This window comes from Oncorhynchus mykiss, chromosome 13 (assembly GCF_013265735.2).
Source record: "Oncorhynchus mykiss isolate Arlee chromosome 13, USDA_OmykA_1.1, whole genome shotgun sequence".
Taxonomy (NCBI): domain Eukaryota; kingdom Metazoa; phylum Chordata; class Actinopteri; order Salmoniformes; family Salmonidae; genus Oncorhynchus; species Oncorhynchus mykiss.
The window spans coordinates 49,240,375-49,310,831 of NC_048577.1; the positions used below are offsets into that span (position 1 = coordinate 49,240,375).

General features: G+C 42.2%; 5 protein-coding genes, 1 long non-coding RNA gene and 1 pseudogene across 9 annotated transcripts in view; 3 read left to right on the forward strand and 4 right to left on the reverse strand.

Moving 5' to 3' along the window:
* Positions 1-11,252: 11,252 nt before the first annotated feature.
* rusf1 (RUS family member 1) lies at positions 11,253-22,961 on the reverse strand. 2 transcript variants are annotated; one of them, XM_036941389.1, is made up of 16 exons: positions 22,598-22,961; positions 21,917-22,112; positions 21,666-21,830; positions 17,851-17,928; positions 17,593-17,707; positions 17,465-17,510; positions 17,351-17,383; positions 17,158-17,263; positions 16,864-16,965; positions 16,674-16,744; positions 16,364-16,548; positions 16,199-16,256; positions 16,043-16,107; positions 15,744-15,890; positions 15,563-15,628; positions 11,253-11,719 (listed from the first exon to the last, which is right to left on the reverse strand). In XM_036941389.1, exons 3-16 carry the CDS (start codon positions 21,798-21,800, stop codon positions 11,634-11,636), a joined length of 1,293 nt encoding a protein of 430 aa, XP_036797284.1. In that variant the 5' UTR covers positions 21,801-21,830; positions 21,917-22,112; positions 22,598-22,961; the 3' UTR covers positions 11,253-11,633. The 2 variants fall into 2 exon arrangements, with proteins under 2 accessions (XP_036797284.1, XP_036797285.1); XM_036941390.1 differs by lacking the exons at positions 17,465-17,510; positions 22,598-22,961 and having other exon boundaries at positions 21,917-22,129.
* Positions 22,962-23,154: 193 nt separating this feature from the next.
* Positions 23,155-26,393, forward strand: LOC110486678. Its single transcript, XR_002468097.2, has 3 exons — positions 23,155-23,577; positions 24,829-25,064; positions 25,242-26,393. It is a non-coding gene; the product is annotated as an uncharacterized LOC110486678 (long non-coding RNA).
* Positions 26,394-27,233: 840 nt separating this feature from the next.
* On the reverse strand, positions 27,234-37,425 carry prr14 (proline rich 14). 2 transcript variants are annotated; one of them, XM_021558445.2, is made up of 10 exons: positions 37,246-37,425; positions 36,335-36,500; positions 36,057-36,192; positions 35,889-35,960; positions 33,982-34,025; positions 28,787-32,104; positions 28,555-28,696; positions 28,306-28,418; positions 28,115-28,183; positions 27,234-27,990 (listed from the first exon to the last, which is right to left on the reverse strand). In XM_021558445.2, exons 2-10 carry the CDS (start codon positions 36,430-36,432, stop codon positions 27,666-27,668), a joined length of 4,317 nt encoding a protein of 1,438 aa, XP_021414120.2. In that variant the 5' UTR covers positions 36,433-36,500; positions 37,246-37,425; the 3' UTR covers positions 27,234-27,665. The 2 variants fall into 2 exon arrangements, with proteins under 2 accessions (XP_021414120.2, XP_036797283.1); XM_036941388.1 differs by having other exon boundaries at positions 36,335-36,503; positions 37,244-37,425.
* Positions 37,426-37,774: 349 nt separating this feature from the next.
* cd2bp2 (CD2 (cytoplasmic tail) binding protein 2) lies at positions 37,775-40,736 on the reverse strand. The gene is made up of 7 exons (XM_021558447.2): positions 40,621-40,736; positions 40,058-40,133; positions 39,716-39,848; positions 39,212-39,369; positions 38,547-39,126; positions 38,342-38,427; positions 37,775-38,090 (listed from the first exon to the last, which is right to left on the reverse strand). The coding sequence occupies exons 2-7, from the start codon at positions 40,130-40,132 to the stop codon at positions 37,980-37,982; spliced, it is 1,143 nt and encodes a 380-aa protein (XP_021414122.1). The 5' UTR covers position 40,133; positions 40,621-40,736; the 3' UTR covers positions 37,775-37,979.
* On the forward strand, positions 40,732-43,742 carry LOC110486677 (annotated as a pseudogene).
* An 11,219-nt stretch (positions 43,743-54,961) lies between these two features.
* Positions 54,962-58,877, forward strand: LOC100136718 (fast myosin light chain 2). Its single transcript, NM_001124679.1, is given in 7 exon segments — positions 54,962-55,026; positions 55,737-55,835; positions 57,508-57,583; positions 57,876-57,980; positions 58,199-58,277; positions 58,384-58,432; positions 58,529-58,877. Coding segments are annotated over 7 exon segments (513 nt in total). The 5' UTR covers positions 54,962-55,023; the 3' UTR covers positions 58,631-58,877.
* A 901-nt stretch (positions 58,878-59,778) lies between these two features.
* LOC110486679 (TBC1 domain family member 10B) overlaps positions 59,779-70,457 on the reverse strand; it is a 12,837-nt gene continuing 2,158 nt past the window's right edge. Inside the window, exons 2-10 of one of the 2 annotated variants that reach the window (XM_021558448.2) lie at positions 69,716-70,457; positions 65,891-65,990; positions 65,688-65,795; positions 64,985-65,091; positions 64,738-64,852; positions 64,530-64,595; positions 64,270-64,459; positions 64,048-64,202; positions 59,779-63,888 (exon numbers count right to left, since the gene is read on the reverse strand). The exon at positions 69,716-70,457 is cut by the window's right edge and continues 440 nt beyond it. In XM_021558448.2, coding sequence (XP_021414123.1) covers positions 62,995-63,888; positions 64,048-64,202; positions 64,270-64,459; positions 64,530-64,595; positions 64,738-64,852; positions 64,985-65,091; positions 65,688-65,795; positions 65,891-65,990; positions 69,716-70,457 — 2,477 coding nt within the window. In that variant the 3' untranslated portion in view covers positions 59,779-62,994. The remainder of the gene's footprint in view (positions 63,889-64,047; positions 64,203-64,269; positions 64,460-64,529; positions 64,596-64,737; positions 64,853-64,984; positions 65,092-65,687; positions 65,796-65,890; positions 65,991-69,715) is intronic. The other variant, XM_021558449.2, reaches the window with a different exon arrangement.

Here is a 70,457-nt window from a genome sequence, read left to right on the forward strand (position 1 = left end):
CTTAAGTGGAATTTCACTATTTTCAATACCATTTTCTTCCTCTTTTCTACCCTTTCTCTTCTCTTTTCCATCTCCCCTTTCTTTCACCCCCTCTCCCTTGACAAACTGTTGTTCCCCAGCTTCCAAAGTTGCAAAATGGCATAACGGTCAAGCTAAAGCTAGTTTTAAATAGATATATTTTTATCTTCTTCACTCACTATCTCTCTCGGTCGCTTCTTATGCTAACTCAGTGGTTTGAACTAACGCCAACGTTATCCCATGCTGCACTGCGAGAATCACAAAAGACTTTATGGAGTACAGCTAGAACCGGTAGTGACTTTTCGTAGCAGTTTAGGACAGCATTTTAGCTAACCCTAACCTTAACCCAATTCAGTTAACCCAAAGCAGTGTGTGTGTGCAATATGCCAGAATGGGGCACACAGCACTTGCCTTCTTAGGTCCACAAATTGTAGTAACAACTTTGTTTTGAGAATATTTCTTAAATTGTAAATTTGGTTAAAACTCCACCTGCATGCTCCACAATAACAAGAGACACCCATAATAAATACATTATAAAGCATACAAGTATCTTTGCATTTAACAAATAACTCAATTCCATGTGGTTCGTATTCCAGCCTTTGATGAGAGCCATGAGAGAAATATTTGCAAGTGGGTAAAAATATTTGAATTCGATCACTTTTTTAAAGCATCCCTTTTGATTTAAACAAAAACTTTCCTACATGTTTGATCATGGAATAAGTAGTAAGAAAGTTACTTTTTGGACCTGAATGCCAAGGAGATCAAAGTTGAACCGAAGTGTACACGTTAAATAATTTACATTAAAAGGTTAAAGAAGCTATACGTCATATTTTTGCATTGTAATTCAGAACATGTCCTTTATATAGCTGCAGTAGTAGTTGAATGATTGTGAAACACTAAGTTTAATTGTTTTCATTTGTGACAAGCCATAGTGTTCAGTATCATTGTACCATTAAATAGCTTTTCAATAAACTAAAAAGAATGATCAGCTGGTGGATAAATTGAAAGTAAAAGACAAGCACGAGTTGCTTGCACTAGATACCCCATTTCATTTTTCCTTTCACGAAATTATAAAATACACTGAACAAAAATATGAAAACGCAGCACGTAAAGTGTTGGTCCCATTTTTCATGAGCTGAAATAAAAGATCCTAAAATTGTATGCAATTTTGTCACACAACACAATGCCACAGATGTCTCAAGTTGAGGGAGCGTGCAATTGGCATGCTGACTGCAGGAATGTCCACCAGAGCTGTTTCCAGATAATTGAAAGTACATTACCCTACCATAAGCTGCTTCCAACGTTGTTTTAGATATTTTGGCACTACGTCCAACTGGCCTTACAACTGTAGACCACTTGTAAACAGTGTGTCTGTAATAAAGGCCTTTTGTGGGTAAAAATTCATTCTGACCCATGGCTGCACCCCTGCCCAGTCAAGTGAAATCCATAGATTAGGCCTAAATAATTTATTTAAAAATGGATTGATGTCCTTATATTAACTGTAACTCAGTAAAATCTTTGAAATTGTTGTATGTTGCGTTTATATTTTGGTTCAGTATGCATATGTGAGGTTTTGTTCAAATCAAAAGGGTTGAGGTTAATAAGTGATTAAATTCAAATGGATTTACCCATGTCAGACATCAGTGACCATGCTCCCACCAGCATGGCAGCTCCCATGCCCCCAACTGGAATTATAGTGTTACGGTGCGTGAATGAGGACCCAAAAGCGAATTAACTTAAACAGAGCTTCTTTAATTACCAAACATAGGTAGGCTCAGACGGACCGGCAGATTCCGACAGGACAAGACAAGGTTACAGCAAACATGACGACAGTCTGGTTCAGGCATGAAACACAACAAACAAGAATCCGACAAAGACAGGAGCAGAAACAGAGAGAGATATAGGGACCTAATCAGAGGGAAAAAGGGAACAGGTGGGAAAAGGGGTGACGAGGTGGTTAGGAGGAGACAAGGCACAGCTGGGGGAAAGAGGGGGAGAAAAGGTAACCTAACAACGACCAGCAGAGGGAGACAGGGTGAAGGGAAAGGACAGAGACAAGACACAACATGACAGTACATGACATATAGTATGGCCTCAACAGCTTTTAATATGGTACATATGATTAAAATAGCTAGAAATACATTTGTCTTCATGTCCTTTGAAATCAAGATCAAGTAAGGTCTGATCACCGTTGATGAGACAGCCTACAGGAAGGTCAGAGACCTGGCAGTGGGGTGCCAGGACGACCTCTCCCTCAACGTCAGCAAGACAAAATTAGATGATAGTGGACTACAGGAAACAGTGGGCTGAGCACACCCCCATTTGCATCTAGTGGAACAGGTTGAGAGCTTCAAGTTCTTCATTGTACACATCACTAGGGACCGATCACGGTCCAAAGACATCACAGTTGTGAAGAGGGCATGATAACGCCTCTCCCCCCTCAGGAAGCTTGGCATGGGCACTCAGATATTTAAAAAGTTCTACAGCTGCACCATTGAGAGCATCTTGACTGGCATCAGCTCTTGGTATGGCAACTGCTTGGCATCCGACAACAAGGCGCAACAGAGGGTAGTGTGTACAGCCCAGTACATCACTGGGGCCAAGCTCCCTGCTATACAGAACCTCTACACCAGATGGGGTAAGAGGAAGGCCTTAAAAATGGTCAAAGACTTCAGCCACCCAAGTCATAGACTTCCCTCTGCTACCCAAAAAGCTCCTTAACAGCTTCTACCCTCAAACCATAAGACTGCTGAACAGCTAATCAAATTGCTACCCCGGCTATTTACATTGACCCCCCTTTTTTGCACTGGCTACACTGACACTCCAACACACACACACACACACACACATACACACAGCTGCCACTCTGTTAATGATCTATCCTTATTGCCTAGTCATTTTTACCCCTACATATTACCTCAACTACCACGTACCCTACACATTGAACTCAGTACTGTTACTCCTTGTATAGAGCCTGGTTGTTGTTATTTTATTGTTATCGTTTCCTTTCTTAAGTAAGCATTTAACAGTACACCCTACACCTGTTGAATTCAGCACTTGACAAATACAACTTGATTTCAAAATAAAGCAATTGCTTTTAGGGATAACCTTATCATTAATCAATCTATGTATGTTTTGGCTGATTGAATTGATGCAGGTGGTACATAAATTCCTGACCCACTGATGTCTCTGCTAATAATCTTGAAACAGTGCACCAGCCAAACATTGAGCCAAAGTGGTTTTCAACAAAATGATCACACCTTAGAAAAGCAAAATAACCTACTCCCCAAAAATATGGCAGCATGACTGATAGAGCGCTCATCCAATAAATTATTTAGGTTTCCATGATGCATGATGATCTTCAGAGGATGGTTCACTGTTGGGGTTACCGTCCGTGTTACTGATGGTGTTACCATCCGTGTTACTCTGTGATGCTCCTAAAAAAGGAGACCCTTGTAACTGTGCTCTTTCCAGCCGTTTCCTTCCCAGATTCAGTGCCAACCATGCCTGTAATAACAAATGCACATAAACACAATATGACCAACAAATTGCAACATAACATAATTACAATAAAATGTAGAATAGTCAACACGCTATGTAATACACTAAGTATTCACTTAATTTAAACGATATGTTATTCTCAAACATCTATCGAAAAGTCTGAAGAGGTAAAACTGTAGCTAGCGAACTGAAGGGATAGCTGGGAATGGCACAAACTCAACCTTGGCTGGGAACCATACCATTCTACCTATTCTGTCGAAGCAAGAATTTTGTCCCTCAATCATCAACTCAGTGTGTGATATATACTATAGCAGGGTTTTTTCTGGATCAAAGGGTGCTTAGTGGCATTTTTAAAGGCCACATCTTGGCAGTGTAGATACATCTTTGCATATAAATCATTTTCCTGCAATCCTAAGAATTTAGCCATGGCTAATGCAGTGCTAAATTAATTGTTTTGGGCATTTTCAATTCTCCCAGTAGTTCAAAAATATATATAAACTAAAAAATAAAGAAAAGTCCTCACTGTCAACTGAGTTTATTTTCAGCAAACTTAACATATGTAAATATTTGTATTAACATAAGATTCAACAACTGAGAAACCTATCTAAAAATCTAAAGTAACATTCAGCATTAAGTAGTGCAGTGCATCTCCTCCTCATGGACTGCACCAGATTTGCCAGTTCTTGCTGTGAAATGTTACCCCACTCTTCCACCAAGGACCCTGCAAGTTCCCAGACATTATTGCGGGGAATGACCCTAGCCCTCACCCTCCGATCCAACAGGTCCCAGACATGCTCAATGGGATTGAGATCCGGGCTCTTTGCTGGCCATGGCAGAACACTGACATTTCTGTCTTGCAGGAAATCCCACAGAATGAGCAGCATGGCTGGTGGCATTGTCATGCCGGAGGGTCATGTCAGGATGAGCCTGTAGGAAGGGTACCACATGAGGGAGGAGGATGTCTTCCCTGTAACGCACAGTGCTGAGATTGCCTGCAGTGACAACAAGCTCAGTCCGATGATGCTGTGACACACCGACCCCAGACCATGACGGACCCTCCACCTCCAAATCGATCCCTCTCCAGAGTACAGGCTTCGGTGTAATGCTCATTTCTTCGACGACAAACGCAAATCCGACCATCGCCCCTGATGAGACAAAACAACGACTCGTCAGTGAAGAGCACTTTTAGCCAGTCCTGTCTGGTCCAGCGACGGTGGGTTTGTGCCCATAGGCGACGTTGTTGCCGGTGATGTCTGGTGAGGACCTGCCTTACAACAGCTCCCTGCAAACAAGCCCTCAATCCGGCCTCTCTCAGCCTATTGCGGACAGTCTGAGCACTGATGGAGGGATTGTGCGTTCCTGATGTAACTCGGGCAGTTGTTGCCACCCTGTACCTGTCCCGCAGGTGTGATGTTCGGATGTACCGGTCCTGTGCAGGTGTTGTTACACGTGGTCTGCCACTGCGAGGACCATCAGCTGTCCGTCCTGTCTCCCTGTAACGCTGTCTTAGGCGTCTCATAGTACGGATATTGCAATTTATTGCCCTGGCCACATCTACAGTCCTCATGCCTCCTCGCAGCATGCCTAAGGCATGTTCACACAGATGAGCAGGGACCCCGGGCATATTTATTTTGGTGTCTTTCAGAGTTAGTAGAAAGGCCTCTTTAGTGTCCTAAGATTTCATAACTGCGACCTTAATTGCCTACCATCTGTAAGCTGTTAGTGTCTTAATGAACATGCACCTGTGGAACGGTCGTTAATTGTCTATGTTTCACTGAACAAGCATGGGAAACAGTGTTTAAACCCTTCACAATTAAGATCTGTGAAGTTTTGGATTTTTACAAATTCTTTGAAAGACATGGTCCTGAAAAAGGAATGTTTCTTTTTTTACTGAGTTTATATAGATTGATTATATTTTCTACATTCTTTGAATCTGGTTTTAGAGTTGTTTAAGTTAACACAGAAAGCATTTCTCAATCACCCAAAAAATCTGTGTTAAAAAATAAATACATTTAAAGGCCCCATCTTGGCATATATACCCACATTGTACCAGTCAAAAGTTTGGACACACCTACTCATTCAAGGGTTTTTCTTTATTTTTACAACTTTCTAGAGTAATAGTGAAGACATCAAAACTATGAAATAACACATGGAATCATGTAGTAACCAACAACAACAAAAAGTGTTAAACAAATAAAAATATATTTTATATTTGAGATTCTTCAAAGTAGCCACCCTTTGCCTTAATGACAGCTTTGCATACACTTGGCATTTTCTCAACCAGCTTCATGAGGTAGTCACCTGGAATGCATTTCAATTAACAGGTGTCTTCTTATTGCGTTTGAGCCAATCAGTTGTAGGGGTGGTATACAGAAGATTCTGTAAAATACCAAGTCAATATTATGGCAAGAACAGCTCAAATAAGCAGAGAAACAGTCCATCATTACTTTAAGACATGAAGGTCAGTCAATCTGGAAAACGTCAAGAACTTTGAAAGTTTATTCAAGTGCAGTCGCAAAAAACATCAAGCTCTATGATGAAACTGGCTCTCTTGAGGACAGCCACAGGAAAGGACTACCCAGAGTTACCTCTGCTGCAGAGGATAAGTTCATTAAGAGTTACCAGCCTCAGAAATTGCAGCCCAAATAAATGCTTCAGAGTACAATAAGGCATGACATAAGGTATAGATACAACATCCTGCTGAAACAAGGTTTGTATCTCTCTGTTGTTGAATGGACCAAAAGAGAAACAAATCTTTCCTCCTGATGAGTCAACAGGGTCAACAGAAGGTAGGCTCTGAGGGTCAGGTCTTGACACGTTCCTGAATAACATAGCAACACCTGAGGGAATGGCGTCTAAAACAACTGCAAAATCTTTAGGTGTTACAGGAACCTTGTAAAGTGATAATAATTCCTTATAACTGAGTAAAAGACCCTCTGCATTTACCCGTTGGCTCACCAATATGATATTATTTCGGAACCAATATTCTAAAAACAAAGAAGTATTTTTATACAATATATCCCGATTATTCCATATATAATATCTGTGTGGAGAAAAATTGTGTTTATAAATTAAGGACCATGATAAGAAAACCTGCCGATGAAAAGCAGAAAGTTTCACTGGAACTCCAATATTATAATTGCAAAACAACATGACGTTAAGGCCACCAAAAGTAGAGAAGTCATGATGAGGAATAAAATTACAGATAGAAGTGGGTCTTCTTAGGAATTGTTTTATCCAATTGATCTTAAAAGTATTATTTAAAGTAGTAAAGTCCAGAAAATTCAGTGTTCATTACAACAGTGTTCATTACAACAGTTTTAATAATGTAATGGGTACAGTTTCTCCAAAGAAAGTTGAAAAGCATCTGATCTATCTCCTTGCTTATTTTACTGTCAAGATATAAAGATAGAGCGCCATATGTTAGTCTAGAGATACCTTCAGCCTTGGTTATTAGGACTCTACCTTTTAAAGATAAGTCCCTCTGTAGCCATTGATTTAGCTTCTTCTGGGTTTTTTTTAATAAGAGGGTTAAAATTTAGTAAGCCTCTAGACTTCTGATCCTTTGTAATGATTATGCCTAAATATGTAAGTTCTTCTTTTACTGGAATACCGTAATATGAAGGTGTCACACAATTTTTGACAGCTATGAGTTCACATTTATTAATGTTAAGATTTAGACCAGACACTTTGGAAAAGGATTGTATCACATTGATCGATATGGGAATTTGGTTAGCGTCTTTCAGAAGAAGTGTAGTATCATCAGCCAGCTGGCTTATAATAATTTCTTTACCAGCTATGGAAATACCTTGTACAGGACTAATATTTAAAGAATTTGCAAGTAGTTGGGTGATTAATAAAAACAGGTATGGAGTGATAGGACAACCTTGCCTAATTCCTCTCTTTAACTCAAATCTAGGTGAGGTGCCATATTTCAATTTGATAGAGCTGTTACCATTTGCATAGAGAGTCTTAATAGCCTTACAGAAAAAATCCCCGAAGCCAAGTCTCTCAAGGGAGTGGAAGAGAAACTGATGCTCTACTGTGTCAAATGCTTTATGAAAATCTAAAAATAATATGAAGCTATCCTCAGTTATTAGGTCTGAGTAGTCAAGTGTGTCTAATACTAGTCTGACATTGTTAGAAATATGTCTGTTCCTCATGAAGCCAGACTGTGTTTCATCAATGATTGCATCCAAGACTTCTTAAATTATTTTTGCAAGTAGTAAGGCTAATATCTTATAGTCATTATTAAGAAGACAAATTGGACGCCAGTTATCGATGAGCAGCACTTATTTTTTAGGCTTAGGTATCAGTGTTATTAACCCCTGACTCATTGTAGGAGGGAGAACATTGTTTTTAATACTCTCTAAAAACACTTCAAATAGGAAGTGTTCAGAAAATAATTTGTAAAATTCTGATGTAATTCCATCAACACCTGGTGATTTATTGTTCTTTAGATGTTTGATTGACTCTATAATCTCTTCAACTTTGATGGGTTCATCACACTGTTTAGATTATATATCACTGATAGAGTGAACATTATTCTGTGAGTTAAAAAACATATCTGTGGATTCCTGACAGTACGAACAGCTATACAATTTTCTGTAAAAATTGCTACAGTATTTAGCGATTCATTGTTGGTCGTCTGTAATAACACCATCAATGTTTAACTTATGGATAGTGTTATTTTTAGAGTGAAATTTCTCAAGTCTAAAGAAATAGGATGAATTCTGTTATCCCTCTATCCGTTTTTTCCTAGATCTAATAAAGGCTCCTTCTGCTTTTAATCTATATATATTATCCAGTTTATTTTGTAACTCAATTAGTTCCATCTTCTCCTCTCCCGAGAGGCTGGCTGGGGACCTCTGAGAAAGGGAAGTTATCTTAATGATCACCTTTTCCTCCTCAGCTCTTCTGGTCTTAGCAAGATTACTACCATATTTTCAAATTTAAAGAGCTCCCAGTTCTTGCAATAAGATTTGTGCTCTTCACAGATGAAAGCAGGTTAACACGGAGCACAGACGTGACAGTCTGGAGACGCCGTGGAGAACATTCTGCTGCCTGCAACATCCTCCAGCATGACCGGTTTGGCGGTGGGTCAGTCATGGTGTGGGGTGGCATTTCTTTGCGGGGGTCGCACAGCCCTCCATGTGCTCGCCAAAGGTAGCCTGACTGCCATTAGGTACCGAGATGAGATCCTCAGACCCCTTGTGAGACCATATGCTGGTGCGGTTGGCCCTGGGTTCCTTTTAATGCAAGACAATGCTAGACCTCATGTGGCTGGAGTGTGTCAGCAGTTCCTGCAAGAGGACGGCATTGATGCTATGGACTGGCCCGCCCGTTCCCCAGACCTGAATCCAATTGAGCACATCTGGGACATCATGTCTCGCTCCATCCACCAACGCCACGTTGCACCACAGACTGTTCAGGAGTTGGCGGATGCTTTAGTCCAGGTCTGGGAGGAGATCCCTCAGGAGACCATCCGCCACCTCATCAGGAGCATGCCCAGAAGTTGTAGGGAGGTCATACAGGCACGTGGAGGCCACACACAGTACTGAGCTTCATTTTGACTTGTTTTAAGGACATTACATCAAAGTTGGATCAGCCTGTAGTGTGGTTTTCCACTTTAATTTTGAGTGTGACTCCAAATCCAGATCTCCATGGGTTGATAAATTTGATTTCCATTGATAATTTTTGTGTGATTTTGTTGTCAGCACATTCAACTATGTAAAGAAAAAAGTATTTAAATAAGAATATTTCATTCATTCAGATCTAGGATGTGTTATTTTAGTGTTCCCTTTATTTTTTTGAGCAGTGTACTTTACTTCAAAGGAACAGCTGCACTATCATATTACATAAGCACTCACTCTTGATAGCTTGAGAACATCCAGACAGGATGTCCATAAAAGGGCATAAACACGTGACACTAAAAATAGATCATAAATCACTTTTTCACACATGCCGTCTACTGTATTCTCTCTATAGCGCTTTCAGAAAGAATTCATACCCCTTATATTATATTATTCATACACCTAAAAATGACATTTTGTTTAATTAAAGCCTGATTTTAAATTGCTATATTTTTTTACAGAAATATCTTATTTACTTAAGTATTCACACCACTTTTCTATGACACTCCAAATTGAGCTCAGGTGCATCCAATATACTCTGATCATCCTTGAGATGTCACTAGAACTTGATTGGAGTCCACCTGTGGCCAATTCAATTGTTTTGACATGATTTAGAAAGAAACACACCTGTCTATATAAGTTCCCACTGTTGATAGCGCATGTCAGAGCAGAAACTATACCATGAAGTCCAGGGAACTGTCCTGTGATCGACTAGATACAATTGCAAGGAGGAATATATCTGGGAATGGCTATAAAACTATTTCTATAGTGTTGAAAGTTTCCATGAGCACAGTGGTCTCCATCATTGGGAAATTAAAAAAAATATGGAACTACCCAGACTCTGCATAGAGCTGGTTGTCCGACCAAACTGAGCGAGGTGACCAAGAACCAAATGCCCACTCTGATAGAACTACAGAGTTCCTTGGCTGAGATGGAAGAACCTGCCAGAAGGACGACAGTCTTTACAGCACTTCACCAATCTGGGTTTTATAGGAGAATAACCAGATTGAAGTCACACCTGAGAAAAAGGCACACGACAGCACACCTGGAGTAAGCAAAAATGCATGTGAAAGACTCAGAGCATAAGGCTATGACTGGAGAAAACCAGGCACACACAGCTGTTGAACACCATCCCTACCGTGAAGCATGGTGGTGGCAGCATCATGCTATGGGGATGCTTTTCAGCGGCAAGGACACAGGCAAATCCTTGATGAGAACATACTTCAGAATGTACATGACCTTAACTTGGTCACGGCCCCAGTCTAACAGGACAGTGACCCCAAGCATACAGCCAAAGCAATGCCAGAATGGCTTCAGAACAAGAATATGAAAGTCCTTGAGTGGCCCAGCTGAAATCCAGCCTTGAATCACATTTACATTTGTGGAAATTCTTGATGATTGCTGTCCACCGCCGCTCCCCATCTAACTTAACAGAGCTTGAAAAAATCTGCAGGGAAGAATGGGAGAAAAATCCACAAATCCATACAGTATGTGCAATGCTGATACAGATACACCCAAGATGACTCAAAATTGTAATCACCGCCAAAGGTGCTTCTACTGGGGCCGTGACTCTTGAGTATGAACAATTATCTAAATCGGATATTTCTAAAAAATAACCATTTTAAAATCACAGCATATCTTTTGGCTGTCTTTTTGAGTGGGTGAATATAGGTTGGAATATCATATCAACCAACTATTACCCAATTATCCACGTGGAAATTACATGGTCTGGCCAGTGGGAAGGGATCACTTGTCACTGACTTTTATTTTGACATGAGGCAAGCAGAGAAGTGGGACCCACGTTTGGAAAGTCTGATTTAATATAATTTCTTTTGAACCTTTATTTGACTAGGCAAGTCAGTTAAGAACAAATTTTTATTTACAATGATGGCCTACCCCGGCCAAACCCGGATAACACTGGGAAAATTGTGCGCCACCCTATGGGGCTCCCAATCATGGCCGGATTCGAACCAGGAACTGTAGTGACACTTCTTCCACTGAGATGCAGTGCCTTATACCGCTGAGCCACTTGGGAGCCAGTAGATACAGTACAATCCTTTTAATATTTTGTCTCAAAAGGACCAATCCCCCAGACAAATGGGCAGACAAAGTTCAAATGTAATTTTATTCAATATTCTGGTTTCCAAAGGTCATGAGAGAACCGTTTCCAAAGATTTATTGTATTGCATTATGTCAGACTGTGACTAGCTTGCTGGCTATCACTGGATGATGTATCAGGCTAGTCAGAGGCTTACTTTCAGGGGCTGGTAATATCACTCTGGACATAAGATGGTTAAAGTTATGGTCAAGTTTATTCTGAAGTTGTTTGTATAAAATGTACCATAAAATGTACCATAAAAGGACAAAAACCTTTAAATGAATCTGAGCATATTAATCTTTGAGCATGTCACAATGAATGTTTGACAGAGAGCTCAGCCTATTGCCTTGCAGTTGTTGCTCTCCAGAGACCCTGCCACTCCTTTAACTGCTCTTCTTCTTCCACTCCACCCTCCATTCATTCCAGTCCAGTAGGGTTCGACTGGTCTGCCATCCAGCTACCTCCAGAGCTAGAAGAGATGAAGCACAAACAATGGTGACTGACCAGTGTTACAACATCCAGGGGCGTCAGTTGGGTATGCGCTCAAGACCAAAAATGTAAATTAGACTCAAATCATTCCAATCCCGATTTAAAATGCAACAGCTGTTTAGCATATTGAGAGCTGGCTTTAGGACCATGTGGAGCATCGCTCGGAGAGAGTAGAGAAATCGAGACACCCCACTCCCAATTTTTTTCTGATTGGGGCAGGGCCACTCTTGTCTACTTATTGCCCCTGACGGGGCAGGAGCGGACAATAAGTAGACCAGAGACAGCTGTTCCTTCTCTTGCGTGAGCATGCCAGATATTATGGAGGAACCGCGAGCTCACATGGGTAAAGCCTGCTCATGCGAGAGAGAAAACGACAACTTATACAGACAGGAACCGTGACCATTTTTTCTTCAATGGTTAACGGCCTGAGTAAACTCTTATTTATCACTTTTAGAAAGCAGGGACAGTGCCAGTTTGCTTTGACGGACAGCAATTTAGGCAGTGTGCTGAATGCTTTGAATTTGATGTCTTATTTGATAGCCAGGAGATCATTGGGCCCTACTTTTTGGTGGCTGTTCAAAAACAAAAGCATTTATTGCCATTCAAATATGGGTTATGAAAGCTGTAGAGCTAATTTATATTTTCATTCATTCACCCAGTAGGCTAGAGCAAGTTTGGTTTCCTGGTTTTGGCCTTAAAAACAAACAATTGTAGGCTATAACAAATGTGCATTGTCATGCAGTGACATAATGATTATTGAGATAATGTAAATCATTCATGATTACTTAGTTGGGCTAACTTTTTTCAACTTCTTGCTGTAGGTCAACTTCATGATCATCATCATCCTCTGCCTGTATCCTTAATCCCCACCTGTAGCCTACCTGCCTCTGGTATAATGCATTTCCACCACTCACTATCAGTCTTGCTTGTCCATCTTCCTGATTTAAAATGATATATTCTAACAATCTTGCTTGCAAAAGTTATTTAGCTATAGTGTGGATGTAGCACTTTTTAAATATGAGCACCCTGATAGTGATGTGTTGCATACACAGAGGTTGCACTATCAGATGGAGACAAGCTGGACCGGGGAACAAATGGAGCGAGCCGCCCCTTCGTTGGTTACTGAACTCAGCAAAAAAAGAAACATCTCACTTTCAACTGCGTTTATTTTCAGCAAACTTCATGTAGCAAATATGTAAATATTTGTATGAACATAAGATTCAACAACTGAGACATAAACTGAACAAGTTCTACAGACATGTGACTAACAGAAATTGAATAATGTGTCCCTGAACAAGGGGGGGGGGGGGGGGGGGGGATCAAAATCAAAAGTAACGGTCGGTATCTGGTGTGGCCACCAGCTGCATTAAGTACGGCAGTGCATCTCCTCATGGACTGCACCAGATTTGCCAGTTCTTGCTGTGAGATGTTACCCCACTCTTCCATCAAGTTCCTGGACATTTCCGGGGGGAATGGCCCTAGCCCTCAGCCTCTGATCCAACAGGTTCAAGAAGTGCTCAATGGGATTGAGATCCAGGCTCTTCGCTGGCCATGGCAGAACACTGACATTCCTGTCTTGCCGGAAATCAGCCATACTGCTTGTTCTGTGCGTGGTGGCATTGTCATGCTGGAGGGTCTTGTCAGGATGAGCCTGCAGGAAGGGTACCACATGAGGGAGGAGGATGTCTTCTCTGTAACGCACAGTGTTGAGATTGCCTGCAATGACAACAACCTCAGTCCGATGATGCTGTGACACACCGCCCCAGACCATGACGGACCCTCCACCTCAAAATCGATCCCGCTCCAGAGTACAGGCATTGGTGTAACGCTCATTCCTTCGACGATAAACGCAAATCCGACCATCACCCCTGGTGAGGCAAAACCGTGACTCGTCAGTGAAGAGCACTTTTAGCCAGTCCTGTCTGGTCCAGCGACGGTGTGTTTGTGCCCATAGGTGACGTTGTTGCCGGTGATGTCTGGTGAGGACCCGCCTAACAACAGGCCTACAAGCCCTCAGTCCAGCCTCTCTCAGCCTATTGCGGACAGTCTGAGCCCTGATGGAGGGATTGTGCGTTCCTGGTGTAACTCGGGCAGTTGTTGTTGCCATCCTGTACCTGTCCCGCAGGTGTGATGTTCGGATGTACCGGTCCTGTGCAGGTGTTGTTACACGTGGTCTGCCACTGCGAGGACCATCAGCTGTCCGCCCTGTCTCCCTGTAGCGCTGTCTTAGGCGTCTCACAGTACGGACATTGCAATTTATTGCCCTGGCCACATTTACAGTCCTCATGTCTCCTTGCTGCATGCCTAAGGCACGTTCACGCAGATGAGCAGGGACCCTGGGCATCTTTCTTTGGTGTTTTTCAGAGTCAGTAGAAATGCCTCTTTAGTGTCCTAAGTTTTCATAACTGTGACCTTAATTGCCTATCGTCTGTAAGCTGTTATTGTCTTAATGACCGTTCCGCAGGAGCATGTTCATTAATTGTTTATGGCTCATTGACCATGGGAAACGGTGTTTAAACCCTTTACAATGAAGATCTATGAAGTTATTTGGATTTTTACGAATTATCTTTAAAAGACAGGGTCCTGAAAAAGGGACGTTTACATCAATATTTTCAGTGCCACATCGTTGGTTAATAGAATGTTTAAATACTCTGAGGCACCTTGTTGATAAAATGCCTCAATATTCGTTGAATGTTTTCCTTCCCTGGTGAATATTACAGAAATTAGAAAGTGAGCTTGGTGCGCACACATTATGCAGCGCAATAACTGGAAATATATAGGTTTCCTCTAGTGGCCAAAAGGCCATTTTAGCATGGGCAGCGCCATGAGGGCTTCCACCATTTTAATGTTGTCAACTGGATGGGACTTCCAACTTCATTGGCTGAGCCCCCTGGTGACCGTGTTCGAGTCATGTCCTTCCAGGTCATCAGGAGGGATCAGCCAATAGTGAAGAAGAAAATTGACTACATCAAAATGGAGATTGCCTCAATGACGCTGCTCATATTCGGTATGATGGCACATTTAAAATATGAAACTTCTATCTATCTCTATGGTTTGATAAGGTGACATGTAAAGGGGCCTTAACTCCCTTTTTAAAAAGGCATGTGTAGATTTTCCATTTGTATTTTGTGATTTTGGACATTCTTTGGTCGAGTCATGCGTCCTTGTCAGTTGTAGGCCTAGGTAAGTCATTTTGTGTAGGCCTCTGCTTTTTATTTCAATGCATGTTTATGATTTATCTGGCAGAGTTTACATTCGCGGCCAGTTGTTTTATTCACCAGATACTCACATGTATTTAACCTTTATTTAACTAGGCAAGTCTTAAGAACAAATTCTTATTTACAATGACGGCCTTACAAAAGTCAAAAGCCTTCCTGCGGGGACGGGGCCTGGGATAAAAAATAATAATAATAAGAAAATAAAATAACATTGATATCGGCATTTGAAAATCGTCCTTGTTGTGACTTGATAGCCTGTATTATGCATCCATTTCATGTTCACTGTATGTGCTGTTCCACAAGTAAATGAGTCAATTTATGAAGTTGAGTAGTGGTTGACATTTTACACACCATTCCACAGACCTTTAAACCCAATATTGAGGTGATAATTAATGGCTGGGATCATTTTTATTGGTTTTTGCTGTTCTCCAAATAGCATTTTAAACTGTGTAGAAATGCAGTAAATGAGCTTCAACTTCCAAACAATTCCTTGGGAGAGGGGCATACCCTAGGTTTAGCTGAACGGACGCCACTGACTACATCCCAACATACACGGTGGGAGTAAACAGCTACTGACTGAGCACACCTTGTTACACTGAGCTTACCTTTGAGGAATGGCTGAAAAATTTGGTCCATAAGTTTATGACTCTCATGCACCAGCTCCCAATGATCTTGAGGGAAAGGAAAATGATAACATAGAGGAAAAAGGGATAACAGAGTTATAACACAGCATTGACAAATAGATTGGTTTAACCTGTCATGTAAAGATGATCATTAAAGGCTCACTGTTGCTGTGTGACATTGAGAGTTGTTTGAGAGCCCCCTCTAGTGGCGAGACAGGGTGTAACACAGTGCAGAGGCACACTGCTTGGCACACAGCCCTAATCTCATCACATACAGATGCATCTGGTCCCAAACAAACACACACAGAGCCTAAGGGAGAGAAATAGCACATTCAAGAACACTCAGATGACATACACCATCTATTAAAATGACATGATGTAATGTACACCCATCTAGAAACAACCCACATCACAACTGAGTACAGCAGTTGGTGGGGGATTACTGAAAGATGTTATACACACCACGTTTGACTCCGATAAGGAAGGGCTTGTGGTTGTTTTTCATGGCCAAATTAAGGTCCTCTGACCTACAAAATGAAAGAAATTATATCATTGATCATGAACATCCAAATCTGAGCACACTTCACTTTCATACCAAACAGGCAGACAACAACTTACGTATAAATAAATTCCCCTAGCCTCACTCCCAGTTTGATTGGCACTATCCTCCTGAACTCTAAAAAAATAAACAGCAGAAAAGTATGTTAAAGCCATTGATAGTTGATAGCCATAATGATCAACAAGCCATTTCATTGTTTATTATTCACTGAATGTCAGCCATACCCAAGAATACAGGCTCTTTAAGATTGGCCTCTAGTGGACCGAGGACCCGTCCATCTCTCAGGTATTGGTGGAGCACAATAGCAAGCCGAGCTTCGTTGAGTGTCTCCATGACAACTGAACGCACTGCTTTGTAATTTGCACAAAGGTGGAGGATGGTGAAAAGGAAGAAGAGGACGAACGTCAGCCTGAGGAGATGAGAAAGGATGGAAAACAGATCAATCTCCATTGAATAACCAATAGGTTAGCTATATAGAGCTGTCATGTCCTATCTCATACAGTGGCAGTGTAAGCAGTGCAATAGAGGACTCACAGTGGATTGTCAGTGACAAGAGGAATAAGGATCAGACTGACCAGCAGTCCAGCCAGATTCACTAAAGTCTCCTGTAAAGAACACATGAATTACAATAAGATCCTCATCTTAAAGCAGCAGTACAAGACAGGATAGTAAAAGCCATGGGTTAGTTACAGTATCATCAAGTAGAGAAATATGTATGGAGCACCTGGCTGCCATCTTTGGCAGAGATGTCCGCCATGTTGTCTCTGCGGGCTTGGTGAAGAGTCAAAGCAGCTCTGGTGGCCCCACCTGCAACCCCGACAATGGACTGACAAACACAGAGAGAGATCGAACAGTGTACATTTAGCAGACGCTCTTATTCAGAGTGAATTACAATCAGTGCATTCAACCAAAGTAGGTAAAACAACCACATATTAGGAACATTGCAAGTAAAACCTTCAAAATAGCTGGTTGCTATCTGCAAAATCAATGCTAGTGAGAATATGGTATTCAGATTTACCTTGAATATTCCAGCAGAGCACACAATTAGAGTGAAGCATGTTGGGAAGTTAGGAGCCAGTATTTCCATGAACATGGCGATATCATTGAGAACATCAGCAACAAGCCTAAGGAAAACAGCACAAGTATTGACATACCCAATAATTCCATAACACACAATGAACACTCACTTTGGTGATGCTTGACATCCCTACCTCCATTTTTTGGCCTCAGAGTCCAGTTTATTCCTAAAACACAGAGAAAGACAACATTTGAAAAACAATATTGAAAATTACTAATAGTAGATTACAAAACAAATCAAAACTCACCCTTTAAGCCAGGCAAATAGGATTCTTCCCAGCATGCCTGTGCCATCTAAAATGTAGATAGCTTTTTTTTTATAAAACCCCTTAACAGGAAAGAAGACAATAGTCTTATCACAGTCATTAACACTAACCTCGTAATAACCAGGTAATTGTTGCAGCAGCAACTGTTGCCTCTTGGTTTCCAACACCAACACCCCTTAAAGAGGCCTGGGTGGCAAGAGTACCTGAAAGAGAACTGGAGAAGGCCTGTGTGTGTGTGTCAGAGAGAGGGAGAGGGGGGGGGGAGAGTGCAACAGAGTGTTAAAATGTATATAATAAATTTGACATTTCAAAATAATGGCACACATATCCACAAAACAACATCCTCTGTCTTTCTCACACAGACCTACCTGAAGAGTATCCCAAAATTGATACTGCAGGTAATCGCCACTGACACTCTCTGGATACCCTTGAGGCAAGAAGACACTCTAACAAGAGTAGATGAGATATGAGAGAGAGAGAGAGGACGATATGAGAGAGAGAGAGATATGGGGGGAGGGGGGGGGGGGGGGGGTGTTTAGGGACGGATTTAAATTTACAGTATGGGTACCTGGAGGAAAATGGGGGAGGGTCATGCTTTTTACATTTCAGTCAAGGGGAGGGTTTAGTATTTTTTAAATCTACTCCAGGGGAGGGTTCAGTATTTTTTAAAATCTACTTCAGGGGAGGGTCATGTAATTTGTAATTGATGACATTTCTATATTTCTCAGTGTTTTAGAATGAGTTGCTTACTAGGCTATATATCGATGTGTGCCCGATGCCTCCCCTCATCTCTGATTCTCCACCGGGCATGCAATATCAAGTGTGCTTATAGGCTATTTAGTGTGGTCTCAATCAAATGATCCATAGCCTATATGTGCATGCTAGGAGAAGCACAGAGCAAAGTTATATTTCTAAGATAGCTGTTGGGATGGGGTAAATAAAACTAGGAAGCATTACACACTGCAATGGATATTCCAACCCTGAGCCCCAGCCTGCTCTGTTCTTGCTGACCAATGCCTAACCAATGGCTGTGCTGTGTAGGCCTACGGTGGCTGTTCAGGAGAGTCAAAGGCTTCTTCTGAATTTTTGGGGGATTGCGCGCCGACTAGCCCATGTTCTGTTTAGGTTAAGAAGGAGAGGGTGAATATGAGCAGGAGCTATAGGAGGACAGACTCATTGTAGTGGCTGGAATGGAATAAATGGAACGTATAAAACACATGGAAACCACGTTACACTCCATTCTATTAATTCCATGCCAGCTATTACAATGAGCTAGTCCTACTATAGCTCCTCCCACCAGCCTCCACTGGTGTGAACAAGCTTCACAACTCAGCCTGGAAAACACCCTCCATTCACCTGTTATGGTGACAATAACACCCTCCATTCACCTTTTATGGTGACCCTTTATTTGCTGCTTAATTTGGAACTATTGGCATTAGGCCACGTCATGCAAATATTTAGTTTATCAATAGATTATTGGGTTTATATGCCCTGCCTTGGTATAGGCTCTGGGATTAAATAGGCAATGATGTCGTGTTCCTATCGCACAGCAATACCATAGCCTACACATACTGTGAAATATTTTACCTAAACTACTGCCCGATTTAATGTGTTAGCAGTCATTTATGCTGTATCTGGAAAATAACTGTCAGTTTCTGAACGAGAAAACAATGGCACATTTTCGTGGACCTGTCAGCAGAACATTTTAATTCGTTTTACATGGACTTTTCCCCCAATCTAAATATGATAGAGAAACCGTGAATTCTGAAACATAGTAGGGCAGTCTACAAAAAAATGCAATTACAGTACTTACAGTAGGTACAGTTCTATTTATTCTGTGTTTTTGTTTTACTTCACTTTTTAATGTATGTTTTATTGTACTACTGATATTTATTACTGCTAGAAAAGCATTTCACAGTAGGCTACTTATGCACATGAGAATACAAATTGAAACGCCATACATAGGTCTACTTCAATGTAAAAGATCAGCTATTAAATTCAACTGCATACCGGTATTATAAACCGCGCTGCCTATGATTTTGCAAAACTTTAAATACATATAGCCTATCTATATACAAGGCCACAAGGTCCAATTAAATGAGAGATGTGGATGGTAATTTGTTGTATGGCTCCTTTGAGAATTTGAACCCAGCACATCCAGAAAAAGTAAGGAATATATTCTCCAAATATATTCCCTAAAAAAGGGAATAAGATTCCTATATCTAATTATAAGATTTCTATGTCTAATTATTTTCGATTTTAAATTTAAACACATCTATTTTCATTCTTCTAACTAATGGTAAATGGTTGCATTCTTGTTCATATGTTTTCCTGTTTTTCGTTTTTTATGAAGCTTTTCATCATATCCTCCATTTGCACAAAATACTTCCTCTCAGTGGCGACCCGTCGTTCAGGGCAGAGCCCCACCGGTTTTGCGCAACAACAAAAAAACAAGTCGACAATCCTTGTCATATGAAGATAAATTATAGATAAAATGTATAGGTGCTCATCGGCCATTGGACATAAAGATTACACAACAAGTTGGAAATCGCAAATTCACCAATGAGTTGTTTTAAAGGAATCAGTGGCTAACTGCAAGCACTGCAAAGCAACCACTAACATTAGTCTGCTATTCAATGGAGTGGCTGTGTGTTTTTTTCCGAGTTCCCACCATAAATCCAGAGAATGGCAGACAAGGTGATTCCAAAAATGTATTGTATGTTGCTGCATAAATGATGTAACATGCCAGGGAGATATGTATACTGTAGCTAAGAAAGTAATACTAAGTGTATGTTGTGTAGTAAGCTGTTAGTAGCCCATGTCATTCATGGCCGGTGTGTGCTTGTTTGCACAGCTTTGACAGTGCTACTGATAGTAGTTGTGGCGCCTGGGTTGCACGTGCAACTTCAGCACACACAACATTCTACAATAGAATGCTGTTATTTGACATGTCAAATTAAAAGCTTATTTAATGTGTCGAAAAGTGTTATGACGTGTATCTTTTTTGACACGCAAAGACCCAAACGGCGTTCAATGTGTCTCATCCTAATAATTTGGTATTTTTTCACCTCTTTATTTTGCCTACTGTTCTAACTTGGTGGTGCACATGTAGCCTATAACCTGTTTTGGAGAGATGTAATCATTGAATATTGCAAGAGCTTTCATTGTCTGGTTTATATGTCCCCTTTATTTACCCTACAGTTCTGACTTTTTGTACAGGGAGAACATTGTAAGAACGGCCCATGTTCTGAATTCTGTCGTTGTACATTTCAGAAGTGCTGAACAAATAGTTATATTGTCTACGTCCATCCTACCTCGTTCATTAATGTCTTAATCGAAATTACAGATTGCCTCTTATCCGCTTGTCGTCCCCTTATGCCATAGTTTGTATATCTCAATTGTCAGTAGAAACCACATTTGTTTAAGCAAGTCAGCCATATCAGCTATGTTTTTTTTAAAGGCAGTTAATGAGGCTGAATGGACTGTTTCGCTGCCAGACAAGGCTCCGCTGATAGCCAGGTGTAACAGTGGTAAGGTGTTGGGACTCTGCGGTTGGGACAGCTTTATGTAGGCCCTAACAGTTTGTGGACACCGTTTGTTACTGTTATAGTGCAATTAATGTATTGTTTAGTGTTGTGTTGTGTAGTGGCTTTGCTGGCATGCATCCCACATTTTTGTTTTTGCCCCACCAATAGATTTACATGCTAAAATCGCCACTGCTTAATTGCAATACAATATATGTGTGTACACATGGTCTAAAGTTTGCGGAGAGGTGAGCACATTCTCACAGTCAAGCTAAACTTTTATTAAATGCCAACTTTTGTGTGAAAAGTATTATGAAACTTTATTCATAAAATGTATGAATAAATTATGAAAGGTTTATAAATTAGGCCCCTGGTCTGTTCCAAGAAGTGAGGGTAAATGGTAGGCATGTTCCCTGTTATCCAATTTATGTTTAATTATTTGGGGTATAGATGAGGGTCACTTGTTTTTTTTTCAAGCGTTCAGGGAGGGTTTAGGTCAAATATATTTTGCTGAAGAGGGCCAACCATTTTCACTTCAGAGATGTCCGATTTTCTCCATGTAACCCTTATTATAAATAACGTTCACTCCCTTAGCAGTTGTGAGACTATATTCAGTGAGCCTTTATCAAAATTCATTATAATGTAAAAAAAATTCTCACTTTGAACACGCCAATGATGGTTTTTCCAGTCGTCCCACCGTTGCCCCCTTCTCTTTCTCTCTCCATTACTCCATCCTTCAACTGATATTTCCATGACTCGAGGGAGCCATATCTCTCCGTTGCCACCACTGGCATTTTCTCTTTCTCAATTTAATGAAACACCACCTGCACGGTTAGACAGATGTTTGTAAATAATATATTTAGTTATGCATTTTATGCAATAGTACTTTCTGCTGCCTGTTATTACTTACCAAAGCTTTACTTCCGTGTTTTCAGAAGCCACGTCAGCTGTACAAATTCTGTATTTTCTATTGGCTAAGGACTGAAACTGTCCCTGCAGTTTAGACCAATCCCGCGATTGCTTTGGGACAGCTTGATCCAGAAGTCACAGATAATTTTCCACAGGCTTCGAATTTTTCTTGTTTTGTATTATATTTGTGTGTGTTTCTGTGTGTGTCAAACAAAATCAATAAAATTGTATTTGTCACATGTTTCGTAAAAAACAGGTGTAGACTAACAGTGAAATGCTTACTTACGGGTAATTTCCCAACAATGCAGAGTTAAAGATACAAAAAATGGAAAAGTAACATTTTAAAAAGAATAACAATAATGAATAACAATAACTTGACTAAATACAAGAAGTACCAGTACTGAGTCAATGTGCAGGGGCACAAGGTAACTGAGGTAGCTACGGTATGTACATATAGGTAGGTGTAAAGTGACCAGGCAACATGATAGATAATAGACAGTAGCAGCAGTGTGTGTGTGTGGGTGTGAGTGAAAGTGTGAGTGGGAGTGGAAGTGTGTGGCATCAGAATGCATGTGTGCGAGTGTTATGTGTGTCTGTGGACGAGTGTGTGTGTGCTTGAGTGACATCACTGTTGAGGAATGCAGTCTGGTAGTCCCCAAGTACTGAAATAAATATTCCTTACCTCTGGGTCAGAGAACAGAGTAGTTTGGCGGAAGTCTTGAAACAGGGTGTGCACGTTAACTTAGACTAGAGTAGCAAAACAGTTGACGTATAACAGAGACCTTGAGAGAGTGGGCATGTCTCAACACATAGTTATCCAATTACCTAAAGCATTCTCACTTACGATGGACCAAAAATATTGGGAATTGTATGTGTGTGTATGAAACAAAGCGTGCATGAAAGGTGTGAGTTTAAAAGAGGGATACAGGGGGAGACAGACATGAATACAGTGTCATCAAGATGTTATTAACATGTACAGAGGGGGATAAGGAAGGACAGAGTACATGAAACCAAGCTCTTTGTTTTCCCTCAAGGCAAGGCATGTTTTGACTCACCCATGCAGGTTTTCAGGAATGTTGCACAGAGCGAGCAAGAGAGAGAGAGAAGAGGAGCTAAGAGGCACTGTATTCCATAACAACATGATTGATAGAATAATAGAATGTGGAGAACCAACAAGTATGGTTGAAGTGGAGGTAGAGTGTAGTTAGATATAGATAAAGGTAGGGCCTGAGCGTGTGGGAGGGAGTGGGACGTCAGAGGAGGTTAAAGTGTGAACAGTAAAGGGGCGTGGAGGTTTCACACAAGAAAGAGTTATAATCCACTCCCAGCCTTCTCCTTTTTCAGACACCACTAACTTTCATGGTGACCACAACCAAAACTGAGACTGCAAAAGAAAGAAAGATTGCTCAAGAAAATATTATAAACAAGAAATATCTGGATAACATTTGGATATGTTAAATCAAGTCTTCACGAACCTGAAGCCACAACCAACTAGCAGCTGTGATCATTAATTAAATCCAGGAAGGAAAATAAATCAAAGAAAATATCAGCTTTCTTCTTCACAGCTCTGTCAGCCGTCATAAGTGAGGATTTCAGTTTGACTGGAGAGTAGACAGAGGCATACAGAGCTGTACTTTCCCAATCAAGATCAAGCCTGGACTAGTAAGCCATATTTTTTTGGTGTCTCATATACTATTGTTTCATTTCAGATACTGTGTGCTTTGTTAATCCACAAAAATGCTGTTATGTTGTTCCGTATGTGATTCCCTTTGAGAATGAGTGTATGAGACCATATGGGAAAAGAGCTTAGCATCGCTCATTCATTGCTTTGAGTAATCAGGACTTTACAGACACTCCAAGTTATTTCCCTAAAATACTTCTCCTTTATGATCAGTTGATGAGAAGGGCTCTGAAAAGCCCCCAATAATGTTCTGTTGTCAAAGGCTGAAGGGAGACGATTACAATGTAACTATTCTTCATTCATTGATATGATCTTTGCCGTAAGAATACATATCAAGTTACTGGAATTCACCAGGTCAAGACTGAAACTGGGACAGGAAAAGGTTTCTCATGTTAACATTACACAGCAGTAAGATAATGTTGATGGTATCTAATGACATCTAACACACTTAAATGTGATATACACTGAGTATAAAAAACATTAAGAACAGCTGCTCTCTCCATGACATAGACTGAACAGGTGAATCCAGGTGATCCTTTATTGATGTCACTTCAATCAGTGTAGATGAATGAAGGGGAGGACATGGTAAAAAAAAAAGACAATTGAGACATAGATTGGGTATGTGTGCTATTCAGAGGGTGAATAGGCAAGACAAAATATTGAAGTGCCTTTGAACGGGGTATGGTAGTAGGTTTGTGTCAAGAACTGCTACGCTGCTGGGTTTTTCACACTCAACAGTTTCCCGTGTGTATCAAGAATGGTCCACCGTCCAAAAGACATCCAGCCAACTTGTTGGGGTGCAACTCAATATAGAAGGTGTTTGTAATGTTTGGTATACTCAGTGGACATACAATCATAACATTTCCCTCTTGCTGTTTTCTTTCTCCATGGCTAATGATTTAACTCTGGCATATATTCACTTGCACACTGCACAGTGTAATCATTCCAGTTCTTCAGGCTCCTGTTTGATAGATAGCAATGCATACCTCACAGTGTTTTGTCTGTAGGAAGTACCCTGGCAGAGAATCAGCATCTCAAACCATTTTTGTTGGCATGTCAGTGAAAGACTATTACGAACAAACTAATTTAGTTTCAGTAAACTAATATCCTATATCCTTTATGACAATGTCACAACTGCAAATAATACAGTACTATCAGACTTGAATAATTGTATTCCCTTGTTCTGCATTTGATCTATCCTCTGAACTCTGCTGCATCTATTTTCTCCTCAGAAATGTCTTCCCAATCAGCAACAATGGAGGACATTCCACTGACTGCTGTCCCAGGTCCAGGTGAAACGACAGATGCCCAAAATGACACCACCTGCCTTCAAGTGATCACCTGCTGTGGTCGTGACCATACTGTTCCCTCCTGTGCCAAGGACAGGGACTATAGGAGACTGGCCATTAGCAGCATCATCTGTGGACTCTCCTGCATTGGCATTTTAGCTTTGGTCAACTCAGTCAAGGTAATTTCAAGCTTGTTTTTTTAAACCTGTTTTTGTAAACATTCTGTAATGTAATAAAAGGTGTTGCCCCTTTAGGAACCATCTTTGTTCTCAAAATGTGCACATCTACATTTACAAGTCTATATCTTAGATATGAGTCATATCAAAATATAATGTACTCTTCTATCCCTATGACAGGCTCGAGAGGCAAGGAAGACGACTCCAGAGAAGGCTAAACAATACTCCCAACGGGCAAAAACGTTTGGGATCATTTCTATTGTGGTGTGGGTGGTGATTCTGGTACTCAGCCCACTACTATTGGGACTGGTGTCATACATACTCACTCTGATAGACTGACCAATTCCCAGGAACCACCAAGGTCGGATGTACTGTACCATAAGGATGGCTACAGGACAACGGTCCAACTTCTTTAGTATTGATCTTGGACTGCTGTGACACTGTGAGGTGGGAACAGATGGAAAAGCACCTCCGGTGACTCGGGGAGACCCCACTGTATACAGCCTCCCTGAGTATCATTCTGATAAGGCTGTCTTGCTGATAAGGATTTACAAAGGCACCTTTAACTTTATTTTGTGTCACTCTGGAATTTATCGCTGGAAGACTGGTTTATAGTTAACATTCAAGTGATGCCACAGCTATAAATACATTATAAATATTAAGATATTTTGACATTTATCAGTAGCCCAACCAGACTTTTAGCACTTAAGAGTAAGGACTGTAGTCAGACTACCTTCTTCCTGAATAAGAGGTTGGTTCAGAGACGAGAGATGAGCAAGGGGACACAAAATAAGCACTTGTTTTTGAGATAGCATTTAATGGACACGGTTTATTTGCTGACATACATGAGTCCAAGACTGTATGAGTATAAAACAGCAGATTTTTAAAAATCCTGTATAAATTCAAAACAAACTGTGAGCCACTATACAGGGGCCTGACTCCAAAACACTCCCATGTCCACTATCTGTCTCAACCTTGACGTTTCACTTTTACCATTTATGATATGCAACATTAACTTTATTTTTTAACAATGTTATATTTTTTATCAGTGAAATAAATACATGTGTATATGTGAGGAACTAAATCTAAATGTCTAATTATAAAGGACAAATTGTGAACTAGGTATAATTAAATCAGGGCAGTGTTTCTGATTTACAGTAATCGTGAAAACTGCCTTTGGTTTTAAATACCAAAAATGTACATTACTTCATTTTGTTTACATTATCATTTCTACATTTACTGTATTCATGTCATTGCCTTACTTTGTATTTTATATTTATACATAGCATGTTGTAAAGATTTTGTAATTAAATGAAAATACATTTACATCAATTTGATCTGAATTAAGTTCCTTTTCAGGCTATTTGCCTTATTTACATTAAGTTAATATAGCTACAAATACCTTTTACTTAATATAAAGTCACTCTCTAGCTGTAACAAAAAAAATGCATACAAATACATTTATTCAATACAAACCACACAGTAAAGACAAATATTTTCAGAAATATAATTACAAAAAATGTGATGTAATAGAAAAGTAATTTGTATAGACTAGCAATTTTCAATTAAATATTGCTATCAAAACAAATATTACAATCCACAATGATACAAAACATTAAACTGCATTGATGAAAGTATTCATGTTAATGTTTCCATAGAAATACTCATTGGAGTGTCATGATGTTTACGTTCAATTTTACACAACAATTCAACATAGAATTTTTTACAAAAATGTATAAAATGGACAATATACATTTTATTTGCTATAGTTATGATCCGGAGGTGAAGAAAACAATACAATGTAATGTGTATACAAGGCAAGAATTGGCAGGAATAGTCAGGCAACAATTAAAGGCCGGTTCTAAAAGAAAATATGAAGTCTGATTGTCAGAACCAGAAACATTTTCTTACAGCTGTAATTTGGCCAAAAACAGAATTCAACATTCAATATATCTTGAAAGTAGCTGCCATTTGATGCTAGTTGCCAATAACAGGTTTGCACCTACAGCTAAATTGAGAATTATCATCTGGAAATTGTTTGGCTAGTAAGAATCCTTACTTGAGAAGTATGTGCATACAATAACTGCTGTGTAAATATACATTGATGTCAATGGATAATATCCACAAAGATTTGAGTTGCATGTGAGCTTCCAAATGTAGGATTCAGTAGCAAATAAAGCAGAAAGTGTTTAATAATGATTAAAAGGCTGAGGCATTGGCATATTAAGAATACAGATTATCAACAAAACTGAGTGCAGAAATAGTAGCAGTTTTAAATACAAACACTTATGCACTCACTGACCTAAACCAATGATATAAAATGCATTACATCCATAGATAATCAAATATTACAATAACAGTATATTCCATATCGTTATCTACAAATAGTACACAATGAAAATACAAACATTCTTCAATTATCATTTTAAACGACTCAATGGAAGGTAAATAATACACCCCCACAAAAGAAAAACATTGTAAACAATTACAGAAGATGAGGACGAGCTTGATGTTGGATGGAAGGCAACGGGGCTGGGCAATTTGTAATAACAATATTTTCGAAAATGTAAATGTGCTATTGTGTACCCCTTTGATTGGCATTTGTCAACAGATATTCTGGTCAAAAGCTAACCAGGAATCCAGCTGGTCAAGCTTGGAGCAAAGAAGTGAATCGAGCTCCTGCAGATTGAGGGTGGGATGATCTTTAGAAGAGAGGCAACCCCCGCGCTTGGGCCTTCCAAAAGGAGAGCCAACCCCAGCTTTCCTGGGTAAACCACCCCCTGCCCCAGCACCAACAAGTGGCTTCCTTGGCTTTCTGGCCACACCAACCTCTGGGAACTCCACAAAACGCTTCATGCGCTTCTGACCAAGGAGGGAATGAGACCCATCGCGTCGACTGAGTGGCACCTCAAATATGGTCTCCAGCCGTCTGGGACGAAAAAACAAACACAGAGCAAGGAAGTTGTTAATGAAAGGAAAGTTACAGTCAGTCATTACAATGATGATTACATGTACTGTAGGATGAACAATAAGATGCATGAGTGAACAGTAACCTTTCAGGGGGCTTGGTGAAGTTTTTATTAGTGTAGATTTCCTCCAAACTGAACTCCTTCTTCTTCACCCTGTTGGAACACAACAGATTAGTTGGGGTTTTTGTCATCCATGTCATAACATTTTACAAATACAGGTAGCAAGTTTACCATATACACACAGGCACACCATCACACACTTCAAATACACATACCTGATAGGCTTGGGCAGGCCCATGGGTGTGAGGTTGTGGAGGGGTTTGGGTAAGGATTTACGAATTCGAATGGATGACACTTTCCTTTGTTCCTCATGTTTGCCGGTTTCCAACTGTGTAAACACCACCACAGTGGTGAAGGTGGGTTAAAGACAGACTCACTTATCTACTCATCTTTGTAACTAATCACATAATGTATGCCATATGTAAATGACATAGTTCACATTAAATATTACGTGGTCAGTGTACCTTAATTTCAGAATCTGACAATGCTTTTTCCTCTCTCATCCCTATGGCTTTGAACTCATTCCTGAAACTGTCCTCCACATTCTCCCCATCCTCCTCATGCTGCTGGCTTGTCTCATTCTCCAAGGGAATCTTTGACAATGCACTGGAAACATGGTGGAATGAATCATTTTTAACTACTGTAATCAAAAAGGAAAATATGTATTTTTGAACAAAGGACAAAGTGGTGTTTTACCTGCAAAGGGAGGAGACTGAAGCAGAGGATGATGTCAGGTCACAGGGGTCAGAACTGGAGAACAGGTGACATACAGAAGAGCAGGATGGTGAAATGGAAGAGGAAACACTGGAGGGGGAAGGGGAGGTATCATGACTGCAAGCACTACTAGTGGCAGCTTGACTTCCTTTTCGCAATTTCCTGGAGAGGAAGGCCAGGGGGCTTGACAGGAAGCAGGAGGCCCAGACAGAGATGGAAGTGGAGGGTGGCACACCGGGTAACAGGTGGTAGGACGGGTTTCCCAATGAATAGGTCCTTCTTGAGGGAAACACCTCCTTACGCAGGCATAACGGAGCTATCTCCCTCTCAATTTCCACACTAGAGACAGTATGACGGCGTGGACGTCTGGACGGTGCGGGAGGAGTGGGGACAGGAGGAAAGAGGTAGGGGTGGAGACGGGGTACGGAGAGGATCCTGCCATGCAGAGAGGTGGTCCAGTGGCTGTCATGGTGGAGGAGAGCAGGGATCTCTGGGCAGGAGTAGCTACGCAACAGACGCTTGTTAAGGGTGGTGTTGTTATCTGATGAAAAGTCCATCTGCTCACCAATCGCTGTATTTCTCTCCTCCTCTTCTTCCTGTCCCCTCCTCCTAGTCACAGGCCTGTGCTTCCTACATTGAATCGCTGCTTTCTTTGGCTTCTTTTTTTGCCCCCTCCCCCTGAGCCTCATCTCAGAGGGTACAGGCAGTTCAGAACACTCATCCTCCTTCCCCTGCTCCTCCATCATCACCTGGTCAACAGTCTTGTTCTGGCCAAGGTTAGTTGGTTCAGAGGCAGTGGAAAACACTTCGACATCAGAGTCCATTGCCACATAATTTCCTTGCAAAGCCATAGAATGTTTCACTATATTTTTGTTCAGCTTGATTGAACATTTGGGATAAGTTCGCACAGGCCAAGGCACAGTTCTCTTTTTTTCTTCAACTGTTATATGATTAAGTTGCAGGGACTGAGTTGTCTCGTCATTGTCCTCTGTGGACGGACCTCGGCTGACTCTCTTACGTCCACCAAGGGGTTCCACAAACCTCTTATCCACCAGTAACGCATCACTGACAGACATTTTATTAGATCCATTCTGACTCTTCTTTGGGCTCTTGCTAGAGTCAGACCCACTCATTTCTGCTCCCCAACCTGCGTCTTTGTGGACAGCCACCACTGCGGTCGTCTGTAATGTCTGTTGTGTAACGTCTGAAGATCTAGAAGCTACATGGACATTGTCATCTTTGCTGGGCTTCAAAGAGTGCAAGTGATCGGCACCAACACCAGTCAGCCCTGAAGACGTGCCAAGCTGTTGGGTTGAGCTTGAGTTATGAGACCTCCTGGATTTATTTTGTTTCGGTGGTTTTAGTGGACGACTCTCTTCTGAAGTGATCTCATTCAACTTCAGACACTTTTGTTGATTTTGAGATGACTCCACTTCAACCACTGGGGAAATCTTCCTCTTCTTACAGATGTATTTTTGCTGATTTTTGGATGCCGTTTGAGGCCACTCAGAGACGGGCAGTTCATGATTTTCTTTCATCAAAGCGGTTGTCATGGTAGTTACCATTTCCATATTACATGCTGAACTAGAGTCAGTGTCACCATAACTCAAGGCACTGGTCATACCCCTACTATTGCTGGCTGCTATGCTGTTGTCACACAAACTGTCATTACTGTGCTCTAGCACACTCCCATTACTTGAAGTGGCCATTACTGTGAGAGACGTATTTTTCTTAAAACGCCCACGTCGACCTCTACCTTTGTCCTTCATCACCTCCATCAGAGGTACATGTGTTTCAGAGGGTTTTTGAGTGGTTTCAATGTATACGGTAGAACTCTGGCTAACCCGAAGCAGCACCCTACTTTTAAGAGACTGAGATTTAGAAGTTGCACACGGTTTTGATCCAACCCCCGGCTGGACAAGTTCTACATCACTTGTGTGCTCTACCGATGTTAATGTGTAACTTTCTAACGCAACATCTACCGTTTCTTCTTCTGTGACCTCTTCACATCGCTCTCTTTTCGTCAGTTTCACTCTTTTCTTTTTCTCTGCATCTCTCTTGATCGCTGTAAAAGGAGTTGCTCTGCATCTCCTCTTAACTTCCTTTGCTGAGCCTGCCATATAGCCTTGCTTTCCTTCACACTCATCTATCTGCTTTTGAAGACACTGACTGACTGAGGCACAGTTGTTCAGTGTTGTGTTTACAGGTTTTCTGGGACTTTTCCGGATAGATATATGTGACTGTGAACCACACACCAACATGTTTCGGTCTTGAGGCAGACCAACAGCTTTTATGCTGTCATCATCTGCCTGGCATAGACTCGCAGAAGGGGTATTGTAGATAGAGGAAAATGGACTAGATGTTTCACTGTCAATACAGTCCCAGATTTTGTACTCTACATACGATTTTGTGGCAAGCCGTTTAGCCTTGGGCTCACAGATTCCTACTTCAGCTGGCAAACTAGAGATGCGGTCTGCTTCAGATGCGTTAATTGCAGCAGAGGGACTGCTCTGTGATGCAGCTTTGTTTAGAAAAACACATTTTCGGCGCAATGGTCTCCGGTGAGCCCCTGTCAAATCCACCTGCTCCTTCATTTGAACAATGAGAGACAGCTTGGACCCACATGAGGAACTTGAGGGGTCAGGGGGTTGAAAGGACATGGAAGAGCATGAGTTGAACTGGGACTCCGTTGATACAGAATCACACTTGATACTGCTTCTGAGTAGAGGACTACGCTGCATACAAGGTAATGAATCATTATTATTGGTCTCCTTTTCTGAGCTGTTTGACATATAGGTGTCCCTTTGCGCATCTCCAGGTGGCATCATATTTTGTTTCCCCTCAAGAGAAAACTCATCCTCTTCTGGAGTGCCGTGGGTTTTTAGATCCATGCTGAACTTTAAGTGTTTATGAGAGGCAGGGTCATTTCCTCCTCTTCCAGCTTCCAAGTGTTGCACTGTGCCAGAGGTTAGCTCATACCCAGGTCCTTGTTGGTGAGAACTATGAGAGGTAGAGGAGACGTCTACATCTGGTTCAGGTGGGGAGCCATTGGGTTTGAAAAGTCGGACGGGACTCATGACAATCTGTGTGAAACTGGCCATCTTGGATTTAAATGACTGAAACAATGGGCCAATCACCCATCGCTTGACAGAGGTCGGGCTTCCAGGGGACTTTCCACAGCCAACCTCCATGCCTGATTGGTTGAAATCATGTTCAGTCTTGTCAGTAGTATTTACATCTAAAGTTAATGTGGAAGAGGATGGAATCGCTTTGTTATTTGAGCCTTTTGTGTCTTTGTTCCTACAATGGAAAGAAACAAAAAAAAACACATGAACAGAGAAAAACAACACTATTGTACAAAATACAGGTATGTTTAACAAACTACAATTAGGTGGAATGGTATTATTCATCCAAACTAAGGCTAGGCACTACCAGCTTGTTTTTATGAATACTTATGAATGAATCTTAACCAAATAATTCCCTGACTAGTACCCCTACCTTAAACTACAGTTGGGGATATGAAGAGGTTGAACGTAATCAGACAAGCCTTCCCCTAATCTGAAATGTTAACTCCATCCATTTCACGTCATCTATTTTTCCTCCATCCTTTTTCATCCCAAAAGAGATCAACCTGGCCAACTGAGCAACACCATCCATGATCACTGATCTCACTAGGCAGGTTTCCATTGACCCAGGTTTATTTGACAAAAGCAATGCCGCAACAAAAAAACATTAACATGTAATTAAAAACAGTAGCTATAGGAGAACGTTTCTAAAGAGCGACAACATTTGTATCCGTTCGACAGGGGGCGGATTATTCTTTTTGTTAATCTTTATTGCAACAAATCATGGAAATAATTTTCAGAATAAATTATTGCTGAATAACTTAAGGTACGTGATGTCATCACATAACTATAAAGCTCTTCTCAACATTTAATTCTAAATGCCTACTGTTTTCTAAATGTATTATTCAACTATGAAAATAATGTTTCTTTGCAGGATAAGATTGGTCTTGACTTTCAAGAAAGCCTGAATTGCTTCGCCTTGCTTTTCTGATCGGCTGGATGCAAGTTTCACCATTCAATTATTTCAGATCTACAGGAGTGCAGCTTTCACAGTGGCACATGAGAATTATATGAGAGGTTCCCTAACTTTTGGGGGGAGGGACCCCACCATGTAAATAAAGTGATAGAATCAACGGCCAAAGTTCACTTTTTTTCCATTGGGACTATGACAGTCTATTACAAATCTGTCCGACAGTGCTTTTGATAATATTTAAATCTGAAGGAAGTATGGTTTGAAGTGACTGAAATGCACCAGAAAGGTATTGGGAAGTTCAAAAGATCGGCAATCATTTTGTATGATCTTTTCTGTAGAAAATACTATCATTGGTGATGTTCTTTTCCTCCCAGTCTTATTTAGTGCCTGGTCTTGTCCACTCTGTTCTAATGAGTCCTGCGCGGATTGTGGGCATCGTAGAGGGAAACAAAGTTGCATCTTTCAGTGATGGGGTCATAATATGTTGTTGCTTAAACAGTTCAAAAGACTTCACCATATTTGTAAAAAATAATAATAATACAGAAACCACTGTTTATTACAACTGCATCTAGCAGCTATCGGAGGTTACTGATGTAACCCCGGTTCTATGAACCAAGAGCAATTTTATTTATTTTTATCTCAGAGTTTCTCACGACCCCATTTTCAAATCAGGTGACCCCGCATGGGGTCGCGACCCCTAGTTTTGGAAACGCTGTATAAGAATGTGGCAAATAGTAAATTATTGAATTCTATGCTTTTGAAGGCCACACAAAACATGAAACAGATGGGTTGGAGGGCATACAGGCAATAACCAATTTAATAATGCGCAATTTGCCTAAATGGTTAACGGAAAGACTTCAACCACTTCTTTTATAGGTGTGACGGAATTACGTCCAGCTGTTTTTAAATCGACACAAGATAGTTAATTGGAAACGCACCGTAGCAGGCAAATGTTGCATTTATTTTCTATGCAAACTTGCTAAATGTTGACAAAAATCACTTGATAGGTTAATGGAAACAGCCACTGACTGAATCAATTTCTCCACCCATGGTAAAACACTTGGTTTCTAGACATTTGAACAAATAAAGTCATATGCACACAAAAAACATTGAACTTCTATGTAAGTCATCATACTCACTTAGACATTTGACATTCTGATGCAACATTGAGATCCAAACCGCTCTGCAAAGTAAGTAAATATTTACATCATAAACATATCCACATAGTGTAATCACTTTGCCAATAATTGCCTCTGCTTTAATCACGCATAGTGACCATGAAAAATAAATAGGTTATTAAAGATTTTATGCAAAAAAAATGTTTTGTTGTTGTTTGGTTGCAAAATGGCTTTTATAGAGACAGTGTCAATCTGCAATAAAACTGATTGTTAATGTAAACATCACTGAGGATGTCTGGCTAGTTAGGTCAGTCATGTTTGCAGACACTAATTATTGCTCCTTGCTGTGCATCTCTAAGATGCAGCAGACCGTGTAAGAGGATTAATTTACATCTTTCTACCGTTTACACCACAGCACTGTGTAGGGCACTGTACAACCAAAACACAGTGCACTAGGGTTGGGCCATGTCTGGAATAACACATGGTCCTGTCCAAACGTTGTTGATATACGATCGTATCGTCTATTTTCTCTCTCAGGAAGGGGGGGTTACAAAATGATTTACAAATTGGTAGGGCTATGTTTCTCATGTACATTAAAAAAAACTCAGATATTAGTTATATTAGCCTGCTGTGAACCATCCGGAGGTGTGGGGGTAAATGGGAGTCAGAGGGGCGGGGGAACTCAGGGAATCCCTGCCGACGTCACAGGATTATTACCGGCGCAGGTGAAGGCACAGAGACAATTACGCACAGGGGGAAAAAAAGAGAATAGTGGGAAACGCGGGAGGGGAGGAAGGAACGGACAAAGAAATAAGGAGAAATATAGAACGAAGAAACCAGAAACGGACAGAAGAGGACATCGAAAGACAAAGAACGGATTAAAAGATAAAGAACGTGAGTGATTCCCATAATCGCGAGTCAATGTCAAGCTAAGCCACAAAAGAGACTATTTAATTTGTTGATTATCGAAAGGCTCATTGGTGTGTAAGTAAAGTGCTCTGAACCGAGCTAGGATTTTGTTTCCTTTATTGAACCGGCCGAGTGCCATTCTGTGAACATTAAATACATCACTTATTTTTGCAACATAAAAACCTGACTCTTCCTCTGTTTACGCCACCGCATAGATCGGAACCCTCTGGACTGATCACACTAGCTTTTAACAAACTAATATTATAGCCGTACTAATCGTAGGCTATTGTTATTTCATCTTGATCACCTGGGTAAGAGCATTTGCGACATTCTTCCATTAGGCTACATTCCAAAAGTAGACCACAAGCGAAGGGAAAAAGTGAGTGCGTAGATGGAAGGAGAAGGAATTATACATCGAGCAAATTGATGATGCTGTTTGTATGTGGCTGCTATTAAAGTGAACCGTTTGTGCGGGTGATACTGGGTGTATTAATTCTGCCGACTCTTTTGAGAAACTTTTATTAAACGGAAGCAAATGGAGCGAAACAGGTATAAACCTACCTGAATTTGTCCAATTGAAACTCTTGTTTGCAACTGTTTGGACTAATGATTACACCAAGATCAGCTAGATGCAGGCAAGTGTGCAAGGAGGTATTTAATGTGTCACTCTCTGTAACCTTGATAACTCCAATTAGTTGCGCAGCCTGTGCACGCACCAACATTATAAACTTTAATTCGTAGGCTACGCTGTAGCAACCTCATGATGGGTATAGGGAAAATCATGTGGTAGTATCATGTAGTAGCCTAAAGCTATCAATGTTAAATTGAGCTGGCTAAATTGAATATGAATGACAGTGACCCAATATGCTGTCATAGAAATAAGGCCATGCCCATAAAAATGTAATAAATTGTCCACCCTAATCTTAAATCAGCACCGACCACCACTGATGTACAGACAGATTATCTAGAGTGGATACAGTAGAAAGCGGCCCATGCACAAATAGACATTTATTGCATACCTTTTTTAGCAGTTGTTTGTGGGGGGGATCAACTCTCATTAGCTTAACTGACAGGGACTGAGACACTTGCATCTAAGGATCAGAAAGGAGTGAACTGATTACCAAACAAGACCCTTTTAAGTAGCCTATAATATCTAAGAAACCATTAAGACTTAAACATGAAACTACCACACTGCTCTCCCTCTTGGCAGGGGATGTATTTTGTCTGGACTCTGCCACTGTGTCTTTGGGCTCCTGCTTCTTCGGTGTCTTCTGAATGCGCCCACTCCTCCTCCTGTCACCAGGCTTTTTGCCATCTTCACAGCTGTGGGAGAAGAACAGTTATGGTTTGGACTCTTCACCAGTAGCTCTCAGTAATTGCGATGGTTGTTAAAAACATGGGTTTCAAACAAGCAAGAATATAAATAGGGGGAAGAGGAAAGCAAAAGGTGGGAGGGGAACTATACCTGGGGGTGATGGAGGAAAGAGGGAGAAGGTGGGGTGGAGGTTCGCTGTGAGGGGGATTACAGAAAGGGGTTGGGGGAACCTTGGCATCTCCCTCCATTGGTCAGACTATTTAGGGGAGCCAGGGAACTAGATCAACATCCTCACTCTCCCCCTATCTGTCTTTCTCTGTAAAGACAACAGAAATAAACATGCTGGACATCAACATGTGAAACATTTGATAAACATGCTTTTATCTCATTTCCAAATTAAGTAGGCAGTGACTGGCTTGCTTGCTTGCTTATGGTATATGTTCAACAATTGCACAGTAAACATTTGTGTAAAATGTACACAAATGGAAAATGTTAGCTAGCTTGTGGTTTTATTTTCATCCAGCTAACAACACATATATAGATCACCTTCTAGTTTAACCTTTCCAGAATGAACAATAAAACGTGATTTGATTAGTTTTACCTTGTCAGCTAACAAATACGCGAATAAGCCACTAATAGTTACACGTATTTGTTCAAATGCATAATTTTTGCCTCCTATTGACAATATATAATTTTCGTGCACTCTTTTGAACAAAGCACATTATTGGTGTTGTCATGGGGATGGTACACCGGTGGAGGCCACTTCTACAAGAGCTCGTTATTCGTTAACTAGCAGTAGATCTGTGTTGTGCATATCGTGAACTTCAACGCAATAGCCAGCTACGGTCTGTGGTCGTCAGCTAGCTAAGTTGGCTTGGTAAAGTCGGGTGAATTCAACCATTTCAAGGAGGATAACGTAAAATGACGGTAGGGTGAGTATTAGTAGCTAGCTACGTTAGCTAACGTTCGCAGCCAGCCAATGCACTGCTGTGATAACGTTATAGTCATAAACATTAAAAATATGCATATTTTATGAAGCCAACTTGAAGTAGTAAACTTACCGCACCGCCCCAACTATTTGCTAAGAAAGATATTACGTTTTGTTATAATATAATTGTGTACAGACATCTTTAACGTAAACACCACGCAGGACGGCGCCCAAGTTGAACCATTTCACAAATGTCGGTTCATGATCAAAAGTTCCACTGGCACACCGACCAAGAAACCAATCAGAGGGAAGCGTTCACATGGAAGAAATCCCTCCAGAAAATCTAACCAATGAAGGAAAGCTATAAACGTCTCTCAACCAACTGCATTCTAGTGAAAGGATCTTGTTAGGTAAGGACGGCCAACAGAAGTCAGAAAGCAGTCTTTGTCCTCGAGTGATGTATATTAGAACCAATCAGAAAGACGGAAAGTAGCTGGTTCAGAAGCCAGTCTAATACAAAATGTTATTTTAGCAAATTTGTCTAACTGCTCTTAAAACCAATGTAACACTATATAGAAACCCAAAAAATATTTAGTAAAATGATTTAGCAATGTTTCAAGACCTTGCTTGTAGGCTTAGCAGCAGACAAGAAATAGACCATATAACATGTCAATTTGTTTATTTTAAAACAGTAAGGCTACATACAATAAGAGATCAGATAACAGAGAATTTGGATGTGTGTGTGAGCGACTATCATTGGTATTTATTAAGATCCCCATTAGCCACTGCAAACGCAGCAGCTACTCTTCCTGGGGTCCACATTAAACAACATAATACATAACATTATTAGTCAAGAACTCATCATGGTCATGTGTAAAGATCAAAGTCTAGTCTCTTGGAATTGTAGAATTGAGCGCTTCCCTGTTCAATCCTCCTGCAGTACACACCATCTTTGAAATAGCCCTCATCCACCCAGCCCTGAAAGAGACAGAAAATAGGGATTACTGGACAGAACCGGCCTGGCCTAATCCAGTATAACCAGGTACAGGATCATAAGGGAAGAAGGAAAATAAACTGTGTGACCACCAGGAAAACAGACCAGTAACAGAATGGCAGGTACTGTTGATGTTCCTACCCATAGGACAGGTAATAGAGCAGAAGTACAGATACTACTGCCCTTAATTTATTGTCCATTATACTGTAATTGAAAATAGAGAGACAATTCAAACCTGCATCTGCTGACTGCTGAAGGGGCCGTAGAGTTCAGAATTCTCCTCTGTGTCCCATTTATACTCCCACATCACCTCATCACTCACTTAAGATAAACAAAATATGTTTACACATACATCTCAAAAGTCAACAAAAATAGCACCTGTAATAGTAGTGTAAATGGTTTGGAACCAGCTGAACGCAAACCAATTTACTCTCACTAACCCGTCTCATCATCCTGATCCTCTTTGTCCGGAGCTTTGACACTGTGCTTCTCGTCAATTTTGTCTGCAAACATGTCAAGCTCATCTTCTTCCTCCTCCCCATTTAAACTCCTCCCCACTGATTGCTGCTGGCTCTTCCCTTTCAGTGTGTAGGCCAGCTTTTCATATGTCTGCTGGTATATTTCAAACACTCCACTCCCAACCAGTCTGTCTGCCAGTGCCGTGAGCCTGTCCAGTTTTTCGGTATCCCTATTTGTTTCTTCTGCTTTCCCGTTCTCTCCCCTCTGCTTTCCCTTCTTACGCCCACCTAGGCCTCCAAGCCGGCGAAGCCCTGCGGCAACAGTCTCCCCAGGTAATAGCAACTCCAACACAGCCTCTGTGAGCTGATGCTGGCTGAAGGATGCCAGGGGGTCTTCAACTGGCTCCTTTTCCTCTTCCATGTCTTCCTCTTCGTCACTGTCTGCCTGCTTCTCCTCTCGCTGTTTCTCTTCTTCTGCCTCATCTTCATCCCCCGCTCTCCTCCTCCTCTTGGCTGCCAGACCTTTCTTCTTTCGTTTAGTAGGTTGCTCTCTTATTTTCACCTAAAGAGCGAGACAAATACCATACTTCACTGTGTGTAACATTTCTGCAGTGAACAACTAATCAAATAACTAAAGACACAGTTACCCAGTCAATGTTGTCAAGCCAGTTGTCCCTGATCTCCTCATCCTTTTTGACGTAGTAGTTTCCTTCAGAGTCAAAGTGCCCTTCTTGCATCTCCTCATCCAGGTTAAAGGGTGTGATGGGAACTCCCTCGTCACAGTTAATTGTTGCCCCCTCCTGACCTAAAACAAAACATGCACTTTTAGACATTAACAGTTAGACTCAGCGATATGACAGATGCAAAAACTAAACAGCATGGTGGATCAAATTGCCTAACAGCTAAGAGTGTTGAAGTGCAACGCTCAACTTCTCCGCTGATTTGGTCCTGTGGCTACCACATTGTAATGGGTAAGGCGAACGCGTGCACATGTGTAGATACTGTGTGTGACTGTGTGAGGGAAGTCTTGCGTCTTACTCATCCCAATATCTGCAGTGCTGCTTGTGGCAATGCCATTTCTCAGAGTCTACCTTTAAATGACTGGAGTGCCAGGTCTCAGTTATGAAGACAATCAAATGGGTAAGACAAACCTTCCACATCGTCACTGGCCAATATGTTGTATTTGCTGCTCTTATCTCCATCTTCTTCCTCGTCCTCCTCGTCACTGTCCAGAGAATGTTTCCCCTTGAACCTGGAGCCCGGCCCAACCACATCCTCACATAACTGGCGAGATCCCAGGTGAGATAAAGCAAACTGGTCAGTATAGAAAACCCTCAAACAAATACCTCTAGCTAACACAAGTAACTGAAGAATTCTTACATCAAAAAGCATATTTGTGTTGGTCAGATGTAATTCGTATGTCCCACTCTATGCTGTTAAAAATTAATGTAACACTGTACTTAAGATCTGAGAACAAGTGTTTGTGGCAGCACCTTTTTCTTTGGAACGTCCTCATCCAACAACTCTCCACCATCGCCGTCCCCAAACGTGACTTTTCTTTTTGACATTCTGTTGATGACAGAAGAGAAAATAAATCTAAATGTACATGTTTGTAGTATACATGTCTATATATTACTGTACTATAATGAACCAAATGGAAGCAATCTTCTTAGCTAACTACTGCGCTAGCTAACGAAGGTTAGTTAGCGAGCTAACCATTTACTGAAGCCTTTGAATAAGTATGTTATCAATATTTAAGCGAATACACTATTCCACGTGACGTTAACTTAGGTGATACGATTATCTCCACAATAGTGTGACTACTACAGCTATAGCTAGGTAAATTTGTTTTGTTTTGCTAGCTGACTAACGTTACAGTACTAGCAGGTACCAAGAAAACAACGACACGTGCAGAGTTGGTAAGTAACGTTAAAGGAGCGTAAGTTAGCTAGCTTCACAACACCTTGCATGTATCTGAGGATGGATAAGGATAATTAACAATACCAAAAATACAACATGTATTTAAATGCAGATAGCTAAGGAAAACAAAAACTACCTCGCTGGCTATCGATACGAAAAGTCTGCAAGCGCCAATCAACTAAGCAGGAAGTGATGTCGAACCTGATGCGTACAGTTCTGCGGCGTGTTCAAGAGGTGTCACGGTCACAAAAAGTTCTCTATAAACAATTCAAAACGTTCAGCACCACAACGGGGTGTATTCAGAGTCTGTTCGTTTCGAAGTGTTTAAATCTTATGTAACGAATCCATGCAAGGCCATTTCATGGGTGTTTGGGGGGTATTTACCCCTAGAGACCAATTTATTGAAGGCTAATGACACTCCTCCTTTTCTTATGAGCCTTGTGTTGTTACCATGTTCAGGTAAGCATCATAGTATTTTTATCATCTTTGGGCTTCTATGATTTCAGTTTTTCCTTGGTCGAGGTCAAATAACTCTCATTGTTTTCTAGTCCTTTTTTTTATTGTTTATAAAAATGCTTAATTTCAATAGGTAAAAACTGCAATGATAAAGCTCTGTTTATGTGGCTCTGGCCCTCATGACCACTCATGTTAATGTAGTGGCGCTATAGGGTCCAACTAGGCCTTAATGAGAGGATTCATTCTTGGTTATGAATCAATCACCAGAGAAAGTAAGGAACATTTAATCAACTTCAAGAACACATTTAATACAATTTGATATAGTAAGACTTTTTTCTAAAGCATCACTGAGGAAATTAACTTAACATTTTACACAGAACAGGGAAGTGAGGAAGAACACCCCCTCAATGTATACTATCTGGGTAGAAGGTGTGGACTTAAGCGTAGAGGGGAGAGAGAATATTGTGTGTCAGGGTTTTGTTTCAAGGAAGTGGGTTGAGTTATTTATATTTCAACACTTGTCCTCTAGTACCCAGTGAAGGACCTGTGTTCGTAACCTGAAACTTTATATTTAAACATTGTCTTATTTTAGATGTGTTGCAGTGAACACAAACTACTGTGGAAATTAGACTGAGAGGAACAAGTGAAGGTTTATGGCAGAAAATCTAAAACATATACAATTGGATGGATAGAGAGTGACCCTGAGAGGTAAGCTTGGATGACACATTACTCCTCCGCTAGACTGGCAAGAGATAGAGATGGAAATTGTGTGTAGATTTAAGATCATTGTCATAAAGAATGGACTAGTTGAATACAGGATGATGGCAACTGGTTACTGGCAATGTTTCTTCTTTACTGGTAAAAAAGAAAGGAGGTATGACAGACAAACAAGGCTCAAAGGTTATGTGTTTGTACTACTGGTGCTGGATTGATATTATCAAGGATGCCTTTCATCCTCTAAAGGATCCTCTCTTTGTTGGAGAACGTTGTAATGAAGATCCATGAGAAGATTTTAACCCATTACCTATCCTGCACCTCACCGATAGATAAAGAAGGTTACCTCTACAAAAAGGTATTGTAAAACTTGACAGACACAAGCAAGAGACAAATTACATTATCAATATATATCAATATGCTGTGAGATTCTGTTATAACACAGTCTTCTCTTGGCCTTTTGCGTCTCCCTGTCTAATAATAATTATTATCAATGTCAACCCCCCCCCTATTGATATATCACTGACATAAATAGAACATTGAAATGAAGGGCTTTGATTTGATTTGAAATGGAGGGCTTGTATAATGGCACTCATTTGGGTAAAATTATCTCTATCTATTCTCACTCTTTACAACTTCCCTTCATCAACAATATTGTTACTTACTCCTCCCGTTCTCCATCTTTCACCCCACCACCCTGGCATCCTCCTCTTACACATACCACATCAGAAAGAGAGGACCTCCTCCCACCAGAGGCGCTGGTTTGTCCTGAAAGCCAATCTCCTGTTCTACCAGGAGCGTCCGGCAGATCGACACCTGCTGGGGGTTATTGTCCTAGAGGGCTGTGCTGTCCAGCGCTGTGAGTCTGAGGGAGGACTGTTTGCCTTCTCCATGGTGTTCAGAGGTTCAGGGCTGAAAACCTACGGGCTTGCTGCTGAGGACCAGCTGGGCCAGGAGAGCTGGGTCAAAGCCCTGCTCACAGCCAGCCACTGCTACCTTTCACTGCTGGTCAGAGACCTGGGGAAGCAGTACGAAGGTGAGTGTGTGGAGAAAGTGTGGTGTGTGTGTGTGTATTGTTGTATTCATGCTTCAAAAATATGTGTTCCTTTCCTGCCTCTCAACCTCTATTATTTTGTCACTAAGCAGAGGCTAAACGCCAAGCTGGCCCTGCTGAATCCCATCCACGAACCACTGTGACTGGTCCAGGCTCAATGTGCCTTACCCAATCCATGACTTACCTGAACTCATGCTCCTCCTCCTTCCTCATGCCAGAACCAGAGAGGAGAGAAGGGGGAAGCCACAGTGCCAGTAATCTATTACAAGCCCCTCCAATCCCCAGCAACGTAATCAATAAGAGGTCCCCTAAGCATTGGCCCAAGAGAAACGCACATGTCACACCGATAAATGGACCAGCACCACCATATGGGGAATGGCCACAAGTGGACTGATCCTCTAGAGGATTTCACCAAGCTACATGATTACTATGGAGAGGAGGTGAAGCAGCTGAGAGCTGATTGGCTGAGGAGGAGGCAGGAGGAAGAGGCGCAGCTTGAGGAGGATCTCATTGACCTGAGTGAACACTGACCCACAGAGATCAGACAGTCACCACTCTGGTTATTTTGATGAGGATTTTGGTGTGAATGCCAGTAATCTGAAATAAGAAAGTGCCTTTATAATTTGAGGAACTAGAGCATTAAAGAAGAACTAGTCACCTGTGTATACATCATGATGGGATTATAGTCCTATGAGGTTGATGGTGAGCCTAAAAATGTCTTGTCACAAAGCAGAGACTCATCATCAAACTCATAAGACTATCACCCATAGTGGTGTTGCAACCGGATGCATCCGGTTGTCAGGGATACAGCCCTGATGTGGGAACTCTGCTCGGGTGTTTCTTTTGCACCTGCTACATTAGGTTATAGGACTATAATCAGCTCATGCTGTATACACAGGTGACCTGTTCCTCTTAAACTCTCTAGTTGCTCAAATGATAGTCACTTTCTTATTTCAGAGTACTGGCACACCTACTGGTTTGTCTGTTACTGTTTGTAAATTATCATTAAAATCACTGGTATATTTTCTAGGTAATATTGATGGTAAGTGTGAAGCTTAACTTTCTGTCAGCAATCAGGGTAGTTATGCAATATTGAAGCAAAGAGCTTCCAGTCGAAGCTCGCATCCACTACAATACCATGGTGCTTACCTACGGAATAGCAAGATAAACTGCCCCTCTCTACCTTCAGGCTATGCTCAAAACCTACACCCCAACCCGAGCACTCCATTCTGCCACCTCAGGTCTCATGGCCCTCCCACCCCTACAGCCCTGTCCAAGCTCTTCTCTGTCCTGGCACCACAGTGGTGAAGCTAGGACAGCAGAGTCCCTGCCCATTTTCCACAAAATCTGAAACCCTACCTCTTAAACAGTATCCTCACCTCGACCCCCCCCCCCCCCCCCACACACACACAAAAAAACCCAACAACAACACAGTAACACTTCATCAGCGCTTTACCCCCCCTTCTAGCTCTGCTTCTACTGATAGCTATGTTATTGAGGAAATATGTACTTTATATTCCTGTGATATATGGTTGTCCCACCTTGCTATCTTAAGATGAATGTACTAACTGTAAGTAGCTCTGGATAAGAGCGTCTGCTGAATGACTCAAATGTAAAACATCCTTGTGATGTGTTAAACTTCATATATATTGATGTGTTGTTACACACTGTCAAGTAAAGGCTTCACATCCCCGTTTAACAAAATAATAAGTTACAGTGCAGCACTATATAATTAGGTGTATATCCTTCATGTTAAATGTATCCATTATTTTTAAGCAACTTTAATGCGCCAAAAGTTGATGCAGCTCAGCCATGCTGTACCACCAGAGGGTGCTACAAACACTAGCTGTGAATTAAACCATTAATGTCCACTGATTAAAAAGTGTGACAAGACTCAGTTTAATTAAATCATAATATTGAGACATAATAGACATAATAGAGAGACATAAGTATCAAAGAGCCCTCTCTGGTATTGCCCTGATGGGACATCCATCCACCAGCCAACATGTAACACATTCAGTTGAAAAACCAAGAGATGAAAAGTGAGCTAATATTAATATTTGGATCTGGGTTCTGAGATAAGGATATATGGGGATTAATATAATGTACACTAGTGAGACACCAGTGGTAAAATAAACAAGTTACATATTTAAGAATATCAGATCAACGGATCAAACTGAAATTCACACGGTGGCAGGTATCCTAGCGGTAAAGAGCATTGGGCCAATAACCCAAAGGTTGCTGGTTCAAATCCCTGAGCTGACTAGGTGAAAAATCTGTGAATGTGCCTTTGAGCAAGGCTTGCATCCATATTTGCTTTGGGTCAGCTAAAAGTTGAAACTTTAGCCTTTTAAGTTGAAGTGTGAAAGTGGTTTTCTATGTGCGTCTCAAAGATGAGACTTTGGCATCACCACATAGCAGAAATTCATACCAATCATCTAGAATGTGATAGATTTGTCCAGGGGAGCATGGAAGTGTGTCACCTTACACAAAGCACATACATCTGTATATTAACACCTCCTCACACTGTGACAGGATATAAACAAGCCATAGGGTGTAACCCAGGGCTGTTCAATTCCCTTCCTGGAGGGCCAAAACACTTTGTTTCTGCCTGGTAGTTAATCGCACTCACCTGGTGTCCCAGGTCTGAATTAGTCCCTTATTAGAAGGAGAGGATGAAAGTCAGAAGTATTTCGGCCCTCCAAGACCGACATTGAACACCCCTAGTAACCTGTCTTATAATACAGTAGGCTATGTGCACTCTATATAAGGAAGTATGGGGTCCTGTTACAGAACTGTGTGTAGATAATGTATGGTACACCATATGACCAAGCATCCTGGAATGTAACTTCCCTGGTTAAATAAACTAAAGGATCATTAAAAATGACTTTACTTTACACTTTACCATGGCAATAACAAGGCAGATCAGAGGTCATAGAACAACACAGACAACCGACGGCAGGTTACAGGCCCTACCCTAGTCTCCCGACACTGGGGAAGCTTCTCACCTGTCTGGCGGCACTTTGGGTTTAAGTTGTTTAAAATTTAAAAAAAATCAAAGACACCAGACTGGAATATATAAAAACAACTAGAATAGTGGATGAACTATGGATGGACAGTTTTAAAATTGATGATGAGTGGGGGGGGGGGGGGGGGGGGTCAGACAAGTTTCCTTTGCTATTTTGGTCTTTCTCAGCTGTCCCGCATATATATTCTCCTAAGAGCTCCTCCTGCACCCTCAGTCCCCCTCCCTGTGATCCCCTCCAACATGGCATTAGGAGTGGAGCACTTGAGGAGGGAGAGAGAGCTGTTGTGTGTGTTTTTGTTTATGAGTCCACAAGGAAAAATGCTATTTTAGGCTTACGGGTTAGGTTTTGGGTTAGGGTTACAATTGGGGTTAGGGTTACAATTAAGGCTAGGAGTTATGGTTTGATATAGGTTTAAGGGTAGGGGTTTAGGAATAAAGTTAGGGCTATGGTTAGGTTCAAGGTTAGGGTAAATAGGATTTAGGATGGGAATCAATTCTTTGGTCACCACAAGGATAGCAATACAAAACTGTGTGTGTGTGGGGGGGGGCAAGTCTGACTTTCTGTGTGTGGCACTATGAAAGCAAATGAAAGTGTGTGCATCACTAAAGTAATAATAAAACCTAGGAGAAAAGGCATTGGTCAGAAGTTGACAGTGCCTGAAGTTTCTTGGGTTTTTGTCAAAGGTTAACAACATGAGGTTGGATTTAGGGAGTATAGTTTCTTTAGCACTCCTGCCACTGATGGTAAAACCTATTAATGGGACCCTTGTACTAATCAAATTAGCAAAATTTTAAAAATCCCTATAAAAATCTGTCTGTTTAAGCTTGAGATATCTGAATTGTTTTGGGATGGGATGGGCTGCGTCTCCAAACCATACGTTAGATACCATTCCATAAAATCCGCTCCAGCCATTACCACAAGCCTGTCCTCCCCAATTAAGGTGCCACCAACCAACTGTGATACAGTATATATATATATATATATATATATATATATATATATATATATATATATATATATATATATATATATCAATAAATAACCAGTCAAAGGTTTGGACACACCTACTCATTCAAGGGTTTTTCCTTTATTTTCTACATAATTATATATATAATGCCAAGAGCGTGCAAAACTGTCATCAAGGCAAAGGGTGGCTACTTTGAAGAATCACAAATATAAAATATATTTTGATTTGTTTAACACTTTTTTGGTTACTACATGATTCCATATGTGTTATTTCATAGCGTTGATGTCTTCACTATTATTCTACAATGTAGAAAATAGTAAAAATAAAGAATAACACTGGAATGAGTGGGTGTGTCCAAACTCCTGACTGGTACTCTATATACAGTGCATTCAGGAAGTATTCAGACCCCTTGACTTTTTTCACATTCTGTTACATTACAGCCTTACTCTAAAATAGATTTTTTTTAAATGATATCCTCATCAATCTACACACAATACCCCATAATGAAAAAGCAAAAACAGATTCTTAGAAATGTTTGAAAATGTATGCCAAATAAAAAACTGAAATATAACATTTACTTAAGTATTCTGACCCTTACTCAGTACTTTGTTGAAGCACCTTTGGCAGCAATTAAAGCTTTGAGTCTTCTTGGGTATAACCCAACAAGCTTGGCACACCTGTATTTGGAGTTTCCCATTCTTTTCTGCAGATCCTCTCAAGCTCTGTCAGGTTGGATGGGGAGCGTTGCTGCACAGCTATTTTCAGGTCTCTCCAGAGATGTTTGATTGGGTTTAAATCCGGGCTCTGTCTGGGCCACTCAAAGAAATTCAGAGTCTTGTCTCGAAGCCACACCTGCGTAGTCTTGGTCTTTCGTCCAAGAACTCTTTGGCATTCAGGAGTTCAATCTTGGTTTCATCAGACCAGAGAATCAGACCAGAGAATCTTGTTTCTCATCAAATCAAATGTATTTATATAGCCCTTCGTACATCAGCTGATATCTCAAAGTGCTGTACAGAAACCCAGCCTAAAACCCCAAACAGCAAGCAATGCAGGTGTTGAAGCACGTTGGCTAGGAAAAACTCCCTAGAAAGGCCAAAACCTAGGAAGAAACCTAGAGAGGAACCAGGCTATAAGGGGTGGCCAGTCCTCTTCTGGCTGTGCCGGGTGAAGATTATAACAGAGCATGGCCAAGATGTTCAAATGTTCATAAATGACCAGCATGGTCAAATAATAGGTCTGGGACAGGTAGCACGTCCGATGAACAGGTCAGGACTCCATAGCCGCAGGCAGAACAGTTGAAACTGGAGCAGCAGCACGGCCAGGTGGACTGGGGACAGCAAGGAGTCATCATGCCAGGTAGTCCTGAGGCATGGTCCTAGGGCTCAGGTCCTCCGAGAGAGAGAAAGAAAGAGAGAACGAGAGAATTAGAGAGAGCATACTTAAATTCACACAGGACACCGGATAAGACAGGAGAAGTACTCCAGATATAACAAACTGACCCTAGCCCCCCGACACATAAACTACTGCAGCATAAATACTGGAGGCTGAGACAGGAGGGGTCAGCAGACACCGTGGCCCCATCCAATGATACCCCCGGACAGGGCCAAACAGGAAGGATATAACCCCACCCACTTTGCCAAAGCACAGCCCCCACACCACTAGAGGGATATCTTCAACCACCAACCTACCATCCTGAGACAAGGCCGAGTATAGCCCACAAAGATCTCTGCCACGGCACAACCCAAGGGGGGCGCCAGCCCAGACAGGAAGATCACATCAGTGACTCAACCCACTCAAGTGACGCACCACTCCTAGGGACGGCATGAAAGAGCACCTGTAAGCCAGTAACTTAGCCCCTGTAATAGGGTTAGAGGCAGAGAATCCCAGTGGAAAGAGGGGAACCGGCCAGGCCGAGACATCAAGGGCGGTTCGTTGCTCCAGAGCCTTTTCGTTGACCTTCACACTCCTGGGCCAGGCTACAATCATATGACCCACTGAAGAGATAAGTCTTCAGTAAAGACTTAAAGGTTGAGACAGAGTTTGCGTCTCTCACATGGGTAGGCAGACCATTCCATAAAAATGGAGCTCTATAGGAGAAAGCCCTGCCTCCAGCTGTTTGCTTAGAAATTTTAGGGACAATTAGGAGGCCTGCGTCTTGTGACCGTAGCGTACGTGTAGGTATGTACGGCAGGACCAAATCAGAGAGATAGGCAAGAGCAAGCCCATGTAATGCTTTGTAGGTTAGCAGTAAAACCTTGAAATCAGCCCTTGCCTTGACAGGAAGCCAGTGTAGGGAGGCTAGCACTGGAGTATTATGATTAGGATTCTAGCAGCCGTATTTAGCACTAACTGAAGTTTATTTAGTGCTTTATCCGGGTAGCCAGAAAGTAGAGCATTGCAGTAGTCTAACCTAGAAGTAACAAAAGCATGGATTAATTTTTCTGCATTATTTTTGGACAGAAAGTTTCTGATTTTTGCAATGTTACGTAGATGGAAAAAAGCTGTCCTTGAAACAGTCTTGATATGTTCGTCAAAAGAGAGATCAGGGTCCAGAGTAACGCCGAGGTCCTTCCCAGTTTTATTTGATACGACTGTACAACCATTAAGATTAATTGTCAGATTCAACAGAAGATCTCTTTGTTTCTTGGGACCTAGAACAAGCATCTCTGTTTTGTCTGAGTTTAAAAGTAGAAAGTTTGCTGCCATCCACTTCCTTATGTCTGAAACACAGGCTTCTAGCGAGGGGCTTCACCATGTTTCATTGAAATGTACAGCTGTGTGTCATCCGCATAGCAGTGAAAGTTAACATTATGTTTTCGAATGTCATCCCCAAGAGGTAAAATATATAGTGAAAACAATAGTGGTCCTAAAACGGAACCTTGAGGAACACCGACATTTACAGTTGATTTGTCAGAGGACAAGCCATTCACAGAAACAAACAGATATCTTTCCGACAGATAAGATCTAAACCAGGCCAGAACTTGTCCGTGTAGACCAATTTTGGTTTCCAATCTCTCCAAAAGAATGTGGTGATCGATGGTATCAAAAGCAGCACTAAGGTCTAGGAGCACAAGGACAGATGCAGAGCCTCGGTCGGAATCCATTAAAAGGTAATTTACCACCTTCACAAGTGCAGTCTCAGTGCTATGATGGGGTCTAAAGCATTTCGTATACATTGTTTGTCTTCAGGAAGGCAGTGAGTTGCTGCGCAACAGCCTTTTCTAACATTTTTGAGAGGAATGGAAGATTCGATATAGGTCGATAGTTTTTTTATATTTTCTGGGTCAAGGTTTGGCTTTTTCAAGAGAGGCTTTATTACTGCCACTTTTGGTGAGTTTGGTACACATCCGGTGGATAGAGAGCCGTTTATTATGTTCAACATAGGAGGGCCAAGCACAGGAAGCAGCTCTTTCAGTAGTTTAGTTGGAATAGGGTCCAGTATGCAGCTGGAAGGTTTAGAGGCCAAGACTATTTTCATCAGAGTGTCAAGGGATATAGTACTAAAACACTTGAGTGTCTCTCTTGATCCTAGGTCCTGGCAGAGTTGTGCAGACTTAGGACAACTGAGCTTTGAAGGAATACGCAGATTTAAAGAGGAGTCCGTAATTTGCTTTCTAATATTCATGATCTTTTCCTCAAAGAAGTTCATGAATTTAGTACTGCTGAAGTGAAAGCCATCCTCACTTGGGGAATGCTGCTTTTTAGTTAGCTTTGCGACAGTATCAAAAATACATTTAGGATTGTTCTTATTTTCCTCAATTAAGTTGGAAAAATAGGATGATCGAGCAGCAGTAAGGGCTCTTCGATACTGCATGTTACTGTCTTTCCAAGCTAGTCGGAAGACTGCCAGTTTGGTGTAGCAGCAGTAAGGGCTCGTCGATACTGCACGGTACTGTCTTTCCAAGCTAGTCGGAAGACTTCCAGTTTGGTGTGGCGCCATTTCTGTTCCAATTTTCTGGAAGCTTCAGAGCTCGGGTATTTTCTGTATACCAGGGAGCTAGTTTCTTATGAGAAATGTTTTTAGTTTTTAGGGGTGCAACTGCATCTAGGGTATTGCGCAAGGTTAAATTGAGTTCCTCAGTTAGGTGGTTAACTGATTTTTGTCCTCTGACGTCCTTGGGTAGGCAGAGGGAGTCTGGAAGGACATCAAGGAATCTTTGTGTTGTCTGTGAATTTATAGCACGACTTTGATGCTCCTTGGTTGAGGTCTGAGCAGATTATTTGTTGCAATTGCAAACATAATAAAATGGTGGTCCGATAGTCCAGGATTATGAGGAAAAACATTAAGATCCACAACATTTATTCCATGGGACAAAACTAGGTCCAGAGAATGACTGTGACAGTGAGTAGGTCCAGAGACATGTTGGACAAAACTCACTGAGTCGATGATGGCTCCGAAAGCCTTTTGGAGTGGGTCTGTGGACTTTTCCAACGTGAATGTTAAAGTCACCAAAAATTAGAATATTATCTGCTATGACTACAAGGTCTGATAGGAATTCAGGGAACTTAATGAGGAATACTGTATATGGCCCAGGAGGCCTGTAAACAGTAGCTATAAAAAGTGATTGAGTAGGCTGCATAGATTTCATGACTAGAAGCTTAAAAGACAAAAACGTCTTTTTTTTTTTTTGTAAATTGAAATTTGCTATCGTAAATGTTAGCAACACCTCCGCCTTTGAGGGATGCACGGGGGATATGGTCACTAGTGTAACCAGGAGGTGAGGCCTCATTTAACACAGTAAATTCATCAGGCTTAAGCCATGTTTCAGTCAGGCAAATCACGTCAAGATTATGATCAGTGATTAGTTCATTGACTATAATTGCCTTTGAAGTGAGGGATCTCACATTAAGTAGCCCTATTTTGAGATGTGAGGTATCACGATCTCTTTCAATAATGACAGGAATGGAGGAGGTCTTTATCCTAGTGAGATTGCTAAGGCGAACACAGCCATGTTTAGTTTTGCCCAACCCAGGTCGAGACACAGACACGTTCTCAATGGGGATAGCTGAGCTGACTACACTGACTGTGCTAGTGGCAGACTCCACTAAGCTGACAGGCTGGCTAACAGCCTGCTGCCTGGCCTGCACCCTATTTCATTGTGGAGCTAGAGGAGTTAGAGCCCTGTCTATGTTGGTAGATAAGATGAGAGCACCCCTTCAGCTAGGACTCTCATGGTCTGAGAGTCCTTTAGGTGCCTCTTGGCAAACTCCAAGCGGGCTGTCATGTGTATTTTACTGAGCAGTGGCTTCTGTCTGGGCACTCTACCATAAAGGCCTAATTGGTGGAGTGCTGCAGAGATGGTTGTCCTTCTGGAAGGTTCTCCCATCTCCACAGAGGAATTCTGGAGCTCTGTCAGAGGGACCATCGGGTTCTTGGTCATCTCCCTGACCAAGGCCCTTCTCCCCCTCTTCCTCTAGGAAGAGTCTTGGTGGTTCCAAACTTCTTCCATTTCAGAATAAAGGAGGCCACTGTGTTCTTGGGGACCGTCAATACTGCAGAATGGTTTGGTTTTTGCTTTGACATGCACTGTCAACTGTAGGACCTTATATAGACAGGTGTGTGGCTTTCCAAATCATGTCCAATCAATTGAATTTACCACAGGTGGACTCCAATCAAGTTGTAGAAACATCTCAAGGATGATCAATGGAAACAGGATGCACCTGAGCTCAATTTTGAGTCTAATAGCAAAGGGTCTGAATACTTATAAGGTATTTAAAAAAATACATGCTTAATACATTTGCTAAATTTTCAACAATCATTTTTGTTATTTTCTTTGTCATTATGGGGTATTGTGTGTAGATTGACAAGGGGGAAAAATGAATGGAATCCATTTTTGTATATATATATATATATATATATATATATACAGTGCCTTGCGAAAGTATTCGGCCCCCTTGAACTTTGCGACCTTTTGCCACATTTCAGGCTTCAAACATAAAGATATAAAACTGTATTTTTTTGTGAAGAATCAACAACAAGTGGGACACAATCATGAAGTGGAACGACATTTATTGGATATTTCAAACTTTTTTAACAAATCAAAAACTGAAAAATTGGGCGTGCACAATTATTCAGCCCCTTTACTTTCAGTGCAGCAAACTCTCTCCAGAAGTTCAGTGAGGATCTCTGAATGATCCAATGTTGACCTAAATGACTAATGATGATAAATACAATCCACCTGTGTGTAATCAAGTCTCCGTATAAATGCACCTGCACTGTGATAGTCTCAGAGGTCCGTTAAAAGCGCAGAGAGCATTATGAAGAACAAGGAACACACCAGGCAGGTCCGAGATACTGTTGTGAAGAAGTTTAAAGCCGGATTTGGATACAAAAAGATTTCCCAAGCTTTAAACATCCCAAGGAGCACTGTGCAAGCGATAATATTGAAATGGAAGGAGTATCAGACCACTGCAAATCTACCAAGACCTGGCCGTCCCTCTAAACTTTCAGCTCATACAAGGAGAAGACTGATCAGAGATGCAGCCAAGAGGCCCATGATCACTCTGGATGAACTGCAGAGATCTACAGCTGAGGTGGGAGACTCTGTCCATAGGACAACAATCAGTCGTATATTGCACAAATCTGGCCTTTATGGAAGAGTGGCAAGAAGAAAGCCATTTCTTAAAGATATCCATAAAAAGTGTTGTTTAAAGTTTGCCACAAGCCACCTGGGAGACACACCAAACATGTGGAAGAAGGTGCTCTGGTCAGATGAAACCAAAATTGAACTTTTTGGCAACAATGCAAAACGTTATGTTTGGCGTAAAAGCAACACAGCTCATCACCCTGAACACACCATCCCCACTGTCAAACATGGTGGTGGCAGCATCATGGTTTGGGCCTGCTTTTCTTCAGCAGGGACAGGGAAGATGGTTAAAATTGATGGGAAGATGGATGGAGCCAAATACAGGACCATTCTGGAAGAAAACCTGATGGAGTCTGCAAAAGACCTGAGACTGGGACAGAGATTTGTCTTCCAACAAGACATTGATCCAAAACATAAAGCAAAATCTACAATGGAATGGTTCAAAAATAAACATATCCAGGTGTTAGAATGGCCAAGTCAAAGTCCAGACCTGAATCCAATCGAGAATCTGTGGAAAGAACTGAAAACTGCTGTTCACAAATGCTCTCCATCCAACCTCACTGAGCTCGAGCTGTTTTGCAAGGAGGAATGGGAAAAAATGTCAGTCTCTCGATGTGCAAAACTGATAGAGACATACCCCAAGCGACTTACAGCTGTAATCGCAGCAAAAGGTGGCGCTACAAAGTATTAACTTAAAGGGGCTGAATAATTTTGCACGCCCAATTTTTCAGTTTTTGATTTGTTAAAAAAGTTTGAAATATCCAATAAATGTCGTTCCACTTCATGATTGTGTCCCACTTGTTGTTGATCCCACTTGTTGTTGATATATATACCACTACAGAGGTCCTTAAATTCAAAATTAAATAGCCGAATGGTCCTTGGTATAACCATCTTACAACTCCATATGTTAGCCTAATAGAAACCCAGGCTCGGGCCCTTAGACTCTAAAGGGATTATGGGAGACCTAACTACCGACACCAATTAACATGGTCCAATATACACAAACACTGTACCAGAGTGTTCCCAAAATATTCAAAATATTGATGCATTGACAGTATTTTATGTAATGATATTACACATGCATGCTGGACAGTGCAGTGCCATGCAAAATGTGAGAAGGCCGTTTCAATTGCCTGTGGAAATCGCTGGACATATGAACATAGAAAGTGTAGACAGATAAATATATCTACCCATGCATGCACATGCATAAACATTTACATTTCAAGTCGCTGAGAGCACAAAATGTGTTTATTTAAGCCTTTAATATTGTAATGTAAAAACTAAAGTCAATAATAGGTTGATGTGCCACACTGAAGGGTGATGGTGATGGAGACTATGGAGGGGTGGGACGGTACCAAGATGTGTCCAGCCAGCCAGCAGTCCATCAAGCCTTTTACGTCCTGAATGTCCATATTAGTCCACGTGGGACACTAAACGTATGGCCTGGTCCCTGTTGTATCGGGTTCCCTTCATTCCAAGACTCCTGGGTCTATTTCTGATCTCCTGTAAGGTGATAGCTTGTCCCTCATTCTGCCTGTCGCTTAACTTTTGCTTCAAACTCATCCCTCCCTCTCTCCCTCTCTCTGCCTCTACAAATCCAAACTTGAGGCTGTGGCTAAAGTTAGCGCGGTCTACAGAGGTATATAAGCCCCCGAGGATAGGGGTTTAATGCGGCTTCACATCAGTCTCTTCTCTTGTTGACCATCCAAACCTCCATACACACCGTCTCGAGATGGTGAGTAACACCGGTCCTCACTTTCTGACTGCTTACCTGTCCACTACTCTGTGTGCTGTCGATGGGAACCTCCAGGAATAACACAGCATTTCCATATTTTCTCTTTTTCTATTTTAAGCTTTTTTGCTATATTGAAAAATAAATTATGGAACAACTTTTTAAAACTCAACCATACTTTTTTGGGTGGTGACATTTTTAGACATTTTGTGTAAAGCTGTTCCTGGATATACAATATCATTCACAGGATCTAAACATTTTGTTAACACTTTCTTAACAACATTTATATAAAACATGCTGTAAAAGGTTAGCTACCTGAGGAAAATTAATGTTTTATTACATCCACATTCAAAAACATCCTCCTCTGTCCTGAGCCAGAGAAAGAATGTTCCTGAACTTTTCTGAGAACATTTCAAGAGCTAGGTAGTAAGGGATGTTAAACTACATTTAAGACATAGTGGCAGGATTTAATGGTGGACCACACATATTCACCCCACATCACACTGATAGTCGAAGCGAGATAGCAGATGCTAGATGGCAGACGGAACAGTGTACTGGACCTACACACAAGGACATCCTTTCACCTGTCGCTGACCAGGAACAGCTTGACACTGAAGTCAAAGGTCACTAATTGGCCTCCTGAGGGCTACAGCTGAAGGATGAACAGACCTAGAAGGTCCCATTGTTAAGCAGTTGATGTGTTTGTCCTTCAGGCACCCAAGAAGGCCAAGAGGAGGGGAGCAGCAGCAGAGGGCGGTTCCTCCAACGTGTTCTCCATGTTTGAGCAGAGCCAGATCCAGGAGTACAAGGAGGTGAGGATTTCTTAACACACTATGCAACACCTCATCACTTTTACACCTTAAAATGTCAATGGGATAGATTTCCTTTCAACTCCCTATCTGGGCTGAGAGTGAGTGACTCTAGTCTGGCCACCAGTCAGTTTCATTGTAACCTAATTCTGCTGTAGAGTGGCTGAAATAGTTGCTAACACTGAAACAGACAGGCACAGCGGCTAAATTGATACTGTTATAATCATGAGTCAATCATGATGTACTGTTTTTCCTTGTTTCATTAAAGGAGCGAACCCCAAATTAGATTTAGGTGGCTGGCCTCTGATTGGTAAATTCTCAGTGCAGTTGCTATTTTGTCTGCCCCCCCCCCCCCCCCCCCCCCCCTCCCAACTTAAAAAAGCAAAAGAATGTCATGAGGAGAAGCTCTGAAGTTTCTGTAACCTTTTGAAGCTCTCCAGGCCTCCCTCTCGTCTGAGCCTTCAGCTGTCACTCAACCTCTCATCTTAAGTCCTCTGCTGCTGAGGGCTGCATGTTTAAGTATGGCAGGACAACTGGGCCCTGGCTGGCACTCTGCACACAGAGGAGAGGGGAAGGGCAGTGAGGGGGGCGGGGATGAATGGGGGGTGACTGGGGGGGATTGGGGGTGGACAGGGTGAGAACAGGTGGGGACAGAGGAGAACAGAAGAGGTGTGGGGGCACCTTCTTGAGCTTCTGATAAGGTCTAGAGTTTGAAAGGTAGGTTAGTGTACCTGTTTATGAGGAGAGGAAGGTCGGAGAGGTGAATGGTATGTAGATGAAAGACGGAGGGTAGAAAGTGAAAGGAGTGTCGGGAAGGATACTGTATGTATGGAAGGATGGATAAGGTCAGGAAATAGGGATCTGGCAGTAGGTGGGAGATTGTATATGATAGTATGTGTTTTCAAAAGTGTTGTCAAGGGATATGGGCACAGACTTGACGGAGGGAATTCTTGCTGCTGTAAGTGATACAGACTTCTTAAGTATCACTTGGGGAATGTCTGACATCATCATTGGGACCGTCTTAACACTTTGTAAGGATGGGGGGAGTGTGTGTGCATGTGTGTGAGTCAGGAAGATGGATTACCAGCTGCTTTTTTAAGTTCAAGATCAACCATGGGGGTCCTCTTGGGTTTCATAGACGTAAGAGATGAGGTCCAGAGACAGGCTGGGACAGTGGAAGAAGGATTTAACAGGTGTAACTTAATGAGCTCTCCCTAAATTAACGTGTAAGAATTTAAATTTCTTCTGTTCTTCTTTTTTTTTGTAACCCTAACAAGGGTTACATAGCATTGTGCCATAAATAGGCAGCACCTGACACTTAAATGACCATAGTTGACAGAGGTGTCTCTAAGTTGTATGGAGTGCACATGCTACCCACTTCCCACTACGCACAGGACTGAACCCCCCCTCCTCCATGTCCCACTACACACAGGACTGAACCCCCCCTTCTCCACGTCCTACTACGCACAGGACTGAACCCCCCCTCCTCCATGTTCCACTACGCACAGGACTGAACCCCCCCCCCCACATCCTGCCTACGCACAGGACTGAACCCACTCTCCTCCATGTCCCACTGGGGATGACAACTTGGCAGACTCTGGTGACTGGTGTTCATGTCATGCCAGACATTATCTGTCTTCCTCACTTCTTCCCTCCCTCCTTCCCACCTTCTCAGGCTTTCACAATCATTGACCAGAACAGAGACGGTATCATCAGCAAGGATGACTTAAGGGACGTGCTGGCCTCAATGGGTGAGCAAGGGTTACATTTAAGACCTTTTAAGATTCTGAGGACATATGTGACTGACTTGTCTCTATTAAAAGTGTGCCTTAGTATGTCCACAATGTACTGTATATATGTGTGTGTGTGTATGTGTGTGTGTGTGTGTGTGTGTGTGTGTGTGTGTGTGTGTGTGTGTGTGTGTGTGTGTGTGTGTGTGGTTGTGTGTGTGTAAGAGAGAGAGAGAGAGAGAGAGAGAGAGAGAGAGAGAGAGATAGATAGATAATGGTTCTAGCTAACCTACACTCCCTCCCTGCTCTGTAGGCCAGTTGAATGTGAAGAATGAGGAGCTGGAAGCCATGGTCAAGGAGGCCAGCGGCCCCATCAACTTCACCGTCTTCCTCACCATGTTCGGAGAGAAGCTCAAGGGTGGGTCTATAACTCACTGTACTTGCTTGCTTTATTTCTGTTGCACATCTCCTAATTTCTTAATTTGACTCTGTTAGGCTCACTGTCTAACTTGTTATAACCAGGTTATAATCGCTTCAAAGTGTTAGTGGCTTTCTAAGTACACTTCCATATCTGAGGACATTGCATGTGTCTTGCTGCCAGTGTAACATGCCTGACTGACGCTCTGTGTGTCTCAGGGGCTGATCCCGAGGATGTCATCGTTAGTGCTTTCAAGGTCTTGGACCCCGATGCTACCGGTTTCATCAAGAAGGACTTGTGAGAATATTTCCTTCCTTATTTTACAGTTGTAGTAATGAGTGCACTCCATAACAGAATCCACAGCTTCATGAATGTTTCTGACTTTGTCTCCCTCTCTCTCTAGCCTTCAGGAGCTCCTGACCACTCAGTGCGACAGGTTCTCTGCAGAGGAGGTGAATACATTTCTAATCATTCAGTTTGAATATCATCATGATCTCTCGTTGTCCCTTGACTTGGCGAGTGGCTGACCCTCCTTCTCCTCCCCTCAGATGAAGAACCTGTGGGCTGCCTTCCCCCCAGATGTGGCCGGCAACGTAGACTACAAGCAAATCTGCTACGTCATCACACACGGAGAGGAGAAGGAGGAGTAATGAAACAGACAGAAGAAAAGAAAACAGCCTCCCTTGTCATTCTACCTTCCTGCTCCTCTCTTCTTCCTTCTATTTTCTCATACCTTCATTCTCTTTATGTGTACTCATGTGCTCTGTCTCTCACTCACACAAATTCTCTAAAAGACTTGTCTCCACTCAAGACATTTGTGTGAGAGCGGGTGCTCATGGGTTGTCTATGTTTGTTCGTGGGGATATGGGATTATTTTCAATAAAAATGATCTTTTAACATCTCCATCTCTTTCTCAACCGCTTTCCCTTCCCTTAACCCTCTTCCTCCTTTTCATCTCTTACTCCTATCATTGGTTGTTTCCCCAGTCTCTCTGTTAGAAGAAATGCACACAGCAAGTCGTATTCCACTGCTGTGGTATGGATGTGTAAACCCCAAGGTGAAAAGGAGCACCAGTCTTTGCCTCGGCTGCAACAGCTGAGGTTAGACCTGGAAGTCCTTTCACTCCCCCTTAATTTAACCCTCAGGTGGGCAAATAAACCAAACAGAGGGATATCGATCTATAAATATTGTAGATGTTATCTCCTGTAGACAAGATGGGAAAATAGGAGATATTCTAAGAAGGAATGAGGCTAGAGAAAAACATGGTCTCCTTAAAGTGACGGCTACGTTTTTCTCAAGAAGTGAAAGGCTGCTAGAGAGAAGAGAAAGGACCCAAAGAAAACACTCGTCTTCACCTCCTTTCCCTCCTCCCTTTCCTCCTTTAGTTCTACCTCTTTGTTTTCTATAAGCTCCTTTGTTTTCTGCACCTGGACTAGCTTTAGTCTGCCAGAAACTCCTCTGTAACGAATAAAAGGGACTAACTGTGAATAAAAGCTCTTATCTTTTGTACACTAGTGTCTCTGTTCATGAGTGGTTCTGATAGAGTGGGATTGAGAAACAACAGGGCTGGTGTGGGTGTATTTCCTGTGCTGTGTGCATTGGGGGAAGAAATACAAATTGTCTGAGACACCACCAAAATCTTATCCGCAGACTAGGCCCATTTGTAAAGACAGCAATCATACATCTTTACTGCCCCCTGCTGGACCACAGACTGTCTGAAATATGAAGTTTTTCCAGAATGGAATAAAATGTTCATGCACATTGGGAGAATGTGGGCTAAATCAATATGAAACAAGAATGCAAGGCAGAGCAGGATCTTTAATATATTATGGTTTATTATTCATCACAACTGTCATTATCATTATTAATTAAATACATCATGTGTAGATTTTCTGCAGTTAAGGAATGCATTTCAATATCTAGGATTTTATTTCCCACCAATAACAGTTCCATGTAAACTTAAAACAACAAAATACATACAGTTGGGGAGAAACCATGACAAAATAGAAAAACATAACAGCAACAACCTTTAAAAAAAAATCTAATCAGTGGGACGCTCCCGATTAAAAGCAATCAAGCTCAAGGATTTCAGGACCAATGCAGAAATGCACTCAGGACCCAAGTGTCTCTGTTGACTCATCCTGGCTATTTCAGGCATGAGGACTGATTCCAGATCAAGATCAGTTTGAGAGCAATGACAGGATGACTGTCACGACCTCTTGATGACTCAACATAGAATTGAGGACCTTAAGGAGCCTACCCAATTGGATGAAGCCAGGGACTGCTTGGAGAAATATTGCTCTATCCTGATTGGTTAGCATTAGCATTCTCAGGGTTCTCCAACATTCTCAGAGTTCTCCAACTTCTATTTATTGCCATGAAAACTACTGATCTCAGCAGTGGCATTGCTGGCCGTCAGTGCTGCTGTTTGACAACATTCTTTGTGAACAGTAAGGTTTGCATAAACATGTTCAAGTCATCTTCGCCGACTCTACTCTGATCCAAGTGATTCTGAGAAGACTGAAAGCAAAATGTGGGGGAAGAAGGGGAAAAGCATGAGCTTAAAAAATAACATGAGTTGGGGAAAAAAGACAAATAGTGAACAAAAAGGACATTTTGGCTACGATTACACTAAAGACCCTCCTCGCCTACAAAAACAGTACAGAGAATGAGTGTTAAGAGAATCAACGGTTTCCACCAAGGAATGGTGTTACAGTAACTAACCGACACTATCCATCTAATGTACAGTATACATACGTTACATAACACTGTGTGTGAGTGGGTTAGGGAGTTATTAAAACATCATGGTGGTTGGTTACAACATACTGGCGTGACAAAGACAGACAACTTCAGATCTTCAATTTACAACCCTTGTCAGAGTTGACTAAATGCCTCCCAGTATCTCATACAGTACTTTATGACCTTCGGCTCACTCAAATGATGTCATATCTAAAATACTCATGTGAATCTTAGTTCATCGGTTGATGGTCATTCCCCTGTTCTTCAATCACTGTCAGGTTTAATACTGTAATAAGGTAAATGGAGAATTGTGGACCTAACATTATCCATAGCTACCACAGTAAACTTGAAATTTGAAATGACATAAACAGGATTTGTTATCTTAGAAGATGAGGACAAGTGTGCAATAATGAAATCAAAACAGCCATACCAGTATCTAAAAAAAACCAATACTTAACATTATCCTCAAACTGGGCTTCACATCGCCAGCCGTCCTTCCAGTTAACCAGGTGTCCTTTACTCGCATAGAAAAATAGCAGTCAAATCCAAAATAAAGAATACATATATAATATGATTAAATTAACCAACTTTGTACATAAATACATCATAGCCTGAAGGTCAGAGTTCAGAGGTTAATGCTACATTGGCAAGCCTGACCCACCCAGCACCAAGTGGCTTCCTATGGGTCCTAAAGGTGCAGGTGTAAGAGGTGAAACTATCCCATTGAGATGGAAATAGGCCTCATCATTGTATCTGTGCCATTATAGCATCTGTGACAGCTTCATTGAGGCAATCTCCATTTCAAAGTAGTCAATTTTCTTCTTCCCTATTGGCTGATCCCTCCCGATGTCCTGGTTGCACAACTCCAACAGGGTCACCAGTAGGGATCGGTCAATGAAGTTGGAAGTCCCACCATGTTGACTACATTCAAATGGTGGAAGCCCTCATGGCCCTGCTCATGCTAAAACAGCCCTTTGGCCACTAGAGGCCTCTATCATTCTGTATTAACTATCCAGATGAGATTCAACAATCTACCTACCTACCAAACAGGAGTGGCCAACTTAAGTTTCTCAAATCACTCTAAATAGATCACATTCCAATGGGTTAATTTAATAAAAGCCTCACCCTTATTACTATTTGGCTAAATAAAATATATATTATTTAATTTATCACAAGCAGAAAAATAATAGATGGACATTTGGTCTGGCGGGCAGATTCAGAGTTGTCATTGAATGCAGAAGGACCCTCCCTCACTGAACTACCAGTATCTATTATCATCTCCCACTATAAACATACTCAAGAGAAACTTGAAAAGACAAAAAAAAAATTACATTCTAAAATTAAATCACTCTGTGTTGTTAGGGAGGTGCCATCCTGATCCATGCATATCTGTCTGTCAAGGCTCAGAATGTCATGTTCATTTCTCCCTCTCCTTACAAACCCTCCCTATCGCAGTGTACATCTTTCCATTTACCTGTTATCTCTCCATTTACCTTTAGTCACTGGTCAGAGGACTAGAGATCAAGAGATGAGAGAAAGGGGGGAGAAAACAAGCAACTCAAAAAAGAAGACAAAGACATGAGAGAAAGAGCAGAGAAACTGGGTGGCAATATTGAACGGTAACTCAGCTCACTACGCTACTAAGGCACACACTCACACAACACTTAACACTACAATAAATAGGTCCTCCCAGACATCCAAATACCATAGTACTACCAGCAATCACGGTCTTCAGTGCCTGGGTTTGAGATATTTTTCAATTGTTTACTTTTATCTGCAGGCATTCCGGTTGGACATCTGACCACAAACTGGACATGACAGGGCATTATGGGGAACGACTCAAGGGTCCTACATGGATTTAGGATGTTCTATAACTCCCACCTACTCTATGTCCAACGGCTTGTCTGTCCACCAGCTTTAGTCTGATAAAAACTAAATAAAATAATAAACTAAATGAGAAAACGGTTGTGTGATGTTGGGAGATCCATTGTGAACCACACAGACAATTCTCCAGTTGCAAAAGGAAACGTGTCCCATCTTAATTATTCAAACTCATTGATGAAGAAAGCATGAGGGGGTTATATGAGGGGGCATGACCCCTGGGGTGCTAATAAAACCATGATCCAGATGTCTCCTGACTATATGTAGTCCTCAAGATGCACTATCCAGGAGGCCTTCTCCTTTTCTCTCTCTCGTTCTACTTCTGGGGGTCTTTTGTTTCCATGTCCTCTTTTTTTCCTTCTCCGTTTTCTTTCTGAAGGAATAACAGGAGAAACTAGGCTGAATCTCTTGGTGCTGTGGCTCCATTCTTCTCCTCTGCCTCTCCTCCCCCTCTGTCCTTTTTCTTCCCCCCTTTCTCCTTTTTCTTCTCTTTCTCTGCCCGCTCCTTCTCCTTCTTCTGGCTCTCCTTGTCTGCTTTGTCCTTCTTCTTCTCCTTTTCTTTCCTCTTCTCCTCCTCCTTCTCTTTCTTCTTGTCTTCCTTGCTCCTCTTCTTCTTCCTGTCATCCTCTCCTCCTGTAGCTGCTGCTCCTCCTCCTCCACCTCTCCCTCCGTCTGGGAACGGGGGCAGAGGTGTGTTGTTAGCGGTGGGTGATGGGATGGTGGGTGTGATCTGCTCAGAAGTGACTTTGGGGGAGAGGGTGTTGGGTGGTGTATGGTGTACTGGGGCTGATGCACCAGGCTGGCTCTGTGCTGAGGTCTGGGCTGGGCCAGAAGAGGGGCCTGGACCAGACCCAACCAAAGGACTCTGAGAGGCAGGCGCCCTAGCTACAGAACCACTAGACATGGGTGGTTTGTGGGCGGGGCCTCTGGGTGGGCTTGAAGCTGCCGCTGAGGGGTTCTGTCGCTGCATGGCCTCCATCCCAGAGGCCCCAGAGAAGGAGCCCATCTTCTGAGAACGGAAGGGGGTTTTGGACTTGCGGAAGCCGGGGAGGGAGAGCAGGCTGGAGGAGGCCCTGAGGGGCCCTGGAGGGGGGATGGACCCCAGGAAGGAGAAGCTACCCCCGGAGCTGATGGCGGAGGCCCGACGCTTGTGCTCGTGGATGTCCCGTGTCCCGTGGAGCCTTCGGACAGGCTGGTGGGTCAGTTCGCCCCTGGACTCCCTCCACTTCCTTACCTGAATACTACACTCCCTCTCGATCAGAGCCTCGGTCACCGCTAGGGACACCACCTACACACAGACAGAGACATACAGAGGAAGTCATCAAACCAGATTTAGACACACAGACAGTGAAACGTCAGTTGACTCATTTGACTCGTGTCAATGAGTCAGAGTAGGAGTATGTTTAGAGAACACATGTATGTCTGTAAACACTGTTTACAGTCTCACCTCCTGCACCAATAGGTCCTCTCTGACAGACTCAGGTGGGATGTTCCGGAGGCGCTCCATGGTTTCGTACATGCCCTGGACCTCCCGCAGTTTATCCACCGAGCCAAGCATCTGCTTGAGCAGCACAAGGCCCACACGGAACACTATCTTCACTCCTAGAAAACAGCACAGTTAGCTAATAGTTAGCCACAGCATCATGTGCACTGTGTGTGTGTGTCTTACCCTCACAGAAGAACATGTCCCACACACGTAGCACACAGGACCACGGCAGGGTGCGTGAAAAGACACACATGAACCACTCGGTCATGTAGAGAATGGGGTCTATCTTAAACTTCTTCAGGTGACGGTAGGCCATGGGACAGACACGACGTAGCAGAGAGAAGAAGATCTCTCCATCCAACTGGATTGCTTCCTAAAAGAATGATGAGTCGGCTCAGTGTACACCGAAGAAGAAGATACAGTGTGTTCGTTCATTTACTCACCAATCCAGCACTATAATATCCAGGCAGGTACGTCTCACAGATCTGCACCAGACACCAGAAGGCATGCTGCAAGTTGGGAATATACACATTATACCACATTATGAACACCTAGCCCCATCCCATTACTTCATCATTCTAGAACATTGTTCCCATTCCCAGTTTCCTCCACAGTCCTCCTCCCTCTCTGTGTCCCTCAGCAGCCCCTCACCTCCGCAGGCATGTGCATGAGCAGGACAGCAGCCACCGGGGCCTGGGCCTGGCAGTATCCCTCTTCAGGTCTGTACACTGTGTAGGCTTTCAGTACCCGGTACAGATCCTGCTGCCTGGAGACCACACCAGAAGAGAACAGACAGTTAGCACACATGCACTCAAAGTACATTTTTATTGTACATGTCAGCATGCTCTACATGGACTGAACAAATCCTATTATACGTCAGTAAAGCATGGTCATTTACCCGTGTCCACCGCGAGCAGCAAACATCTCATGGAAGGGGAACTGTCTATGCAGGTCCTTCTCTATAATGTCCAACCATTTAGGGTCTCCCTGCTCCCTCTCCAACTCCTACAGAGATTAAGAGAGAAATAAATGTTCAGATCATATCTAATTGAGCAACTTTAAAGCAACATATCTAGTTGGAGCAGCATAATATGGAACAGGACTGAGTATAACTAGGCCTTTAACAAAGCATGTCTGTGTCAGAGTGAAAGCAGAGAAAGGGAAGGAAAAGGGTTTATCTGATATGATCTGTCCAGACCTCCAGGTCTGTGAAGGTAGACCCAGTCAGGCTGGATTACTACCCAGGATAAGAGGCTTAGAGCTGGGGAGGTCTCTGCGCCCCTTAATAAACACCCCTGGAGATCTAACTGGTCGAACGAGCCACAACTCCTCCCCATCACATTAACTTCTGTTCCAGTTAGTCTGTCTACCTAGAGGTCACTGAAGAACTTCTGTACTCAAATATGTTCTTTTGATTACAGTGACATTTTGACTACAATGACCCTAAATAGAGGCTGTAGGAATGATGGCCTCGGATTTGAATGGGTGAAGAGTACATAGGCAGAGTTAGTCTTTTTTGAGTGTCTGCTTCACAATAGACATGTTTTGCATAGTGGAAGTGTGAGTATGAAGACAGAAAGGGTGTGGGTTAGTGGCAGTACCTCAAACTTGCCCGGGTTGGAGTCCAGGAGTTCCTTGCTGTTGGAGAGCAGCTGCCAGGCTTTAGCCCTGAGAGAAGAGGGGATCCCCTTCCTACAGCGCAACTTTACCTGGAACACACACATACACTTATGTTATACTCACATACAATGTATGTAATAGATAAACAATCTCATACCATACATAGCCAGATGTAGCTAAGTACCTTTTGGAAGCGTCTTGAGACCCATTTGTCCCAATTGTTGAACATGTCCAGCCATTTCAGCTCTCTCTGCCGTGCTACATCAACTCTGATGTCCTTATCACTGTAACACATGGAGAAAGAGTTAACAACATAAACACCAAGACACACATGCATGTCAACCACACTGGGCATGTAAGACAGTGTATTTATTGCTTTCCAGGGATTTTTCTGCCATTGAAATCCTTGGGCAGAGCACCTAATTATTATTTTTTATATATAATTGAAATATATTTTCAGGATGGAAAAATGCTTCCACTGTCAACGTAACCGACTTAAACCAGATCAGATTACTGAGACTGCCAATGTTTGTGCTCCATTGGGCAGCACTTACACTGGTGCTAAGTGTCTGGATTATTCCTTTCATCTGGATGATCAGAGTGTGTGGAGAGCACAGCAGAATGATGCCGCCATCATGGCGATCCACAAGTCTGTCTGAAGAAGAGTCGCTTCAATTAGATGTTCAGCATAATTCAGGATAAAGTGTATCGAAAAACTCCAAGAGGAGATGGAACACATAGCACCCATTACCATGTCTTCATCCCCTCTACATTGACTGACCAAATGATCCAAGCTTATCATGCCAACCCCATGTGTGGCCATCTTGGAGTTTACAAGACCTACCGAAGATTACAGGGGGTTGCTTACTGGCCAGGCTTACGGGTTGATACCAAGAAGTTAGTACACAGTGGGAAGTCTGCCAGAAATACAAACCAGACATTGGCAGACATGCCTGGAAACTGCAGCAGACATGGTGAACCATCCCAATGGAGTGCTGGGAATTTACCTCATGGGACCTTTTCCTCCCAACTGGGAAGGAATTTTTATTGGTGGTAGTGGACTACCACACACACTGGTTGGAGTCGTTTCCCCTCCGCAAAGCCACTGCATCCGCCATTGCTCTAATTCTGCGAAGAAGTGTCTTTACCAGATTCCAGACCAAATTCTCTCTGACCGAGGTCCGCAGTTCATATCAGGAATCTACAAAGAGCTCAGTACCTACTGGGGTGTAGCTGGCAACTAACCACGGCCTACCATCCTCAGACCAACCTGACCGAGAGGGTAAACCGCACCGTGAAGGAGATGATTGCTTCATTCGAGGTGGGATCAGCATCTTCCTGAGTTTCGCTTTGCACTGAAATCCACAGTCCAGTAGATTTCTGGGGTAAGATGGACTGAGTCTTGCAAAGTTCCAACATTTCACCTGACTGCCCAGCATTTGATGCAGTCCAACAGCACCACACATTGCTAGCCAGAGTGGAGGCCAGCAGAATCAAAGCCAAACAATGACAGGTCAGAAACTATGACAAACATAGACGAGAGTTTCCCACCACAGTCTCATGTCTGGGTCTGTTATCATCTATCAAAGGCTTCCAAACAGTCCACTGCCAAGCTAGCTTCAAGATGGAAAGATCCATACTGTGTGGTGCAGTAGTTGTGGCCGGTGAACTACTTAGTCTGTTTGGAGGACACTTGGGAAGATGTCAGGACGGTGCATGTTGTTGACCTAAAGCCCTGCTACAATACTGCAGAGGAGGCAAAAACAACACCTGCAGGAACTCTTCTTGGAGGGGGACTTCCCTGGTTTAGTGTAGGAGAAATCTGAACCTGCCAAAACCTGCATCCTCTCTGTTTCTACAGGCTTTGGCAAAATCCTGCACGGAGCCTTCACCATGCCCTGCCACTTTAAGAGCGCATCAGCAGTCAGGAAGGAGGAAATAACGATAGCTCTTCCGGCTCTCTGTGAAGAGCTCTCAGTTGGCGTGGAAGTTTGACAGTGTGTGCAACTCGGCAGAAGTATTGTTTATTTTCAGCATGCTTAGTTGTGAAGTGTTTAAGTCGATCACTGGTGTTACCGCTCTAGGTCGTGGCTGTAATCTTTTGGGACCGCTCCTGTCATTGTTCGCATGGAGTAGTAACAACATTGTTGCGAAGCTTTGAAAAACAAACCATCAGGTGTATCAGACAGACAGTGTAACTGCAAGTCCCCCCGCCCTCTCATATTCCCTCTATCACTCCTGTGCTTTTTACGCTACACTCTAGGCAGTCTCTTCTGCTGATGTGTGTGGATCTGGTACTCTATCCTACTCTTTTCCTTTCAGCATGGTTAATACCTGCCTGGCGCCCAAAACAAAATCTTTTACCCCTCTCTAAATATTCCTCTACAAAGTACGTAGAAAAGATAATAGACCTCATATTATATATACTATTTTTTAATAATAGAATATTTAAGAACTAACATCAGCAAAATAAAAGCTAAAATTACAAAAACAATTAATTGAACAGTATCAACTTTGTTATTATGTTTGAGCAAAAGAACACAGCATTAGAAATGGCAAAATGCATAGAATTGCAGGTAATTCACCTTAAAAAACTACAAAAATGTTCTCAGCTCCAAGGCAGAATATGTAGAATTGCAGGAAAGTAGATTTAAAACAGCAAAAATGTATCTCGGTGCCATGGAGAAATTTGGAGAAATGCAGGAAATTGTCTTAAAAATAAAAAAAATTGGGGGCCTCTAAAATTCAGCCCCACTGACGGGCTGACTGTGCCCCTTGTCACAACCCCTGCCATGCCCACCACTTAACACATTTTTGTTCTGGATTTTAAAAAACTGCTTATCTAAATACGGATATCCTAAGAATGGATGCAGCCACAGGGTCATGTTCATTCAGTATATTTCAAACAGGAGCTAGAGTTGTTTTAAATGGAAGCTGTGCGACCTGAGATTCTTTAAAAGGAATACTCATCTACAGATTTATATTATACTTCATATTATATGCTAATTTACAATATTTCTGTCCTACACTACTCTCTCTCACACAGACACCCTTTGATAACGACACTGAAGTGGAACAGGCTTAATCAATACCAAACTAAATCAATAAAACAGAAGAGGAAGTGCACTTAGAGAGACTGTCCGAGGGGAGGGGCAAGATACGTTCTCCAGAAAGAGAGGGAAATGGGTGGCTGGGCGAGGCACAGTCAGTACATATTGTGTCACAAAAGCGCTCTCAGCACTATCTATCTGAGTCACACAAAGGAGAGATGAAGGACAGACCGATAAGTTTAAAGTGGATATAGGGAGGACTGGACAAAAAGTGTGGGGAGGGAGAGATCACTTGGGCAAGATGGGTGACTCGGAGAAGATGACCAAGCCAGGAAAGACGGTTGATTGTCAAAGACTCCAGCCCCCCAAGTCATAGAGTTCTGCTACCGCACGGCAAGCGGTACTGGAGCACCAAGGGACCAAAAAGCTCCATAACAGCTTCTACCCACAAGCCATAAGACTGCTTAACAGTTAATCAAATGGCTACCTGGAGTATTTGCATTGACCCCCTTTGGTTAATTATACGTTTTTGCACAGACTATGTACACTCACTGGACTCAACCATACTACACTGACATTCCAACACACACACATGCATATTGACGGTACACATACACATATCCAATCCCACTATGATTCTGCTACCCTATGTTTAGATCTATGCATAGTCACTTTACCTCTACCTATGTATTGTGTTACTATTTTTCCTTTAGTTTATTTAGCAAATGTTTAGCTTTTTTAATTTTTACTCTGCACTGTTGGTTAAGGACTAGTAAGTAAGCATTTTACGGTAAGGTCTACTACAACTGTTGTAGTCGGCGCATGTGACAATTAGAATTTTCTTTAAGAGAGAAAAAAACAAACCAGTGTAATTGCCCATCTACAGTCAGAGTGAAGACACAATAGATGTGTATTTTACATGGGTGTGTGCATAGAGTGAGGGTGTGTTTTTGTTTTACCATGCCCACCTGCCCTCGCTGTACTGGGTCCCGCCGAGGAAGCCATATTTGTCAGTGCGTCTAACAGCCAGGCCGTTGATCTCTGAGTCTGACCCGATAGAGCTTCCATCCTCCCCCAGGCCAGACAGAGACTCCAGGGTCCCTGACATCATGCTGGCTGACTCCAAGTAGCTGAGGGTGTCTGGGGCTGGGGCTCTGGGGTAGGGCAGGGAGAGGGAGACAGGTTCCTGGATCACTGGGGGGCTGGGGTGCACTGCTCTGGAGGGGGTGTTGGGTAGCTCTGCCATTCTGGGAGATTGGCTTGAGGTCTCAGGTATAGGAGACAGGCTGGGGGTGTCCAGTTTGGGAGGGTTTGGGCTTTCTTCTGGTGGCAGACGATTTTGTGCTTCAGGGGCTGCAGCTGCTTGGGTGGAGTCTGGAGGAGGGGGAGTGTAAGTGGGGGCAGGAGGAGGGGGAGTGTAAGTGGGGGCAGGAGGAGGGAGAGATTCCACCATAGACTGAGGCTGAGCATAATCAGTAGCAGGATTAGTGTTCACAGTGACATGAACACTGGGGTAGAGATTAGGGGTGAGATTAAGACAGGAGGAGGGGCTGGTAGTCTGCTGTGTTACCCCCTGTACCTCTTGCTCACTGTGGGCCTGTGTAGGGCCCTCTGAGGGGGCATTTAACAGCTGCTTGCCCCCTGGGTTACTCACTTCCTGCTTTACAGCCAACACTGGGCTGGCCCCTGCCCCCATGTATG

Excerpts from the sequence above, each read along its gene's own strand:
- rusf1 (XM_036941389.1), bottom strand. The coding sequence starts at position 21,800 with ATGCCAGTGGTGGCAACGGAGAGATATGGCTCCCTCGAGTCATGGAAA. Across the intron at positions 16,257-16,363 it reads TAAAGAGCCTGTATTCTTGG|AGTTCAGGAGGATAGTGCCA; the intron begins GTATGGCTGACA and ends TTATTTTTTTAG. Across the intron at positions 16,108-16,198 it reads CTAGGGGAATTTATTTATAC|GTCAGAGGACCTTAATTTGG; the intron begins GTAAGTTGTTGT and ends TTCATTTTGTAG.
- prr14 (XM_021558445.2), bottom strand. The coding sequence starts at position 36,432 with ATGGAGGGAGATGCCAAGGTTCCCCCAACCCCTTTCTGTAATCCCCCT. Across the intron at positions 36,193-36,334 it reads CTTTCCTCCATCACCCCCAG|CTGTGAAGATGGCAAAAAGC; the intron begins GTATAGTTCCCC and ends CTTCTCCCACAG. Across the intron at positions 27,991-28,114 it reads TTCACCAAGCCCCCTGAAAG|ACGGCTGGAGACCATATTTG; the intron begins GTTACTGTTCAC and ends TTTTCGTCCCAG.
- cd2bp2 (XM_021558447.2), bottom strand. The coding sequence starts at position 40,132 with ATGTCAAAAAGAAAAGTCACGTTTGGGGACGGCGATGGTGGAGAGTTG. Across the intron at positions 39,849-40,057 it reads AGGACGTTCCAAAGAAAAAG|TTATGTGAGGATGTGGTTGG; the intron begins GTGCTGCCACAA and ends GGATCTCGCCAG. Across the intron at positions 39,127-39,211 it reads GGCTTGACAACATTGACTGG|GTGAAAATAAGAGAGCAACC; the intron begins GTAACTGTGTCT and ends CTCGCTCTTTAG.